The sequence below is a fragment of the Muntiacus reevesi genome, chromosome 1 (assembly GCF_963930625.1).
Source record: "Muntiacus reevesi chromosome 1, mMunRee1.1, whole genome shotgun sequence".
Lineage (NCBI taxonomy): Eukaryota > Metazoa > Chordata > Mammalia > Artiodactyla > Cervidae > Muntiacus > Muntiacus reevesi.
Window position 1 is genome coordinate 218,501,466 of NC_089249.1, and position 72,089 is coordinate 218,573,554.

Sequence of the window (72,089 nt, forward strand, 5' to 3'; positions counted from 1 at the left end):
CAGCCATGAAATTAAAAGATGCTTGCTCCTTGGAAGAAAAGTTATGACCAACCTAGACAGTATATTAAAAAATAGAGACTTTGCTTTGCCAACAAAGGTCCATCTAGTCAAAGCTATGGTTTTTCCAGTAGTCATGTATGGATGTGAGAGTTGGACTATAAAGAAATCTGAACACTGAAGAACTGATTCTTTTGAACTGTGATGTTGGAGAAGACTCTTGAGAGTTCCTTGGACTGCAAGGAGATCCAACCAGTCCATCCTAAAGGAAATCAGTCCTGAATATTCATTGGAAGGACTGATGCTGAAGCTGAAACTCCAATACTTTGGCCACCTGATGTGAAGAACTGACTTTTCTGAAAAGACCGATGCTGGGAAAGATTGATGGCAGGAGAAAGGGATGACAGAGGATGAGATGGTTGGATGGCATCACTGACTCTATGGATGTGAGTTTGAGTAAGCTCTGGGACAGGGAAGCCTGGCATGCTGCAGTTCATGGGGTCGCAAAGAGTTAGACACGACTGAGCGACTGAACTGAACTGAATAATGACCAATGTTGTGTATGTTTTCATGTGTTCATTGGCCATCTGAATGTCTTCTTCGGAGAAATATTTAGGTCTTCTGTAAATTTTTTGAGTGGGCCATTTGTTTTTCAGATATTGAGCTGCATCTGTATCTTGAAGATTAATCGTCAAATGTTTCATTTGCAATTATCTTCTCCCATTCTCCTTTCATCTTGTTTACAGTTTCTTTAGCTGTGAAAAACCTTTTAAGTTTAATTAAGTCCCATTTGTTTATTTGTTTTTTATTTCCATCACTCTAGGAGGTGAGTCAAAGAGGATCCTGCTGTGATTTATGTCAAAGAGCATTCTCTCCACGTTTTCCTCTAAGAATTTTATAGCCTCTGGCCTTACATTTAGGCCTTTAATCAATTTTGAGTTTATTTTCATTTTGGTGTTAAGGAGTGTTCTAATTTTATTCTTTTACATATAGTTGTCCAATTTTCCAAGCACCACTTACTGAAGAGGCTGTTTTCCCTCCATTGTATATTCTTGCCTCTTTTCTCAAAGATAAAGTGCCCAGAGGTGAGTGGGTTTCGGATTGGGATTTTATTTATTTTTTGAGTTTTTCTTTGTTTGTTTATTTATTTAGCTTTTGATTGGAGGGAAATACTTTACAATATTTGTTGTTTTCTGCTGTACAACAATGCAAATCAGCCATAATTATACATATATTCCTTCCCTCTTGAGCCACCTTCCCCTTCCCTGTCTTACTCCTCTAGGTCATCACAAAGTGCCAGGCTCGGCTTGCTGTGTTATATAGCAACTTTCCACCAGCTATGCATTTTACTAATGATATATCGGTTGGACTGGGGCTTTTAAGTATAGATGTTACCTAGGTCTCTCCATCTAGGTTTTATTGCCATTATGTGCTTTTCTCCCATGGCCATCTCATTTACTCTTCCAGCTTTAATTACAGAGATGTGTGTTTCCCCTGTGGCCTAAAGCTTTTCTGATCTCCAGATGTACATTTCCAAGCTGCCCCTTCCTGTGGCTACCTTGAAACTCAACAAATCTCACACTAAACTCATCCTAAAATTTTTCTTTCTTCTCAAAATATCATGCTTCTCTTTAAATCAGAAACTGGGATACTCTTCCCAGCTTAACTCCCATATGCTTCTCACATCTCTCTACTTCTCTGCACTTCTATTGCTGCTAGCACCTCCTGGTTGGTATCTCAGTTGTCCTAGCTCAACAGCTCTGAAACTCACCTCCCCCAAATTCCCAGAACTGCTATCTTACCCTAACTACATTGTCCCTACCCTAAAACTCACTGCCCCTACAATGTGCTCCATTGACCCTCCTCTGCACCCCACTGTTTCTCCCCTAAATCCCTCTTCCCTTCCTGTGTACTCTGATGCCTTACCCTGAATTGCACTGCCCCTGCCCTGTACCCCCACTATCTCCCCTGTACCTGCTGCCCCTCCCCAGCACCCCATTACTCCTTCCCCTTCACCCCACTGTAGCAGAGATATCTTAGAAAACACAAACTTAGATATGCCATATCCTTGTCCAAATGGACTCAAGGTAAAGCCCAAGGTCTGATGCTCCTCTGGCCTTTCCTCTTTCCTACCTGTGGAAATTCTCACCCCCTCCCTTCATCCTGCTTCCCTGGAGGCTCAGACGGTAAAACATCTGCCTATAACAGATGGGAGACCCGGGGTCAATCCCTGGGTTGGGAAGATTCCCTGGAGAAGGAAATAGCAACCCGCTTTAGTACTCTTGCTTGGAAAATCCCATGGACGGAGGACCCTAGTATGTTACAACCCACGGGGTTGCAAACAGTCGGACACAACTAAGTGACTTCACTTCACTTTCACTTCATCCTGCTACCTTTTATTCATCGACCAGTCTCACTTTCAAAGTTACTTCTCACAGAAGTCTTTCCTGAACTCATGTGTGCATGCTCAGTTGCTTACAGTCGTGTCCAACTCTTTGTGACCCTATGGACTGTAGCCTGTCAGGCTCCTCTGTCCATGGGATTCTCCAGGCAAGAATACTGGAGTGGGTTGCCATTTCCTCCTCGAGGGGATCGTCCCAACCCAGGGATCGAGCATCCATTTCCTGCGGCTCCTCCACTGCAGGCAGATTCTTTACCCCTGAGCCATCAGGGAAGCCCCTTGCTGATCTCACAGACTAAGAAATACCTTATTTTGTTTCTGTTTTCCTCATTTATCATTACAGCAATTTTATCATTACAGCTTTTATCATTACAGCAATTTAAATATCATTTGTGGAATTCATTACTTAACGCCTTAGTAAAAAGTAACTCAGCACAGTATGAAAAGCCCAGCTACCTATACAGGCTGCCTTAATTTTAACCTTGGGTCAGCTGTGTGTCCCTAATCAAATTCCTTAACCACTCCATGCCTCATCTGTAAAATGAGGGTAATAACTGTGCCTATTTTGCTAAATAATTGTAAAGATTAAATGAGTTAACATGTGCAAAGATTTCCCAAGCTCTTTCAGTTGCCATAAAAGGTCATCATCTACCAAAGGGAGGAGCATGTTGAAGTTCACAAAACATCGTGCACATCTTCACATAGTAGAATGTGTGTATCTTTCCCTTTCTAGCTCAAATGATCCAGGACCGAGCTCAGGTTACAAGCTTTGCAGGCATAGCTGTGACTCTGCCCAGAAGGCCAGGGAGACTGTCACTGAGCAGACTCCTGAGGCTCAAAACAGTTAAAAGACTACTAGAAAACACTCAGAGCCATGCAGAATAGTGAGACAGAATCCAGTCAGGTCTCCCTAGGTTTCTTTATTGCACTCCCCAGGTGGCTCAATGGTTAAAAATCTGCCTGCTAATGCAGGAGCTGCAGGAGACCTGGGTTTGATCCCTGGGTCAGGAAGATCCCCTGGAAGAGGAAATGGCAACCCACTCTTGTATTTTTGCCAGGATAAACCCATGGACAGAGGAGCCCGGCAGTCTACAGTCCATGGGGTCACAAAGAATCGGAAAGACTTAGTGACTGAACAACAAAAACAACACACTCCATATACAGAGTATGGGCCATCTCAGAGGCAACAGAGGAGGCTGCAGGCACGGGATTGGGGTCTCAGAAAGTTAGAGCAGACCTAAGGTGTGGGAGGTGTTTAGTTTTTATGAACTGGGTAATTTCAAGGGCTATTGAGTGGGAGGATTATTCCAACTATTTTGGGAAAAGGGCAGGGTCTTCCAGCAATTGAACTATTGACCATTTTTTGGCCTTTTATGGTTGGTCTCAGAAGTGGCATGGCACCTGTGGGTGCGTCATCAGATGCTAATGTATTACAATGAGCATATGCAGGTCAATGTCTACTGGAAGTCAAAACTTCTGCCATCTTGGCCCTCGTTAGTTCTGTTTTTGCCATATCCTATTCTTCTCAATGGTTATGTTATTCTTTTAATGATTGTGCCCTCTCCCTTTCTCCCTGGCTCTTCCTTATCCCATTTCAAAGCAGATCATGGCTTTTTCATTAAAAATAATATTTTTTTTTCTTCTCTGGATCTATCATGACTTTGTTACTAAGCAAAGTTTATGTTCAAACAAAAAGACGGTTCAAACTATTGCACAACTGCACTCATCTCACATGCTAGCAAAGAATGCTCAACATTCTCCAAGCCAGGCTTCAACAGTATGTGAATTGAGAATTTCCAGAAGTTCAAGCTGGATTTAGAAAAGGCAGAGGAACCAGAGATCAAATTGCCAGTGTCTGTTGGATCACTGAAAAAGCAAGAGAGTTCCAGAAAAACATCTATTTCTGCTTTATTGACTATGCCAAAGCCTTTGACTGTGTGGATCACAACAAACTATGGAAAATTCTTCAAGAGAGGGGAATACCAGACCACTTGACCTGCCTCCTGAGAAATCTGTATGCAGGTCAAGAAGCAACAGTTAGAACTGGACATGGAACAAAAGACTGGTTCCAAATCAGGAAAGGAGTACATCAAGACTGTATATTGTCACCCTGCTTATTTAACTTCTATGCAGAGTACATCATGTGAAATGCTGGGCGGGATGAAGCCCAAGCTGGAATCAAGTTTGCTGGGAGAAATATCAATAACCTCAAATATGCAGATGACACTGCTCTTATGGCAAAAATTGAGGAAGAACTAAAGAACCTCTTGATGAAAGAGAAAGAGGAGAGTGAAAAAGTTGGTTTAAAGCTCAACATTCAGAAAACGAAGATCATGGCATCTGGTCCCATCATTTCATGGCAAATAGATAAGGAAACAATGGAAACAGTGACAAACTTTATTTTTTTGGACTCCAAAAGTCACTGCAGATGGTGACTGCAGCCATGAAATTAAAAGATGCTTGCTCCTTGGAAGAAAAGCTATGACCAACCTAGAGAACATATTAAAAAGCAGAGACTTTGCTTTGCCAACAAAGGTCCATCTAGTCAAAGCTATGGTTTTTCCAGTAGTCATGTATGGATGTGATAGTTGGACCATAAAGAAGTCTGAGCAAAAAAAAAAAAAAAAAGAAGGCTGAGTACCCAAAGAATTGATGCATTTGAACTGTGGTGTTGGGAGAAGATTCTTGAGTCCTTTGAACTGCAAGGAGATCCAACCAGTGAATCCTAAAGGAAATCAGTCCTGAGTATTCATTGGAAGGACTGATGCTGAAGCTGAAACTCCAATACTTTGGCCACCTGCTGCGAACTGACTCCTTGGAAAAGACCCTGATGCTGGGAAAGATTGAGGGCAGTCAGAGAAGGGGACAACAGAGGATAAGATGGTTGGATGGCATTACCGAGTCAGTAGACATGGGTTTGGGTGGACTCTGGGAGTTGGTGTTGGACAGGGAGGCCTGGCATGCTGCGGTTCATGGGGCTGCAGAGAGTCCGACATGACTGAGTGACTGAACTGAACTGAACTGGAATTCTGTCACCTCCACTAACTTTGTTCATAGCGATCCTTTCTAAGGCCCACTAGACTTCACATTCCAGGATGAATGAAGCCTATTTCCTACAAAAAAGAAATCAGGGACATGGAAAGGCTTTTGTACCTAGGAGGGCCTTGCAGGGTCCTGCTTAATTTCAACTACACCCTTGCTATTTAGAACCTGAAACTCAACCAGGGTTGTGGTTCTGGCTTCTTCAGCCACATCCTGTGATCCAGTCACAGAGGAGGAGTTGGGGAGGGAGCAGCACTTGGGCTGATGTCCCAGAGCTGATATCCCAGCACTGATATCCCCTGGAGGGCCCTTCCCTGAAGCCAGAGCTGAAGGAGATCTGATCAGGGAGGAGGAAGCTGTCTGGCTTCCTAGAAGCCTCAGTCTTAGACTTCTCTTTCCAAGTGACCATGAAAATTTGCAAAAAAGTTATTTGCTTTTCCCTGCCTCTTAAAATCCAGTTCAAAAAAAAAAAAAAAAAAAAAAAAAACCAACAAAAAACCTCTACTCCACCCTAAAAAGTGAATAAAACAAAAATCTTGTGTTCCATGTTCTCAGATTGTCCATCCTAGTGGGAGAGTAACTGCATTATTACTGCTAATCACAAAATGACATCTCAAGTTAATGATTTTAGTGTTTTTCTCTAAGAAAAGAAGAAATTATTCCTTAGATATGCATCTTGATTATATAGGGCCAGTACGCAAAGCACACAACACTTCCTGATTTTCTCTCTCACGAATTCCCCTCAGGACACAGTCAGGAGAGTAGTGGGTGGGGATGGTAGGGCCACAGTGACTGACGACTTGATCCTTGTTTACTGGAATGATAGGTGATATTCCCTGTCCACAGTGGACACCCACCCAGTTGGTGTCAGAGAAGTGGTGTCAGGATAGCAGCAGGTTCTTCTCAGCATCTCGACCCAAGCTGGTTTTCAGGAGTCCAACAGGAGTCCAGCCTCTCTTAGGAGGGCAAAAGTGACAAGGTGCACATTGTACATTATCAGTACCCCACTCTGTATCAGATACTGAGCTGACAAAGTAGACAGATAAACTCAATGAGATTTCTGCTGTTGGTGATTAGCAATGGAGAAAGCATTGAGAGAATGCACCAGGTATCTGCCCACCTCTCTTTCCCAACTACAGTGTGGATCTATGCCACCCTCTCTGAATTCCAACACTGCCTACCTGCTTGGCACTTTCTCAAAGGACAGAGAGTGTGACCAAGCCAAAGTTATGTGCTGTCACCAAAGGTAACTACATGAAACTCTCCAAAGGCATGGGAGAGAGCTTTAAGGATGCTGGGGCCCCTGGCTCTCTTGTTTCAGTAGCCATCTTTGCTGGAACACCTGGTTCTGCCTCTATAAATTTGGTGAGTGCACATCTGGTTAGACTTTTGGCTTCTCGAGCAGATGATTAAAGGAAATTGCTAGTGAAGTTTTCAGATCGTGACTCCAGAATATCATCTTGAGATTAGGCAAGCCATTTTAGAAAAATATGAGTGGCAACAAAGGGAGTCCAAGATAAAATTTGATCCAGCCACTCAGCAACCCCACACCCCACTCCCCCTATCTGCAGCTTGACAACTTAAAGTGTGCTGAAGATGCAAACTGTAGGTGTGATTCCCATATGAGTTTACACACTTTTCCATCCAAATCTTCTTCCTTAAAAATACTCAGGGAAAACACTTAAAAATACATAGAAATCTCGTTTTGAATTAACCTTAGATGGACTGGAAGCAGGCTCCCATCTCTTCTGAGCACACAGACACCTTCAAAGGGGATGCAGCTTGATCTGGATAGGATCATTTTACCCCAGCTATTAAATCTGCACTTTTTCTGACCTGCGACATTTTCAGGGCAGGTATCCTGGCCCCTTTATATTTTGACAAGATGTAGCAAGACCTGTATATAATAGGCTAGTGTAGACACAACTGTACCAAAAAAAATTTTGTTTTTTTTAGTGAGTGATGGAAAATGGCAATCCCCTGCCATTTACTTACATGCTAAGAGTACAGTCCTTTGACTTGTGAGGATTACCAACCCTGCCTGTAATATTGAGGTAGAAATTGTTAGGCAGTTAGTGTAGGAACTCTGAGATCTCAGCCTATTTCAATAAACATCCCACTCCATTAACCTAAGATTATATCCTTTGTCCCAAATTCCTGGCTCTCAGAGGAATGTGTTCTGGGTCTGATAAATTATCAGCACTCAGATCCAGAAAAGGGGAGTGTTCTCTTCTGTTCCACATGCCTGAGGGAAAAACAACTGGTGATCATTAATCTTTATACATCTGGTCCATTGTAAAATGGCTGGAGGTCATAAAAAAGGGCCACATTGGCAACTAAATGTCTAAGACAACTTAAAACCTGAGGATCAAAAGATAACTAAGGAATGCTAAAATAAAAACTGTGACCTTTAAGTTGATTGGTTAAAAATGACATATGCTAAGGGTAAGAGCCAACCAGAGACATATAGATTAATACTAGTAAGAATATAAACTACTAAAGATAACGCTTTCAGGGGACACTTCACCCCCTCTCAATGTCTATGCTGAGAGTTTTCTACTTGTCTTCTCTCTGAAATAAATTCTGTCGGCTTGCTACCTTGAGTGTTTGCGAAGTTCTTTCTTTAGCTCTGAGAACAAGAACTTGGATTCCCATTTCAATATTCTTGGCTATAGCCTAGATACACAAGGGAAGCCTGGCCCTTCCCACTTATATATGAATCTGGTCCTCCATTTCATCTGCATTTTTTATGGGGAATTGATAACACTGCAATGTACCTTGGTGATTATATGCACATTAATCATGGTACCTTGGTTGTTGACTATGGTTTAGAGGATAAAATTCCCAGTCTGTATGGAATGGTCAAAGTACGTTTGGATGGAACCCAGGACTTTGTACCTGATGAACTTATGACCCTTAATAACCAGCCAGCAGATGCTGGATGCCTTAGATGTGGGGCGAGGCAGCAGGGGAGCCTGGTCATCCAAAATTCATCCCCATGCTCATTTCCTGGCCAAGATGTCTTACACATGCTACCTAATCTGTAGACTTGTTTGCACTGGAGCACTGGTGGGCATTGACTATTACTTATAAAACAGCATCAACTTCTGTTGCTAACAGAAAAAACACCTGGGCTTGTTTGATGGAACGGGGTGTGTGTGTGTGGGAGGGCAGAGATGACATAAATATCATCAAATTCCCTGCATTACACTGCAAGCAGAAGTGTTTGTGCCTGATCAAAATTCTGCTTTTGGTAGAGGACAGAAACTATCTCATGGGAGAAAAGCAACCAGGACCAATCTCCAAGTCTAAGATTGGTACAGACTTGTGCCTTCTCTTCCACTTGTATCAACAGTTTGTTGTTTAAAAAAGATGAGCAACTTGAGAGTTTCGAGGTAAGTTTTATTTGGGGACAAAATGAGGACTGCAGCCTGGGGGACAGCACCTCAGATAGCTCTGAGACTGCTCCAAAGAGGCAGTGGGGGAAGGGCAATACATAAGATTTTAGAGAAACGGGAGTTCAGGTTGTATGAAAATGGCTAAGGTTGGATGAAACAGCTAACAGCTATGGTGTGATCAGGAGTGTATCCTAATCCTGTCCCTGGTTACTGGGATTTCCCTAGTGGTCCAGTGGCTAAGATTCCGTGGCCCAGGTTTGATCCCACATGCCACAATTAAGAGTTTACATGTTGTAACTAAAGATCCTGCATGCCACAAAGATCCCACATGCCACAACTAAGACCTGGTGCAGTCAAATATATATATATATGTAGACAAAACATTAAAAAAAAAAAAAGGCCATTTCTTCCTCTCTTCTAAAAAAGAGAGGTGATCAGATCAGGTGACCACAACTATCTGAGGCCTAAAAGTTTTATAAGGTGATGCCTGACATCCAGAAGGGCTATTTTCAGCCTCTTCCCACTTCTTTTCTAAAAATTTAATGTATTTCGCTGTGCTGGGTTTTTCTTGCTTCGTATAGGCTTTCCCTAGTTGTGGCAAGCAGGAGCTGCTCTCTAGTTGTGGTGGCTTCTCCTACTGTGGAACATGGGCTCCAGGGCACAGGCTTAGTTGCTCTGTGGCACGTGGGATCTTCGCAGATCAGAGATTGAACCCAAGACTCCTGCACTGGCAGGCGAACTGTTTACTACTGAGACACCAGGGAAGCCCTCAAGTTCTCTTTGTCAGGCCAACTGACTATCTCTCTCAGCTGTGCTACTCATACTCTTTTAACTAAAATGAAAAGTCAAACACGAATATTAATTCAGTAAGTCAAATTTTTATTTTGCACCTGTGAATTTATGGGAACAATGCCAAGGAATCAGAGGAAGAGGGAGGACAGATGCTTTTTGGATGTGGGGTCTCTGAACATCCATGGGAAGGTACACACACAGCTCATCTGTCTGCCCAGCCACCCAGGAAGGGAGGGTAGGAAGGATGAAGTGGGTCAGTTCTATCTTCTGGAGAAGCTTTTTCCAGAACCCAGTGGTTCCTCTGCATGGGAAGAACCTGGGATTTGAGTTGCACCACCCATAGGGGCTTCTGAATCCAGGGGGAAGGTGAACTTCTGATTAGCTAGGTACCTTGGTCAGGTTTGCATCAGTGAATTAGATACTCCCTCACAATATTTGGTGGGTACTGATCAGATGCATAGCCTCCCCATAGGTTTCAATTCTGTTACATCCCCTTTTGTCTTACTTATGATCTGATGTTACAGATAAAATATACTAAACAGAACAGTTTTCTTCTTTTATACAAATATCTAAAGTGGGTGAGTTCATAACTTCCTCCCTTAATGGAATTGTTGGGCAAGAGTGCATAGGTGGGTAGGGCAAATGTTCACAGAATCTGGCCTCTATTTGAAATTTTCTCCTCTCTTGTCCTTCAAGATACATGTTTTCCTCTTTTCTGGCAAGGTCAACCCAAGAAGTAAACTATTTAGAAAACAAAGAGCCCCAATAGTTTATTTTTTGTTCAGGGTATAACCAAATTATTTTATTGTATTTACTGTTCCTGGGTATATAGATGCATCTATACAGGCACAGTAATCATAACTATAAACTGTAACTATTTCATTGGGTTTGTTATCTCTTGATGTAATAATGGAGTGACAAAGAGCAAAGGGTCTTGCATTCATTTGCCCGGCCTTACTGTCTGGTAATGGGACCTGACATATAAATATAAAACACAGGCCTGGTGGCCGGCTTTCTGACTCAGCCACCAATACACCACAGCTTCCATGCTTTTTCATCACTGAGCTGAGCCAATCTGACCAGTCTTTCAGGATCAAGACAATGGTTTTCATTGCTTGAGGCTTTACTACCAGTGTCACTCCCAGTCCAGAACCCCAGGCGATGAACTTTAAAGGATATCCTGCAGAGGATCACCCACCCTGGGAACAGAAGCTTGAATCCGAGTTCTGCTTCCACTGGAACGCAGAGTAAGCTAAATCAACTTTGCACTAATTCATCTAAGAATGAGAAATATCAGCAGAACCTCAGGATTATCTAGTGTTGTGGGTTAAATTGTCTTTCCATCCCCCCAATTCATACTGAAGTCCTAACCCCAGTACCTCAAAATGTGACCTTATTTGGAAATAGGGTCATTGCAGATATAATTAAGATGAGAACAGTCTGGAATCAATAGGGCAGGCCCTACTCCATATGACTGCTATCTTTATAAAAAGGGGAAATTTGGAGACAGACACATACACAGGAACACCATGTAAAGACGAGGAGGAGATGGGGTGATGCTTCGACAAGACAAAGAACATCAACAATTGTCAGCAATCACTGAAGCTAAAGGAGAGGCAAGGAACAGATCCTTCCTTTACAAGAATCCAACCTTGCTGACACCTTAATCTTGGATTCCAGGTCTCCAGAACTGAGATGATGAATTTCTGTCGTTCTGAGCCACCCAGCTTTTGGTAATTTGTTACAGCAGCCTTAAGGAATTAATACAACTGGCACATGAAGTTTATATATATATATATATAGAATGACTTCCTCAAAGGTTCTGTTTCTCCTGCTCAGCTCATCCAGACAAAAGAACTTCTCATTCATGGGACCTGAGCTCTCCTTTACAGGACCTGAGCTCTCCTTTCCTAGACATGATACAATGGGGAAGGGAAAGTTAAGCGCCTTTCAAATGATGATGCTGTCACTTCTATCCCATAGCCAAGTATACCAAGGACCTTCAGGGTACAAAGAAAGGACACTTTCTTTGTAGTGTGTGACAACAAACAAATTAAAATGTGGGCTTAATGTGGGTTTTGCCTTGAATGAGCTCACAATTCCCAATAACCAGTCACCACCATAAAAGAAAGAGTTCCCTTTTGGCAAGCTATAGTCTCCCACAAAGGCTTCTGAGCCTGGAAGGGCCATCTGACAATTCTGAGGTGTTCTCATAGACCAGATGGTGCCTGGGACACAGATTTCTGATGACGGGACATGGCTTGGTGTGCTTGGCCCTGCTGCCCTTGTGCCAAGAGGTCCAGCCCCACCTTCCTCCTAACCCATCACCCCACCTGCAGCTTCATGCTGTCAGGTAGGGAGAAATTACCTCCAGACCTCAGGATGGGGTCTGGATAGGAATTCAGATGGGGCAGGAAGGGAGTGTACTGCAAGTTGGCAAGGGACAGACCCCTCAAAGGTTCCCTGTGGTAGGGGGCACCCTAGTCCCTCCACCATGTGGGAAGCCCTGAACAGGGTTCTCTTAAACCCAAAACATGGGCAAGTCAAAGCTGGTGCTGACACACTCTCCTGGAGCAAATACTTCACTGGCCACTATCTCGTTTCTACCTGAGAGTTAAAGGTCAGGAGGACGTGATCTCTGTCCTGGGGAGGAGTCTGAAACTGGGCAGTGCCAAGCACAAGTGGGATACACTCCACCCACGCTGGAGCTGCACGCAAAAAATGTGTGCTAAGCCCCCGGCTCAGTAAGAGTTCAGAGCCTGCTTGGACCGGCGCTTCATGTGTAGGCGCTGGTGGCGGAGGAGGTCAGAGTTCTGGGAAAAGCTTTTGACGCAGTACCTGCACTGAAAGGGCCGGGACTTGTCCATGTGAATGTTACTGCGGTGCCGGGCCAGGTGCTCAGGCCGCTGGAACACCTTCCCGCAATCACAGCACTGGCAGCGCAGCTTGGCCTTGCCCTTTGTCAGCGGGTCGTCAGAATCCCCACCCGTGGTCCCTGACGCCTCCTGTTCTCTCTTCTTCACTAACTCGAGTCCGTCTGGTTGCAAGTGTATCCGCCTGTGTGAGAGCAGGTGGGAGTTGAGGCGGAAGCTCTTCCCACAAGCACCGCACCTAAACGGTTTCTGGACCTCGTGGGTCTCCAGGTGCCCATCTAGGTCCTCGCTATCGCTGAACAGCTCCCCACACACCGAGCACTCATGTGGCTTCTCCTGCTCCCTGCGGCTCCGCAGGTGTCGGATGAAGTTGACCCGCCAGCGGAAAATTTTGCCACAGTTAGGGCACACATAGGACTTTTTAGAGGAGGTCTGCACCTCACCCGCTGCCTCAATGCCGCTCCGGTGGGAGGTGGGGAGGCTGTGCTGCTTCTCCGTGGGGCTCCGCGGCTCGTCTGTGCAGTAGGGGCCGAGCTGGGAATCCTCATCTCCAGAGCTGGACAGCACAATCTCGATCGTCACCTCCTCATCCAGGCTGTTCTCAGGGAATGGTGCATCACCTCCCACTACCAAAAAGCAATGAGGTGGTCAGTGGTGCTACCCAGGCCACACCCGAGCTCCTGCAAATCCTACCCAAGGAGGTTCTGTGTGGGTCCAGAAACCCACATTTTTGTAAGGAATCTTCCCCTGCAGGTATCTCTGTGGTATGTCTTATGAGAAGGAATCCCTTGGCACAGGCCACACTGCTAACCCATTCTGCATACCTTTTTCTACCTTTTTCTCCTAAATCCCCAGACCCAGTCCTTTTATTCATTTCTTTTCTAGCCACTGAGACCCCTCCAAGCTCTAAGACGCTGTATCTATCTGTGTAAGCCTTGACCATTTACACATCACTTAACTCTGCCTTTCTTAATAGGACAAGGGAAAAATTGTCAGGGTGCATTAAAAGCCTTGAGACAGAGAAGGGTCCTGTATTCTATAAACAGTGACTGGAAGCTGCCAGCTACTATATGCTAGGCACTTAAATTCCCCAGGGGCTGTACAAGACTTCTGACATGCACAAGCCCATTTGATCCTGGACACAAGCCAACGATGTACTACTTGCCATTATAGACATATAGGCAAACTCAGGTCACTGCTTAAGGGCTCAGGGCTAGTGATATTGAGCCCTGCTGTGATGGCAGGGCTGTTCAAAGGCCCCAGATTATCCAAGGTCATCGCTCCCTCTCAGTATCATATCAGAGGCCAACCAACAGCCACTAGTGGTAATGCATAAAGATGCACTGGACTTTATAAACTAACTGAAGCTGACTCAGTGGGTCTTGAGTCTGTGATGCTGGAAAGACGCGCTGTGGGAGGAGCTGGGTGGGCAGCGGGGACCCTGCTATGAGGTCCTTGCCTGCAGCCCAGAGCCCATCGCACAGCTCTCCTTACAGCTGCTTCCTTATTTTTATGAAATGGGGGGCTCAGGTCTAAAACAGGGGTGGCGGATAGTGGTGCCAGGTCCTTTGATACAATAATAGGAATATGGTTATTCTGGACTTAATTGCTGGAAGGAGGAGAGTTACGGCAACTTAGGGAAGTGAGGGCAGGTGAAACTGGACAGAATAGCAGGAAGACCCAATACCATAGCAAGCGGGAGACACTGGGCAGTGGCAGAGTCTATGCGGGTATTTACCCATACATCAGACCACAAGTGTGAGGGGACTGGGTCCCACGTGAGATGGGGGAGTAGGAAGGAAAGACATGAAGATTTAGAAAATTTTCAGTCTATCTATCCTGCAAAAAATGAGAAAGTATGTTCTGGAGAGAATACCAAGCGTGTGGCAGGACAACCACAGATCCTATTGATCATCTAAGAAGCCAAGAGTGGAGATGAGATAATCCAGGAATGGTCTGTAGAGGACCCTCTTGTCTGATGGCCTGGACCCTTGTAAATTTCATAGGAGGTCAACAGTTTTTCTGAGACTATCCATCTTGGAATAAAAAGGAAAGAAGATGGACTAAAGGAAGGCCTTCAGACAGTCCATGGGGTCAAAGAGTTGGATTAGACTGAGCGACTAACACTATTACCTCTATCAAACTTCTAGAACAAACTAATAGAGCTATCTGGATGCAAACATGGATTATCCTTGAAAGAAAAGGAAGACAGCCCCAAAGGCAGTTCAGAGGTTGACAGAACTGCCACTGCATCCACAGGCTCACAGGGTGGACATAGCACTGAGCCAAAGATGAATCTCAAACCCTAAAATCTAATGGAATTTGCCCTGTTAGGATTCACACTTTCTTGGGAACCATCAGTCTTTCTTCTTTTTGGAATGAGAGTGTCTACTCTATGCCTGTCTCACCATTTCATTTTGGAAGCACTGAACTTGATGTCTGGATTTACAAATTCACAGTTGGAAGTGACAATACCCTGAATCTCACTCAATTTTGATTTAGATGATATTTAGATTAAATTATGGACTTAGAGTTGATGCTGGAATAGAGTAAGGGATGTTGGATTAGAATGGATGTATTTTGCATATGAGAAGTATGAATTATGGGAGAATAGAGGGTAAAGGGTAACAAGAGGTATCGATTATGGGGGAACAGAGGGTGAAGTCTTAACCCCCAGTAATCAAGAATGTGACTATATTTGGAGATAAGATCTTTCAAGAGATAATATGCAAGAGACCTCTTGGAAGAAGAGATTAGGACATAGACATGCAGAGAGATGACCATGAGAAGACACAGGGAGAAGACAGCTGTCTGCAAGCCAAGAAGAGAGGCTGCAGGAGAAACCTCTCTACTGAAAACTTGATCTCAATCTTCTAAGCCTCCACAATGTTGAGAAAATCAATTTCTGTTGTTTGAGCCTCCCAGTCTGTGGTACTTTATTATATCATTCCTAGGAGACTAATATAGTACATATGGGATTCATGCATGTGTGCTAAGTCGCTTCAGTTGTGTCTAACTCTTTGCAACACTGTGGACTGTAGCCCACAGGCTCCTCTGTCCACGTGATTTTTCAGGCAAGAATACTGGAGTGGGTTGCCATGTCCTCCTTTAGGGGATCTTCTAAACCCAGGAATTGAACCTGCGTGCCTTAGGTCTCCTGTATTGGCAGATGGTTTCCTTATCACTAGTGCCACCTGGGAAGCCCACATATGGGAAGACAGCCCCCTGAAATCAGATGAAGTGACTAAAAATGGATGCATAGTTTCTAAAAAGGGGGAAATAATTCAACAATAATGTTGCTGTGTGCCATTAATACAACAGTGTAAAGAATTTCTAGTAGATAAGACTTACAGAGGTGTGTCCGTAACACTGCAGAGAAACAGTAACACTAGGGATGTCTCAGCTCAGCACTGAGATAAATATGGGTGATTCGGGGAAGGTGCAGGGCAAGAGAGAAGCTAAACTGACTCTTAGGATAACATTAGCGAAAACAGGGAAAAGTTATTAGCTGTAAGTGCTTTTACCTGTATTATATCAATCTTCAACAATAACCCCATAAGGTAGAGTTGACTATTATCTTTATCTTACAGGAGAAAAATGTAAAACAGAGATAAAATAGCCCAAGGTTCAGGGGAACTGCGCTTAACTGGGGGTGTGGGTAGGGGTGTGAACCTAAGACTACGACCATGCTCTTCCAAGGCCAGGGAACAAAGTCTGCTTTGTACTTTTAAGAGCAAAAAGCTCATAACCAGGTTGATGGCTAACTCCTCAAGAAGGGGAAGCTGTGGCCTGGGAATAGATCATTTCCTGTCAGGTGGAGGTGCTAAGGAGAGAAGCAGGAGGCTAGGAAGCTATATGTAAAAAAAAAATAAGTAAATGAAGACATCATATCCTTATAATGTTAGGATCAGGGGGCTTTCTTAAGCAAGAGACACAAAAAAGAGATGAATAACTGTATTTACATATTTAAATGTTTTTTTAAAAGAACATTTATGTGCAGACTTCCCTGGTAGTCCAGTGGTTAAGAATCCGCCTGCTAATGTGGGGGACAAGGTTTGACCCCTTCTCCAGGAAGATCCCACATGTTGTCACAGGGTAACTAATCCCATGCGCCACAACTACTGAAGCCTGAGTGCCTAGAGCCCATGCTCCACAACAAGAAAGGTCACCGCCATGAGAAGCCCATGCACCACAGTGATGAGAAGTCCCTGCTCACTGTAACTAGAGAAAGCTGGCAAGCAGCAACAAAGACCCAGTGCAATCAAAAATAAATAATTTTTAAAAATTATGTGCTAAAAGACACATAAAGAAAGTTAAAAAGTAGTAAGAATTATGTACAAATAATTAGGACAAGGTTTCCCCAATGGCTCTGCAGTAAAGTATCCACCTGCAATGCAGGAGACACAGGAGATGCAGGATAGATTCTGGGTTGGGACAGTCCCCTCAAGAAGGGCATGACAACCCACACTAGTATTCTTGCCTGGAGAATCCCATGGGCAGAGGAGCCTGGCGAGCTATAGTCCATGGTGTTGCAAAGACTCGGACACAACTGAAGTGATTGAGCACGCAATGCACGGAAAGGACAAGCAGCTATGGAATAAAGAGCCTGGTGTCTCTTAATCACATGGGTTCAGATCCTCAGTCTGATACTATGGGCCAAGGATTTGTGTCCTTCCAAAATTTTTATGTTGAAGCACTAATTCCCAATGTGATGGTTTGTGAAGTGGGGTCTTTGGAAGGTTATTAGGTTTATATGAGATCTTGAAGGTGGGACTTTTGTGATGGGATTAGTACTTTTATAGGAAGAGGAGACAAGAGTTCTGTGTAGCAAGGAAAGGTCACGTGAGCACATGAGGGAGAAGGAAGCCAACTACAAGCCAGGAAGAGGCCTCACCACACACTGAATCTGCTGCTGACCTGATCTCACACTTCTCAACCTCCAGCACTTGAGAAATAAATTTATACTGTTTAACAGAACGTATCTCTTTGCTATTCTGATCTAGTAGCCTGTGCTGACTAAGATGATATCTACCTCAGAAGGTACATAAAGATACATGAATATAATCACGTAAAGACCTTATACTGCTGCAGTGCTTGGGACATAAAGACACAGAGCTTATCAAATGTGAAGGGGGAAGGGCAAAAATGAAGAAAAAAGAAAAGGACCAAAAAGTATTCACTAGGCAATTCACAGAAAAAACACAATAAACAAGAAAAGATATTCAGTCTCAGTGATAGCATTATAATGTGCTGGTGGGACTGACACAAATGGAACTGGTTGGAAGGGTCCTTTGTGAGCGTGGATGTGGCTATGCAGACCCTTCACCTGCTGTGAGAAGGTGTGGGAAGAACTACCAAAATAAAAATGGTGCCTATTCTCTGCAATTTATCATCTCTCACTGATCTTAGATAGATAGCAACCCTTAGCTTCTTGTCATTTCAAAATAGATTCAGTATCAGAGCTCAGCAATGGGAGAGTGAAAACTCCCCTGTGGTAATAAAAATCCATATTCTGTAAGTATGCTGCCAGGGCTGAGACCTCCTGTGAGCAGGCAGAAGCAGAGAGGATTCAAACTTCATATTGAGAATCAAGCTGAACTAGGAATGAGCCACACAGGGACGATCACCCTTGGCATGCAGAAGCAGGCTCCTCAGAAAACCAGGGCATCAAAGCTTGTGGGGAGGGAGGACTCTCAACCTAGATCTGCTGTAGATTTACAAAAACAGAAAATCCCTTTAGTCTACACAGGATAGGGGGTGAATACAAATGACTGTGAACTCTGCATGATACTAGGTGGAAATACCAGAATATCATGCAAATCTTGCCTCCGAAAGGTATCAAATTGTGCATGAGTTACTGTACTTGCAAAAAACCCTCTGTGACACAGTGGATTTAAGTAAGGACTAGAGACTCAGAGTCTAAATGGTGCTGGGCACACTCTCCAGTGGTCCTCCTTTTAGCATTCTGCTAACCTGTTCTTTAATTGCAACACTGTCCAGGGACTCTGGTCTTATATGCACAGAAAAGAAATACACAGACCATGTGTCCAAAAGCACTCTGTCAGCACCCTGCCTCAACCAACCCACAAGAGAAAGGCGTGGAGGGGAGGGCCTCAGACTGGGAGTCAGCTGGAAAAGATCCTAGAAAAACAAACCTAGGGCAAGCAGCCTCAGTAACTCTCAGGAACTGTCAGCAGAAATTTCAGAAAGCTCAATTCCTAAACCTACACCACCCCCACCACCACCAGCACAGATGTATATACATACACAACACATATGCATGCACATAACCACACACGCACAATTTCACACACACAACACAGCAGACATTATATAAACATGTATGTACCACATACACAAATGCCCACAGTCAGGCTCACATGTATACAACACATGCCATATACCCTACACATGTACACATTCACACACAATACACCAAACATACTACATACATATACACCATACATCCTACTACCACATTCATGCACACACATACACAGATACACATGTACACATCATACCCGCATGCTACATCCACACACATACTACACACATATATACACACTCAAGCCACTCATCACACACAGGGGCACCCACCCCCACACCCTACTAAGAATTCCTTTACCTGGGCAGGAGCTTTGAGGGAGCACTGTCTGCTGGCTTGTCTGGAACTCTGGCACCTGCAGCTCATCCCGCTTTCTTCTTTCTTCTACCTGGAATGGCTGGAGACTTGGAAAGTCTTTCCAGAGAAGAAAATGAAAAATTTATTTTCCCTGCTGCAGCAGCACTACCTAAAAGAGACATCTTAAGAGACACCAGGCTGTGATGCGAGAGCAGGCCTGGGCTCCCCCTCAGGGTGGTCACTCAGTAAACTAATGTCTGATGAGCAAACAAACCTGCAGGCAAAATGGGCCAGCACCATGAACATGGGTTTTGAAGCTAGATAGAATGAACGTGGATCTGGGTTCTGCCCCATCCACTTGACTGTGGACAAGTAACCGGCATCCATGCAGTCATTTTCACTTTCTGTGGTGGGATTTCCAGTACTCCACACAGACAGTGCATAAACACAGTCTGGACAGTCTGCTGGGGCAGAGATGGGATGGGAAACTGAGCACACCAGAGGCCCTGGTTACTTGTTCCAGGTGGGGGTGGCGAGTGAAATACTGATCTGCTCTGTGCCAGCTCAAAGTCCTAAGAGAAAGGAAGCCTGGGGGTACTGCTGGCACAGTACAAAGCTTTTCCCCTGAAGAAGCAGGCGTCTTAAGGCATTAAAGCACAGTGGTTACAAACACAAGCTCTGGTGACATGGAAAGCTGGGGGTGGGGGTAGGGGGGTGGGAAATGCTGCTGCTGAGCTGTGGCACGTCAACCAAACCCCAGCACCTCCCCAAGCCTCAGTTTCCTTACACTACCTGCAGTACGTGGCTGGAAGAAGACAGGTGAGGCACCCAGAGGCACTGTGCCCAATGCCCAGCCAGAGGTGGCATGCCCTCCTCCTCTCCCACCTGACTTTTGGAGAGCATCTGACCTTACTTATAAAGCGGTCACTGCATTGTTACCACAAGCCAGATGTTACTTACAGCAGAGGAGAAAGATATTCCTATCATATCCTAGTTCCTGGTTGAAAGAGGGCAATCCCCACACCTGGGAAAACTGAAATACCACATTTTTTCTATAAGGAATGAGGGATGAGGCAGGACTCATTCTACCAAGATATGGTCCAGAGGTGACAGTCATGGTCAGAGACATGGTTAGAGAGTGGTAGAAGGAGCAGGTCTGCCTCTAGCTGGCAGCAGCCTTGCATTCCATTGAGTTCTGGTATCATTCCTCACCCAAGTAGGAGACCTGGGACATGTCCTTCCCCTGGAAGTCCTGCAACTCTGGAACACGTGGCTCATTCTCTTCTCCCTGGGAGAGATCCAGCTGGGCAGCTGCATCATCTATTCACAGAAAAGGGAAGGATATGCATTCATCAGGCCTCTGCTCCCGCAGGAAACCAAAGCGGGAGGACAGTGGTGACTCTGAGACAGTAGAGGAGAGAGAAGTTGGAGGGACGCACAACACACCGAGACCACCAACAGGGGCCATGCAGGGAAAGTGGAAGGGCCAGGGCAGGCTGGGAGAGGGCAGGGGAGCGGGCACTAGGGGTAAGCTGTGGGCTTGGGATGACTCTTTCAGGCCTACCAGAAAACCAGCAATGAAAAGAGTCAGAGTAAGAACAATAGAAGAGCAAATGCAAGCAATACAAGTTATATTTGGTTGTGTATGTAAAACAGTCAGGTAACAAGCCTAACTGTCATGTGATACACCAGGTAATGGTTAATCTGCAGAGTGGCCCTGGCACCACTGTGCACAGGTGCCTCCCATTAGGGTGTGGGGGTGAACAGTGAGGTAAGATGTGGACCCCCAGGTCCCTGGTCTCAGGAGAGAGCTGAGTTAAGTCTTACTTGCAGGCAGTGAGACCCCACAGTCTTCTCCAATGATGAACTCTCCGTAGAAGCCAGTCTGGGCAGGGTCTAGAAGGGACCAGTCCTCTTCTGAGAAGCAGAAGATCATATCCTTGAAAGGAGAAACCCGGTTCTGAAACCACAGAACAAGTACACCTCAATCCAGGCACAAGCTAGGGGAGGGATGCGGGAAGGAAGATGAGTCTGAGGCAGAGCCCCTAGCAATGTATACAGCTGGGAGAAAGACAAAGCAGAGAGGCTGCTGCAGAGCTCACAGTCTCCCCAGTTCTAGCCTGAGATCCACCGTCAGATGTATATGGTTCGGGAGAATCCAAACAGTGGCTACCTCACAGGGTGGCCAAGGATGTGTAGGACAGGTCTTCCTACACAGTGCTGGAGAGGCTGCATATCTACAACCCCAAACAGGCAAATGCAGAATGTCTCCAAATGATCCATGTAATGCAGAGATCCCAGTTCTAGAGTTTATTCTGCACATGTGCAGCATGAGGTCTATATGAGCTCCTCTGCTGCAGCACTGGTGATGATAGTTAAAGTTGAAAACAACATTTATGCTCAACAGAAGACTGTTTACGTACGCTGCAGGATATCCTATAAGGCATAATCACCAGTATTAGAAAAAAATAAGAGCTTATCTGTCCTGAGTAGGAAGCCCTCCAAGGTGTATTGTTACATGAAAAAAGCATCTGTGCAAAGATGGTCTAGATTCTACCTAGAAGTCTTGACCATTGGCTGCTTCTGCAGAGTGAGCCAGGACTTCCCAGATAAGTGTAATATTGAGACTTTTCTTATACTTTGTGTCATGAACCATGGGAATGTATCAAAAATTAACTTTGATTTGTGACATGATGGCACATTCACATAATATCAAGAGACCATAAAAATAAAGACGTCATTTACAATATGGAATTACAATTCTTTGCCAGTTAGAGCATGATGCTAGGTTCTCAAATTTCCTGTAAATACTAATATGACAATAGATTAATGGCAAATGTAAATGTCACTGAAAAATTACTCATTTTGCTTGTAGTAATCTGGAACCTCGATTATTTGACAGAATAGTTGGGAGATGTAAAATGTGAAGGATGGACAATTACTGGTCTAGCTGACATTTCTGTTTGCACCTTCTAATTGCAGAACAGAAATACATAAATACATTTCTACTGTTAAGCATGCACTATACATTGGCTTAACATGCACATATTTTCTGCAAAGGGTTTTAATCACAAAGCATTTAAAATAAAATTCTGTTTGGGGTTTTTTAAAAAAGTCCTTTATACATGTAATTGGAAAAGACTTCAAAATATTACCAGCTATAGCCATATGATTGCCTTGGGGCCAGGTGCCAGGAAGAAGGGGCATGGGAAAGGCTGGGTAAGAATTTTTGTTAGTTTTCTGTTTTTGACCATGCAGTATGTGGGATTTTAATTGCCTGAACAGGGATTGAACCCATGTATCCTGCATTAGAAGCAAGGAATCTTAAAAACTGGACCACCAGGGGAGTCCCAGGAGAGTTTTCAGTGAATCTCCTCCAGTATCTTAGGACCGTTCCTCCCAGCCACATACACACTTTTTAACTTTTCAAATTAAGCCTAGAGAAAACAGAGTAATACAATAAACATGAAGGACATACAACTCTGCAGCTAGAGTCAATAAATTAACATTTTGTCCACAGTACGTTTCATCCCAACATGCATCAATGTGAATCTCCTACTAAAAAGTTATTCTCCTACATCAGTACAATTTTTTTTTTTAGCACAGTGGTTCTCAACCAAGGGGGACTGACTCTGTGCTCAAAGGATGTCTGGCAATGTCTGGAGACATTTTTGTCACCACTGAGGGGTGGGCATTACTGGCATTGAGGGGGCGAAGGCAAAGGATGCCGCCTATCACGTCCCTGGGCAGTGGTGCCCCAGATAGACAACGTGACAAAGAATTATCCAGCCAAAATGTCAACAGAGCCATGGGCAAGAAACTGTTCTACAACACCCAAGAAACAACACTGGTTCAATAAGCATCTTTTGAATTATGAAATAGCATTATCCTTTCAAGGAAAAAAACCATGAAGAGTTATACAGGTAACTGTGACAAGAAGTCAAGATTGGAATTTGCTGGGTTAAAGCTTTCTAATAGGCCCCTAGAAGTCTTTCTAAACATGCATTGCCTTAAAATGTCAATCATCCGAATATAAATAAAATTCAACAGTCTTATGTTCATATAACCATAGGTGTATGCTTACAATTACTTATTTATAATTTTTTTTTGCCCAAATCCATTTGATTAGAAAAAATTAAGTGATTCTCCCCCAGATACTTCAGGATGTAGAAAAGTAGGCCTTTATACACAACTGAGAAAAATGAACATTTGAACCAACAGAAGGATACCCTGTGATCTAGTAATTCTATTTCTAGTAAATCATTAGAGATGTATGTAAAAATGAAGGTCCCACCACTAAACCTTCCTAGAAGGAGGCTTCACTATGGAATTGGTGTTTAATATTCTATGCATGTCTTTCGAACTCCCAGTACATATGAATATAGCATGAAATGACAGCATTATTCTGTAAGTTCTCATCTGTCACCTCGTCCATGTGTAAGAGTGTCTCCAAAGTATATGTGCAGAGGGAGCCATGGGAACACACATTTTGACTAATATTAAGTATTTCCACATTGGTTTTCAGGTAGAGTACCTAAAGGACATTCCCACTGGCAACCCACAGGCATGCCTATTTCCATACACCTTTGCCAATACACTGGCTATTGTGAAAAATCTAAGGTTCTAGCAACACTGTGGGTATGAGGCAATCATAGCAGTGTAACTCCCCTTACCTCAATGAACATCTCTTTGTGGATTTACTGGGCAATTGGGTTTTGTCTTAAGAGGTCCATTTATTTATTTATTTATGCTAGCTTTCACTGAAGTATAGTTGGTTTACAATGTTGTGCCAGTCCCTGCTGTACGAACTTAGTTATACACAAATATGCATTCCTTTTTTTCACATACTTTTCCATAAAGGTTTATCACAGGATACTGAATATAGTTCCCAGTGCTATACAGTGGGACCTTGTTTATCCATTCTAAATGTAAGAGTTTGAATCTACCAATCCCCAAATCTCAGTTCAACCCTCTCCCTCCATTCCTCCCCAACCACAAGTCTGTTCTCTATGTCTGTGAGTCTGTATTTTGTAGATAGTTTCATTTGTGCCATTTTTTAGATTCCACATATCATATCATACGGTATTTGTCTTTCTCTTTCTGACTCACTTAATATGGTAATCTCTAGTTGCATCCAAGTTGCTGCAAATGGCAATATTCAATTTTTTTTTTCTTATGGCTGAGTAGTATTTCATTGTATACATTTATCACATCTTCTTTATCCATTTATCTGTCCAAGGACATTTAGGTTGTTTCCATGTTTTGGCTATTGTGAACAGTCCTGCTATGAACACGGGGTGCAAGTATCTTTTTGAAATATAGTTTTGTCTAGGTTTATTTCCAGGAGTGGAATTGCTGAACCATATGGCAGTTCTATTTTTAGTTTTCTGAGGACCCTCCATATGTTTCCATACATTTTTTTCCACTGTATTTTTTACAGTGGCTGCACAAGCTTGCATTCCCACCAACAGGGTAGGAGGGTTCCATTTTCTCCACACGCTCTCCATCATTTATTATTTGTAGAGATTTTAAAGATGACCATTCTGACCAGTGTGAGGTGGTAACCTCACTGCAGTTTTGATTTGCATTTCCCTGATAATTAGTTTAGGGCTTCCCTGGTGGCTCAGTGGTAAGGAATCCATGTGCCAATGCAGGAGCCATGATTTCGATCCCTGGGTTGAGAACGCCTAGCGAAGGAAATGGTAACCACTCTCTTGCCTGGGAAATCCCATGGACATAGGAGCCTGGTGGGATTGAGTCAGACACAACCTACAGACTAAGCAACAACAATAATAATTAGCAATGTTGAGAAGATGCTTGTTTATCTAATGATGAGTTGCTCTTTCCTTTTTTTAAAAAAATCGGCCTGTTATTAACTGTGGCTATACTTAACTATCATAAAACAAAAAATAATATGATTTCAATTAGAAAATTCTAAGTATGCATCAATCACTTTATGGTGGTGTGAGTAATCAGTAATATTAGTGACATAGAAAGGATTGCAAGAAAATGTTTAACAAGTTAGTAGGGTGATCATTTTAGAAAAGAGCTTCAATATCAGAAATGTGGCTGTGGAACAAAAACAGGCCAACAGAGAAGAGAAGAAAAAGTTCAGAAACAAAACTTGGTAATATGTAAAAATTTAATTAATAAATTTTACTTACAGAAAAAACCTATACGTAAAAACAGGACCCTAATCAGTGGGGGAAAAAAAAATATGATTTTCATCTGATGTGCCTGATACAGTTGGCTAACTACTTAGAAATAAAACTAGATTCTGATCTTTTATCATAATTACTACCAAAAAACCCAACTTGAAGCCCAACCCCCAACCAAAAAGCTTTCAAGCACTAAAAACAGAGAGGCCATATGAAAAAGTAACTGGCAGATACTCCACATAAATTATAAATATTCATAGTGATGAAACAGCATGAATGAAATTAAAAGACAAATGACAAACTGGGAACAGAGATACACCATTAATGAAAGGCAAAGAGTACTTAAAATATATGGAGCCCTTACAACACAACTGGTAAAGCTTTCTAATATAGTAAAAAGAAGGTAAGGGAACCAAGTAAGTATTTTAAAACATATAAAAAAAAATTCACCTTTACTAGTACATGAAAAAAATGTATATAAAATACCAGTATCAATGTCACTTTGATGAAGTTTCAAAAAGAAAGGTGATAAATTTCACCTGAGTCCAGAGATCAAAAGTCCGACAATCCAATCACAGAAATCCCCTGGAATCTTCTTGAGAGCTTCTATACCAATAAGTAAAATTAACAAGGTTGCTGGATAGAGAGTCAATATTCAAAAACCAATTTTATTTCTATATATGAACAAGTGGAAGATGAAATATTAAAAAAACATACCACTTACAACGGCATAAAAAATCATGAAATTCATAAGGAAAATGTTTACTAAATATGTACACTATCCAAACACTGAATAACTAAGTAAATGGAAGGATTTAAATGTTTCTAGATGGGAAGACTTCATACTGTTAAGATGTCAATTGCCCCACAATGATCTATAAATTCAGTGAAATTCCAGGCTTTATTTATTTAAGTTGATGAGTTGATTCAATAATTTATGACACACTAAGAACTTAAGAGTAGCCAAGAACTCTGTAAAACAAAAGTCAAACTGGAGGACTCACTACCAAATGCAAAGACAAAGTATAATATTACAGTGTTCTTGACATAAAGGATCAAAAAACATAAATCAGTGCACCATGCAGAGCCCAGATGTTCAGACATATGTGGACAATCAATTTTTGACAAAGGTACCAAGGCAATTCAATGGAAGAAAGGGAAATCTTTCAGTAAATTATGATAACTAAGTATCAACATAAAAAAACAAAACCAAAACAAAACACAAACCCTACACCTCATACCATACACAAAATATAATTTTAAAAGGAACCAAAGGGACTTCCCTTGCTGTCCAGTGGTTAAAACTCCATGCTTCCATGGCAGGGGGGCTCAATCCCTGGTCAGGGAGCTAAGATTCCCACAAGCTGCTCATTGCAGCTAGAGGGGAAAAAAAGAGGAAAAAAACAAGCAAAGACCTAAATGCAAAACCCAGAACTAGAAAACACACAGTAGGAAAATATTTGTGGCCATAGGCTAGACAAAGATTTGTTAGATAGGACACAAAAAGCATTAAATGATAAAAGAAAAAACTGATAAATTCAATCTCATTAAAATTGAAGATATATGACCTTCAAAAGTGAAAGTAAAGTTGCTCAGTCATGTCTGACTCTTTGCAACCCCATGGACTGTAGCCTACCAGGCTCCTCTGTCCATGGGATTTTCCAGGCAAGAGTACTGGAGTGGGTTGTCATTTCCTTCTCCTGGGGATCTTCCCGACTCAGGGATCGAACCCAGGTCTCCCGCATTGCAGGCAGATGCTTTACCCTCTGACCCCCCAGGGAAGCTACGATCTTCAAAAGACATCATTAAAACAATGTAAAGGCAAGCTGAAGACTGATAAAACATACTTTCAATACATGTATCTGACAAAGGACTTAATCTAGAACATATATGCTTTAAAAAGTTCCTAAAACGCAATAAGACAAGCAACCTGATGAGCAGGGAAAACGTTTGGACACTTCACAAAAGATGCAGAAATGATGCACAAGCACATGAAAAGATACCCAACTTCATTAGTTAACAGAGAAGTGCAAATCAAAACCACATTAAGATATCCATTTCAATAACCAAAATACATGTTTTTAAAAATGACAGTGCCAGGTTATGGTGAAGATATGTAAAAACTGGAACTCATATTCATTGCAGGTAGGAGTATAAGTGGTTAGATCACTATAGAAAACAGCCAGTTCTCCTGTAATTCATACATATACACTTCCCCTATGGCAAATGTATATACCATATTCATTCCTAGGTAATTGCCCAAGAGAAAGGAAAACATATATTCACAAAAAGACTTGCATATGAATGTTCATAAAAGTTTCATTCATAACATTCAAAAGCTGAAGTGACCCAAATATTCACCAACAGGTCAGTGGATAAAGCAACTATGTGTGTTTGCTTTGGCCACACTATGTGGTTTGTGGGATTTTAGTTACCCAACCAGTGTGGGCCCTCCACAGTGAGAGAGGGGACTTTTAATCATTGGACCGCCAGAGAATTACCCTGGATAAATTAACTGTGACACAGCTATACAACGGAGGACAAACTACTAATACACACAAGACGAATGCTGCTTAAATCACTGGCCTGAGAAAGAGGAGCCTGACTCCTCTATCATACAGTAGGATTCCATTTATATAAAACTTTAAAACAAGAACAAACCTTATTGTGACAAAAAGGAAATCAATGCTGGTCTGGGAAAGAGAGCATGCAAAAGGACACAGGGAACTCCTAGAATGATGGAGATGTTTTATATCTTGATTGGTTAATGGTTACATGTGCAGACAGTTGTCAAAAACTCTCTAAACTTTACATTTAAAACAGGTGTTATTGTTGTTCAGTCGCTAAGTCATGTCTTGACTCCGAAACCTCAAGGACTGTAGCATGCCAGGCTCCTCTTCTCCGCTATCTCTCAAAGTTTACTCAGATCCATGTCCAAAAATAGGTGTGTTGTATGCAAATTATAGCACAAAAACTAGATTAAAAAAAGTGAAAATATAGAGACCATCTTCAGCCATCATTTCAGCAGAGATTTAAAAAAACATTAATATTAAAAAATATCTATGTAACAATTATACATAAATTCTATATATGTGGGTCACATTAAAAATCACCTGAGATCCTTACCCCCAGGGTCAGAGATGGCATCACCCATATGGGGAAAACCCCTTCAGTGGACAAAACATGCCACATGGGGAAAGAAACAACCCAGCTTGGCACTTCCACCAAAACATGTAACCTGAATCTCAATGCAAGTTAAAACCTATCTGAGCGGAGTCTGCATTACAACGTCTTAACTCTTCAGAACTATTGACACTGTGACAAACACTGAAATTCCAAGGAGAAAATGCTGGACACAAGACAACTAATTGGGAAGCATGACGCTCTAAGATTACTATTTCAATGCTGAATTTACAGAATGTAGTAACTGCATTATGGTTATGCAAGGAACTCCCCTGGCTTTTAGGAAATATGCCCCCTTGGCATGAACAAAGAGATAACAGGGGTAGAATGTCTGCATATAACTTCCTAAAAATTCTGGGGGAAAAAACGAGGTGGGGCGGTGGGGAGGGGTGAGGCAGAGACAGAAAGACAGTGGGAGGGAGGGATGGGGGGAGGGACAAGCGAGAGAAAGTGACAGAGGATGGGGGAATTAAAGCAAAGGACCAGGGCTCCCCTGATGGCTAGTGGTAGAGAGTCCGCCTGCCTATGCAGGAGACATGAGTCCGATCCCTGATCCGCAGAGCAGCTAAGTCAATGTGTCACAACTATTGAACCTGTGCTCTAGAGCCCAGGAGCTGCAACTACGGAGCCCACACGAAGTCTGTGCCCTAGAGCCCAAGCTCCGCAACAAGAGAAGCCACTGTAATGGGAAGCCTGTGCACCATAACTACAGCCCCTGCTCACCACAACTAGATGAAAAACTGGCAGCAATGAAGACTCAGCACAGCCGAAAAATAAAAATATAATAAAATTACAAATAAATAAAGTAAGGCTATTTGCAAGTCTACTATTCTGGCAATCTTCCCCAAATTTGATATCAATGCCAAAGAAAAAGTTAAAAATAAAAATAAACACAACATTTCAGGGACTTCCCTGCCAGTCCAGTGGTTAAGGCTCCCTGATTTCATTGCAGGGGGCAGGGGTTCAATCCCTGGTCAGGGAACTAAGATCCTGCATGCTGTGCAGTGTGGCCAAAAAGGAAAAAAAAAACAAAACTTCTAAGGTTGAATCAATTTGGAACTGGACTTCTCAAACTTGGATACATATCACTCAAAGCATCTTGGTAAAAAAGCACATTCTGCCTCTACAGGTCTAGGGTGGAACCTGAGAGCTTACATTTCTCAAGTGGCTTCACTGCTAGCCAGAGGCCAGTGTGGGGGAAATCTGTCCTCCAAGATAAGTTCCACAGAATGGAAGACAAGGCTCAGGAAGTCACAGGCTCTCCTCTCAATGGCCCGCAGGAGAGAAATTGATATTGGTCTTAAAGTGGGTAAGAAATATGCCACCCTGAAATACACCACTTTGGCCCAAGGATCTTTTTGAGTTGTAGGGAATGGATAAACAAGAAGACTGCAAAAAAAAAAAAAAAAAAAAAAAAAGTACCCTCCCCCCATTTGCCTAAAGGCAGGCCGTAAATGTTCCCCTGTGAAAGGGTGCCTCCCCTCCTACCAGGGAGGTAAGGTGACTTAATTACCAGACAGAACTCTAGACTCTTATCAGCCCAGAGACAGCACAGTGAACTTAACTAAATAATCTTTATCTTCCATTAGTTTCTATATATATCTACCTTCCCACAATTTATTAGCCCTTGAAGCTCAAAATCCTCTTGTCATTTTTCCATAAATGAACTGCCTGTGGTTAAAATGGGTTTCCCAGGTGGTGCAGTGGTAAAGAATTTGCCTGCTAGTGCAGTAGACACACGAGACTTTGGTTGGATCCCTGCGACAGGAAGATCCCCTGGAAGAGGAAATGGCCACCCACTCCCAGTATTCTTGCCTGAAAAATTCCATGGACAGAGGAGCCTGGTGGGTTACAGTCCTTGGGATTGCAAAGAGTCTAACATGACTGAGCATACATGCACGTGGTTAAAATGGCATATAAATCACTGGATCTGACTGCTTTCTAGTTTTCATTCCTGTGAGGCATCCCATAGGCATACAAAATAAAAATTTTTCACCTGTTGATCTGTCTTCTATCAGTTCAATTTGCAGTTTCCTGGCCACTAAACCTTAGAAAGAAGAGGAAAAAGTTTTATTTTCCCCCTCCCAAGGAAGTCTCTCAATATGAGAAATTGATAAGGAAAAGATAGTTATTGACACTATTGATGAAATATGAAAGAAATCAGTGCTCTAAGACAGCAATGTGGAGGTGTCTCATTCTGAAGATTCTAAAGACAAAATTGGCAGTATGTATTATCAAAATAGACTTGAATGTTTTTCCCCTGTGACCCTTGGACAGGTGTCTATGAATCTACCCCAAACTGGAATAGGAACAAAACACAGTGGGCACAGATGTTCATGGCATCATGAAGCAAACCCAAGTCCCAGGGCCCCATAAACAGATCAATTATGCTCCAATCACTGACAGTCACTTACTAGGATACTCAGGGAGCTTTTATATCACGCAGAAAAATGCTTACATACATACACTTTGGAGACAAAGCTTTAATAAAAACAGGACTCAAATACAGCATGATCCTAGAAAGGCATAAGCAAAATGGCAGAGAAAAGAAAGAAATTCATGAAAACACTCAGAAATCTCAGAAAATTGGAAACATGTAATATTCTTTTACTTTTCTAAATCTTGCCAATTTTTATAACAAGAATGGGTGGGGGAAATATATAGGTCCATTTAAAATCAGATTTGCAGAGAACTCTGTTTCCTTCTTGAAGATGGAGGAGACATACCTTTCTTTAAGTGTTCCCACTAAGTAAAACTAAAATCCCAGGAAATCATACATTAAAAAAAAAAGAAAACACACAGCAGACTATGAAAGGTGGAGAGAGGGAGGCACACCAGCTAGAAACCTTGGAACAGGAGGAACAACAGTGGTGAGTACCCTCATTTTTCTTTCTGCCTCATATATCAAATCAGAACTTGAAGCTGAAGGAGTCAGAGACTCCAAAACCCCAATAGGCACAGATAAAAATAAAACCCTAACAAAAGCCTGTTCTCTAAGACACAGGACTGAGAAAGTAGCTAGACAGACAATACCTGCTCTACTCCAGCCAAGCACCACAGAAAAACCCCTCAAACCTTGTTCATGATAGAAGTGAGTGAGTACGAGTCCAAACTTCCACCCTCATTAGGCTGCAATGAAGTGTCCAAACACCCCCGCTGGGGTGGTCTCAGAGAATGCCAAGCAGGGACCTGGAACTTCCATCCCTGCTGCTGCTAACAGTCCTCCCCTACTATCGCCACTATATCAGTGGAGACCATATCAGGAACTACCAACCACCTGTCAAACTACCACCTTACCTGTCAAACCTGTATGCAGGTCAAGAAGCAACAGTTAGAACTGGACATGGAACAAGAGACTGGTTCAAAATTGGGAAGGGAGTATGTCTTACATGCAGAGTACATCAGACTAAATGCTGGAATGGAGGAATCACAAGCTGTAATCAAGACTGCCAGGAGAAATATCAATAAGCTCAGATATGCAGATGATACCACTCTGAAGGCAGAAGGCAAAGAACTAATGAGCCTCTTGATGAGGGTGAAAGAGTAGAGTGAAAAATCTGGCTTAAAACTCAACATTCAAAAAACTAAGATCCTGGCATACAGTCCCATAACTTCATGGCAAATAGTTGGGTAAGAAGTAGAAACAGTGGCAGATTTTATTTTCTTGGGCTCCAAAATCACTGCGGACAGTGACTGCAGCCATGAAATTAAAAGACGCTTGGTTCCCTGGAAGAAAAGTTATGACAAATCTTGCTGCTGTTGCTGCTAAGTCGCTTCAGTCGTGTCCAGCTCTGTGAGACCCCATAGACGGCATATTAAAAAGGAGAGACATCACTTTGCCAACAAAGGTCTATAATCAAAGTTATGGTTTTTCCAGTAGTCATGCAGGGATGTGAGAGGACCAATAAAGAAAGCTGAGAGCCAAGGAATTGATGGTTTTGAACTGTGGTGTTAAGAGAAGACTCTTGAGGGTCACTTGGACTGCAAGAAGATCCAACCAGTAGATCCTAGAGGAAATCAGTCCTGAATGTTCATTGGAAGGACTGATGCTGAAGCTGAAGCTCTAATACTTTGGCCACCTGATGTGAAGAGCCAACTCATTGGAAAAGACCCTGATACTGGGAAAAATTGAAGGCAAAAGAAGAGGGCAAAAGAGGATAAGATGGTTAGACAGCATCTCCAACTCAATGGACATGAATTTGAGCAAACTCCAGGAGATAGTGACGGACCCAGAAGATACATCATAAGAAACTTCTGAAACCTAAAGACAAAATTTTAAAAAATGGGATCTTTCCTATAGGAAGAAAGTCTGAATCAAATCTGATTGCAGATTTCTGGTCAGAAACTGTGCATGAACTGTACTTTTCAAGTGCTAAAAGAGAACAGTCAGTCAACTGTAGATTTTATAACTGATGAAAATATACTTCAGGAGTGAAGGGAAAATCTAGACATTCCCAGAGGAATCAAAAATAGCTACATTTGCCACCAGCAGATTTATCTTAAAAGAATGGCTAAAGAAAATTCCCTAAACAGAAAGGAAACAAGAAAATAATAAAAGGAATTACGGAACATAAGAAAGGAAGAAAATCTTAAGCCAAAATATGAGCAAAGACAATAGGCTTTCCTTCTTCAAGTTTACTAAATAATGTTTGACAGTTGAAGCAAAGGTTGTAACATTGTCTAACATAGTTCTAAATATCAGACATGATTCTTAATGTATGCAGAAAAACTATTTAAATCAATTGTATTATAAAATGGAAGGGTGAAGGGATGTAAAACATTGGGATAACTTTCGTATATTACCCAGAGAAAGTGAGACAGGAAAGAAGGGTGCAGGGCACAACCATTAAAAGAATGACACAACCATTAACAACAGAGTAGGATACAGACTGGTTAGAACCAACTACACCTGGGAGGGTGGAAGATGTCCCTTCTGGTGGACTTCAGCCTCATTATACACTCTAGGAACATATTAGTATCTAAATGACACATTCACAGATGCCATAGCAGTTCAGAGGACAACCATAAAAGGCCAAAAAGTGAGTGGTCGCCCAATTCCTGGAATCTCTGCTCCTTCCCCAAATTAGAATAATCTTCCCACTCGCTAGCCTATGAAGTTACTCAGCTAATAAAAAATAACCACTGCCACACCTCAGGGCCACTCTTGCTTCCCAGACCATACACACTGTGGAGTATTTTCTCCCAGCGCCTCATACTTCCCAAGACCCCGACCTCACGCTCTGGGGCTCCTGCTCTCAACTTTTGAAATGACCCACACTGTCCACAGTGTGTGAAAGTGAAAGTGTTAGTTGCTCAGTCATGTCTGACTCTTTGTGACCCCACTGACTGTAGCCAGTGTCCAATGAATTCTCAAGGCAAGAATACTGGAGTGAGTAGCCATTCCCTTCTCCAGGGGATGTTCTCAATCCAGGGATGAAACCTGGGTCTTTTACACTGCAGGTGAATTCTTTACCACCTGAGCTACCAAGGAAGCCCATCTACAGAGTGTGTATTTCTCTAAACAAGCTTCCACTTTACTATGGTCTGCTAGTGAATTCCCTCCTGCACAAAACCAATGACCCTCACTTGGTGGACTGTCCCAGGGAATCATTCAAGACCTAGGACATGACCATCTTCTCACGTGTGCCACATTTTTTCTGCAACACTATCACTAAAAAGTTATATGACAAAATTTCTTTGCTTGATCAAACTTTAGTCAGGCTCCTGAACCTTCCCCTATGCCCTCTGTACACTTCCTCATAAAACCAAATTTCAGCATTAAGTCAGTTTAACCAGCAACTAAGCATAGCATAGCATAGTGGTTTAACCACAATCTTGTCTTCAACAACTGATTGGGTTCCTCATCCCTTACCATACCCTAGATCATGTCTGATCACCCTGGTCCAGGGGTCCCCAACGCCCGGGTCATGTACTGGGACCCGTCTGTGGTTTGTTAGATAAACCAGGCCACACAGCAAGGGGTGAGTGGTGGACAAGAGAGCAAAGCTTCATCAGTATTTACAGATGCTCCCCATCACTCACATTACTGCCTGAACTCTGCCTCCTACCAGATCAGTGGCAACATTAGACTCTCATAGGAGTTTGAAGCCTACACTGAACTGAGGAGGTACTCCATGTCCAAGGTCAGAGAAACCCCAGCAAGACGCTATGGCGCTGGAGCGGCGGCTGCGTGGCGCTCGAGCAGCTGTGAGAAGATACCCAAGGGCAAAGGAGATGCCCCAGCAAGACAGCAGGAGGGGTGAATTCACATTCAGAATCAGACCCCACTCCTGCCAGAGGCGCTCAGAGGGCTCAAACAAACCTTGTGCACACCAGGACCCAGGGACCCCACAGAGACTGAGACAGAGCTGGTTTGAGTGTCTCCTGGTGACTGCAGCCATGACATTAAAATCTGCCTACTCCTTGGAAGGAAAGTTATGAAAAACCTAGACAGCATATTAAAAAGCAGAGACATTACTTTGTCAACAAAGGTCTGTCTAGTCAAGGCTATGGTTTTTCCAGTGGTCATGTATGGATGTGAGAGTTGGACTCTAAAGAAAGCTGAGCATCAAAGAATTGATGCTTTTGAACTGTGGTGTTGGAGAAGACTCTTGAGAGTCCCTTGGACTGCAAGGAGATCCAACCAGTCCATCCTAAAGGAGATCAGTCCTGGGTGTTCATTGGAAGGACTGGTGCTGAAGCTGAAACTCCAATACTTTGGCCACCTGATACAAAGAGCAGACTCATTTGAAAAGACCCTGATGCTGGGAAAGATTGAGGACAGGAGGAGAAGGGGACGACAGATGAGATGGTTGGATGGCATCACTGACTCAATGGACATGGGTTTGGGTAGACTCCTGCAGTTGGTGATGGACAGGGAGGCCTGGCATGCTGCGGTTCATGGGGTTGCAGAGTCGGACACAACTGAGCGACTGAACTAAACTGAACTGACTGTGGACGTACAGGTCAGCAGTGGACTGCCACAGGGACAGGGCCTCTGGGAGCAGCAGACTTGGGTATGGCATAAGTCCTCTTGGAGGAGGTCGCCATTAACCCCACCATAGAGCTGCCAGAACTTACATAGGACTGGGAGACTCTTGGAGAGCACAAACAGAAACTTGTGTGCACCAGGACCCAGGAGAAAGGAGCAGTGACGCCACAAGAGACTGACCCAGACTTGCCCGGGAGTGTCTAGGAGTCTCCAGCAGAGGTGTGGGTTGGTGTTGGCCTGCTGCAGGGTTCAAGGCAGTTAGTATAGCAGTACTTGCATGGAATCTTTTGAAGGAGGTCCCCATTACCTTCATTACCTCCACCATAGTTTGGCCCCAGGTAAATAGCAGGGAGGGAAGACAGCTCCACCCAAGCTCCACCCATCAACAGAAAATTGGATTAAATATTTATTGAGCATGGCCCTGCCCCCATCAGAACAAGACCCAGTTTCCCCCTAAGTCAGTCTCTCCCATCAGGAAGCTTCTATAAGCCTCTTATCCTTCTCCACCAGAGGGCAGACAGACTGAAAACCACAATCACAGAAAACTAGCCAGTCTGATCACATGGACCACAGCCTTGTCTAACTCAACGAAACTATGAGCCATGCCATGTAGGGCCAAGACGGACAGGTCATGGTGGAGAGTTCTGACAAAATGTGGTCCACTGGAGAAGGGAATGACAAACCACATCTTGCCATTGAGGACCCCATGAACAGTATGAAAAGGCAAAATGATAGGACATTGAAAGATGAACTCCCCAGGCTGGTCGGTGCCCAATATGCTACAGGAGATCAGTAGAGAAATAACTCCAGAAAGAATGAAGGGATGGAGCCAAAGCAAAAACAATACCCAGCTGAGGATGTGATAGGTGATAGAAGCACAGTTCGATGCTGTAAAGAGCAATATTGCATAGGAACCTGGAATGTTAGGTCCATAAATCAAGGTAAATTGGAAGTGGTCAAACAAGAGATGGCAAGAGTGAACGTCAACATTTTAGGACTCAGCAAACTAAGATGGACTGGAATAGGTGAATTTAACTCAGATGACCATTATATCTACTACTGTGGGCAAGAATTCCTTAAAGAAATGGAGTAACCATCATAGTCAACAAAGGAGTCTGAAATGCAGTACTTGGATGCAATCTCAAAAACAAAATGATCTGTTTGTTTTCAAGGCAAACCATTCAATATCATGGTAATCCAAGTCTATGGCCCAACCAGTAATGCTGAAAAAGCTGAAGTTAAATGGTTCTATGAAGACTTACAAGATCTTCTGAACTAACACCAAAAAAAGATGTCCTTTTCATTTTAGGGGACTGGAATGCAAAAGCAGGAAGACAAGAAACACTTGGAATAACAGGCAAATTTGGCCTTGGAGTACAAAATGAAGCAGGGCAAAGGCTAATAGAGAAGACTACATATAGAAATCACCAGATGGTCAATACCAAAATCAGATTGATTATATTCTTTGCAGTCAAAGACCGAGAAGCTCTATACAGTCAGCAAAAACAAGACTGGGAGCTTAGTTCATGAACTCCTTATTGACAAATTCAGACTTAAATTGAAGAAAGTAGGGAAAACCACTAGACCATTCAGGTATGACCTAAATCAAATCTCTTACGATTATACAGTGGAAGTGAGAAATAGATTCAAGGGATTAGATCTGATAGAGTGCCTGATGAACTATGGATGGAGGTTCGTGACATTGTACAGAAGACAGGGATCAAGACCATCCCCAAGAAAAAGAAATGCAAAAAAGCAAAATGGCTGTCTGCAAAGGACTTACAAACAGCTGAGAAAAAAAGAGAAGCTAAAGGCAAAGGAGAAAAGGAAAGATATATCCATCTGAATGCAGAGTTCCAAAGAATAGTAAAGAGAGGTAAGAAAGCCTTCCTCAGTGATTAATGCAAAGAAATAGAGGAAAGCATAGAATGGGATAGACTGGAGATCTCTTCAAGAATATTAGAGATCCAAGGGAACACTTCATGCAAAGATGGGCACAATAAAGGACAGATGGTATGGACAAAACAGAAGCAGAAGATATTACGAAGAGGTGGCAAGAATACACAGAACTATACAAAAAAGATCTTAATGACCCAGATATCCACGATGCTGTGATCACTCACCTAGACCCAGACATCCTGGAATGCGGAATCAAGCGGGCCTTCACTACAAACAAAGCTAGTGGGGGTGATGGAATTTCAGCTGAGCTATTTCAAATCCTAAAAGATGATGCTGTGAAAGTGCTGCACTCCATATGGCAGCAAATTTGGAAAACTCGGCAGTGGCCACTGGACTGGAAAAGGTCAGTTTTCATTCCAATCCCAAAGAAAGGCGATGCCAAAGAATGTTCAAAGTACCGCAAAACTGCAGTCATCTCACACACTAGCAAAGTAATGCTCAAAATTCTCCAAGCCAAGCTTCAACAGTACGTGAACCAGAACTTCTAGATGTTCAAGCTGGATTTAGAAAAGGTAGAGGAACCAGAAACCAAATTGCCAACATCCTCTGGATCATAAAAAAGCAAGACAGTTCCAGAAAAACATCTACTTCTGCTTTATTGACTATGCCAAAGCCTTTGACTGTGTGGATCACAATAAACTGTGGAAAATTCTGCAAGAGATGGGAATACCAGACCACCTTACCTGCCTCATGAGAAATTTGTTTGCAGGTCAAGAAACAACAGTTAGAACTAGACATGGAACAACAGACTGGTTCCAAAGGGACCAGTCTTGGGAAAGGAGTAAGTCAAGGCTGTATAATGTCACCCTGCTTATTTAACTTCTCCGTAGAGTACATCATGTGAAATGTGAGGCTGGATGAAGCACAAGCTGGAATCAAGATTGAGAAATATCAATAACCTCAGATATGCAGATGACACCACCCTTATGCCAGAAAGTGAAGAACTAAAGAACCTCTAGATGAAAGTGAAAGAGGACAGTGAAAAAGCTGGCTTAAAACTCAATATTCAAAAGACAAAGATCATGGCATCCAGTTCCATCACGTCATGGCAAATAGATGGGGAAACAATGGAAATAGTGAGACTTTATTTTCTTGGGCTCCAAAATCACTGCAAGATGGTGACTGTGGCCATGAAATTAAAATACACTTGCTCCTTGGAAGAAAAGCTACGTCCAACCTAGATAGCATGTTAAAAAGCAGAGACGAAAATTTGCCAACAAAGGTCCACCCTGTGAAAGCTATGGTTTTTCCGGTGGTCAGGTATGGATGTGAGAGTTGGACTGTAAAGAAAGCTGAGTGCCAAAGAATTGATGCTTTTGAACTGTGATGATGGAGAAGACTCTTGAGAGTTCCTCGTTCTACAAACAGATCAAAGCAGTCAATCCTAAAGAAATTCAACCCTGAATATTCACTGGAATGACTGACGCTGAAGCTGAAGCTCCAATACTTTGGCTACCTGATGGGAAGAACTGACTCATTTGAAAAGACCCTGATGCTGGGAAAGATAGAAGGTGGGAAGAGAAGGGGATGACAGAGGATGAAATGGTTGGATGGCATCACTGACTTGATGGACATGAGTCTGAGCAAGCTCTCAGAGTTTGTAATGGATAAGGAAGCCTGGCAAGCTGCAGTCCATGGGGTGGCAAAGAGTCAGACAGAACCAAGCTACTGAATCAAACTGAACAATAAAGATCCAGTAAAATCAAAAAAACAAAAAAGCAATTTTTTAAAAAAAGAAAAGAAGCATGAATACAGAACTCAATAGCACCATCAAAAATAAGATCTAAGCAACATTTATAGACTACTTCACTCAATAACTGCAGAATTTTTTTAATTCAAATGCTTACAGAATACGAACAAGACAACCCTACACTGGGTCATCAAAATCCTGGAAGAAGAGGAGAGATTCCCAACAAATTTGAAATCATACAATATGTTCTCTGAAAACAATGAAATTGAACTAGAAATCAATAGTAGAAAGATAACTGGAAAATTTTTAAATCTTTGGAAACTGAACACCACACTTCTAAAGTATGGTGAAGAATAAGGCTCAAGAAAATTTCAAAATATACTAAAGTGATTGATAATAGAACAAAAACACACTGTACTACAATTTGTGGGATGCTGTTAAAGCAGGATAGCATGAAAATGCTTACGTAAGAAATGCTTACATTTGGGAACTTCCGTGGTGGTTTACCAGTTAAGAACCTTGCTTCCAATGAAGGAGACACAGGTTTGATCCCTGGTTAGGGAACTAAGATCCCACATGCCTTGGGGCTAACTGAGCCCACACACAGTAGAGCATGTGTGCCATAACTGAAGCTTTTGCACTGCAGTGTAGATTGCATGGTGGAACTAAAATCCGACGCAGCCAAATAAATAGATAAATATTTTTTAAAAAGAAAAACACACGTTATACAACTCATTCACTGTGAAATAGATAGTATGAACAGTCCTATAACCATTAAGAGAGTTGAATCCATAATTAAAATACCACACACACCCCACTCCACCCTCAAACCTCTATAGTTTGTGCAGTTTCCCTAAAGAATCCTACCAAACATTCAAAGAATGAACACTAATTCTACACAATCTCTTTTAGAAAACAAGAAGACGGAACACTTTCCAATTAATCTTCAGAAGCTAGTATTACCCTGGCCAATTTAGGCAAAGACAGTAAAGAAAACAAACAAAAACCACTGACAGACATCTCTCATGAATAAAGAATAAAAAATCCTTAATGACATAATAGCAAATAAAATTCAGCAATATATCAAGAGAATTTCACACCAAGAAGGCATGAATCACAAGAAGGCATTTATTCCAGGGATGAAAGGCTGGTTCAAATTCAAAAGTCAATCAATACAGTCCACAATATTAACAGTCTAAAGAAAATTCACATGATCATATCAACTGATAAAGGAAAGGTTTTGACAAATTCAACAATCACACACAATAAAAACTCCAGAAAAACAGGAATTAAGAAACTTACACAACTTTATAAAGAGAATTTATTTAAATTTTGCAACTAACATGCTTAACTGTGAAAGACTAAATGCTTTCCCCCTAAGATGGGGAATAGGGCAAGGATGGAGGTTTACTCCCACCCCTGCTATTTAACATTATGCTGGAAGTTCTATCCAGTGGAATAGGGCAAGAGAAGCTTGCCCTATTAAAAACTGAAAAGAAAGAAATAAAATTGCCCTTATTTGCAGATGACATCATTGTCTACACAGAAAATCCAGGACTGCTTAAAATTAAAAACAAAAACCGCACCAAAACCCTTCTTAAACCATTCCAGCATGGTCTCAGAATACAAAATAAACTTATAAGAATCAAGTATGTTTCTTATTCTATAAATAAATGTGTTGTCACCACAATTTTAAATATATTATAATTTACAACTGCTGATAAAGTGAAGTACCTAGCTCTAAATCTAACAAAACAAGTACAAAATGTATATGCTAAGAATTTATATAACAGTGATGAAATAAATTTAAAAAAAAGTAAATGAAGAACCATACTGCATTCACAGATTGGAAGACTCAGATGATAAAAATGCTAGTGTTCCTCAAATTGATATACAGGTTGGTTTAACAAAATCCCTATCAAAATCTCAGTAAGATCATTTGTAATTTTATTCTAAATTTTATTCTAAAATTTACAGAGAAAGGAATTAAAATAGCTAAAATCAAAGGGATTAAAATAGCTAAAATAATTAAAAAAAAAAAAAAGAATAAAGTAAAGTAAAAGACTCAATCTACCCAACTTTAAGACTTAGCATATAGCTACAGTAATTAAACTTGTATAGTACTAACAGAGAAAGAAACAAAGATCAATGGAACAGAATACAGAACCTAGGAAAAGACTCACACAAATATGCTCAACAGCTTTTTGACAAGGGAACAAAAGCAATTCAGTGGAGGAGACAGCCTTTTCAACAGATGGCATTGGAGCAACTGGCAAAAAACGTCCACTGGCAAAAAATATGAACCTTGACCTCAGTCTCACATTTACACAAAATTAGAGGTCATGGACTTAAATGTAAATGGATCACAGATCATGGATTAGATGAACTCAAATGTAAAATATGAAACTATCTCACTTTTAGGAAAAAATAGGAGAAAATCTTTGGGATCTAATACTAAGCAGAGTTCTTAGACTTTATACCAAAAGCCTGATACTTAAAAGGAAAAATTAACAACCTGGACTTAATCCAGATTTAACACTTTTGTTCTGTTAAAAACTCTGTTAAAGGGATGGAAAGACAAGTTTCAGAGTAAGAGGAAAAATCTGCAAAACACATATCCAACAAAGGACAAGTATCTGGAATATATATTGAGTTCTTAAAACAATAGTAAAAAAGTAAATGGTCCAATTAGAACCACGGGCAAAAGTCATAAGGAAACATTTCACATAAGAGGATAGTCAGACAGTGGAGAAGCATATGAAAAGATGTCCAACTTTATCAGTCATGAGGGAAATGCAAATTTAAACCACAGTGAGATATCACTTATTAGAATGGCTTTAAAAAAAAAGTAACAACAAACGGTGAGAGGATGTAGACAGTGTAGTTTAGTCATACATAGCTCACAGGAATGCAAAATGGAAGTTACTCTTGAAAAGGAAGTTACTCTGGAAAATAAAAGCTTCCCTACAAAACTAAATATGCACTTCCCAGTCAACTTAACAACTGCATGCCTGAGGATTTATCCCAAAGAAATAAAGACTGACGTTCACACAAAACCTGTATGCAAATATTCACAGCAGCTTTATGCAAAACGGCCCCTGTGGGGAGAGAGCAAATTAGCCAGGATGGCTGTGTTCAGGCTCTCTCGCCCCACATTTTGTAAATAATGACTATTAACAGCTGAAATCATTTATAGCACTGCACATGCACTCATGAGGTACTCCCTTGGTCACGGGCTAGTTTGTGGGGTATCCCTCTATGAGCTCACCATGAAAAACTCTGGCTGCTGCTACATTGGGGCTATGTTGGAAAAACACCATGATTATGTTATGTGAGGTTATATTATGGCTTGTTATGGCTACATTATGATTACCTTGTGGCTGCTGCTATGGCTGCCATGCCAGCCAGGAGAGACGCTGTATTGTGGCTGCTATGCCAGCCAGGAGAGAATAAACATGTCTGTAGTTCCTACGGCTCCTCAAGTCTTCTTCTAGCCTCTTAGCTCGTGCCTTGCCTACCCTGAGTTCAGGGAACAGTGTGGACAGTGTGAAAAGCGAGACAACTGGCACTGTGAGCAGATTCAGCAAGACAGCCCCAACTAGAAACAACCAAGATATCCTTCAATGGGTGACTGGTTAAACAAACTGTAGTACAGCCATACCAAGACATTCTACCCAGCACTAAAAAAGGAACAGATTACTGATACATGCAAAACCCTGGCTGAAGCTCCACAGAATTATGCTGTAAATTCCCAAATGTTACATACCGTATGAATCCATTCATATAATTTTTTTGAAATGACAACATTACAGAGATATAAAACAAGTTAATAGTTGTCAGAGAAAGATGAGAGCATGGTGTAAAAGAGAAGTGAGTTTGGCTATAAAAGGCAAAATGAAGGATTCTCCAATGAAGCAAATGATCTGTATCTTGTATGTATCCATGTCAATTTGCTAGTTGTGACATTGTATATTTTCACAAGATGTTGCCATTTAGGAATTTCCCACAGTTTGTTATGATCCACACAGTCAAAGGCTTTAGCATAGTCAATGAAACAGAGGTAGACGTTTTTCTGGAATTCCCTTGCTTGTTCTATGATCCAATGGATGCTGGCAATTTTGTCTCTAGTTCCTCTGCCTTTTCTAAATCCAGCTTGTACATCTGGAAATTCTTGGTTCATGTACTGTTGAAGCCTAGCTTGAAGGATTTTGAGCATTACCTTACTAACATGTGAAATATGGGAGAAATATCAATAACCCAGATATGCAAATGACACCACCCTAATGGCAGAAAAGCACAAAGGAACTAAAGAGCCTCTTAATGAAGGTGAAAGAGGAGAGTGAAAAAGTTGGCTTAAAACTCAACATTCAAAAAACTAAAATCATGGCATCCAATCTCATCACTTCATGGCAAATAGGGAAACAATGGAAACAATGACAGACTTTATTTTCCTGGGCTCCAAAGTCACTATGGATGGTGACTGCAGCCAGGAAATGAAAAGACACTTGGTCCTTGAAAGAAAAGTTATGACAAACACAGACAGCATATTGAAAAGCAGAGACATCACTTTGGCGACAAAGTTCCGTATAGTCAAAGCTATAGTTTTCCCAGCAGTCATGTATGGATGGATGTGAGTTGGACCATAAAGAAAGCTAAGTGCTGAAGAACTGATGCTTTCAAACTGTGGTGTGAGAAGACTCTTGAGAGTCTCTTAGACTGTAAGGAGATCAAACCAGTCAATCCTAAAGTTTTGAATATTCACTGGAAGGACTGATGCTGAAGCTGAAGCTCCAAAACTCCAGTCACCTGATGCGAAGATCAGACTCACTGGAAAAGACCCTGATGCTGGGAAAGACTGAGGGCAGGAGAAGGGGGTCGACAAGAGGACGAAACGGTTGGATGGCATCACTGACTCAATGGACAACAGTTTGAGCAAACTCCAGAAAATGGTGAAGGCAGGGAAGCCTGGCATGCTGTCAGACACCAGTTAGTGACTGAACAATAACAAATATTACTTAGTATAAAAGTATAAGCAATCTGATACTCAGTATAAAAGAATAAGGGATCTCTTGTGAGTACAAGAGATTCAACTTCATGTAAATTGAACTATATGTGAATTTACAGTTATGTAAAAAAATTTTAAATATATAAATTTCTTTTTTTTTTTAAATATATAAATTTCTTGTGCACCCATGATCACAGAACAGCATTACTCCCAAGAGCCAAAAGGTCAAAGCGACCTAAGTGTCCATCAATGAATGAACAGATAGACAAAATGCATTATATATATAGCAGGGAATACTATTCAGCCTTAAAAAGGAAGGAGATTCTGCACATGTTACTTCAAGGATGAACCTTGAGGTCATTATGCTTAATGAAATAAACCAGTCATGAAAAGAAAAATGCTGTATGATTCCACTTACAGGAGCTATCTAGAGTAGTCAAGTCACAGAATAAGTAGAATGGTGGCTTCAAGAGGCTGGGGGGTATGAGGAATGGAGGGAGTTACTTAATTTGTGAGGAATTTCAACTTGGGCAGATGGAGAAGGAAATGACAACCCACTCCAGGATTCTTGCCTGGAGAATCCCATGGACAGAGGAGCCTGGCGGGCTACAGTCCACAGGATCGCAAGAGTCGTACATGACTTAGAGACTAAGCCACCACCATCACCAGATGAAGAAACACTAGAGATTGGCGCCACAACAATATCAATATGTTTAATATTACCGAACACTTAAAGACACTATATTAAAAATGGTTAAGATAGTATATTTTATGTTATGTCTATACTACCATACATTTTTTAAAACCAAAAAAAAAAAAAAAAAGTTTTCCATGATGGTGATTTCTAGTTCACTAGGCAGCAACTATCTTCAACAGAGTGATAAAACAACACTGAATATCAAAATATACATCTTTCTTTCACAAGATGCAGATCAAAGCTCATTAGATATTAAATTTACAGTATCTCCCTGTGTGTCACACTAATCAAAGATATATCAATTTTTAATAAGAAATATGAGTTTCATCTCCTTTGGGTCATGTACGTTCAACAGCCATCACAGTACATGATAGATACTGAAACACATGTGCCAAGCACTAAGGCTCATGAGTGATTGCTCCAGAAATCACTCACCGGGGGCAGCTGGAAGGTAGTCACCTGCTGTGCGTCCCTCAAAATTGCTTCCTGAAGAATGGAAGTGTCTTGCAGGACTGAAAGAGATCAGAAAAGAATCCCATAAAAATCTAAGTCTCTTTTCTCACCTGAAGAAAGAGGATCACCAGATGATGTACGTAAAAAGCACTTGCAAACCATAAGGATTTCTATTGCTTTGCTTTCAGACATGTCAATGTGGGCTTTAACACAAAATGCCTGGGTTCCAGTTGGCTCTGCCACCAACCAGCTATGTGACTCCCATGTCCAGGGACCTCAGCTCTATCATCCATAATATGAGGGAAATAAAGGTTAAAACTCCACAGAGTAAAAGGTCAGTAAGAGTTGCTGGCAACAGATTTTTGGGACTCTAGTGTCATGTAAATTTATACATTTATAAGTTTATAAATTGCAAAGCTCCTTAAGGAAGCCTATCTTTCTTATCTCTATTAGATGCTCCTGGAAGAGTACTTAGCACAGTACCCTAACCACTAATCACACAAAAAATGCAGAGTGTAGCATTGGGATCATCTCACTCTCCCTTATCCTGGGCTACAAAGAGCCTCTGCTATATTCTCATGTGATTTCTCTCCCCTGACAAGCTCCTGCTTGGGCTTCTGCAAGAAGTGAGTCATATACCTGGCTTATTGCGCAGTCATGTCAAATGACCTGTGTTTCAAAAAGTGCTCCTTTCATAGAATAAACTTGGAAGGATGAACTATCATCTCTTAGTTTAGAGAAAATTCAGATTAGCCACAGCTCATAATGCAAAATCAGTGCCAAATAGAAGCCAATGCTCCTCACCTTTCACACTTGGGATGCAAAGCTTTCTGCAAACAAGGGCAGGTGTGGTTACTTGGAACAAGAGCCTAAGACAGGAGCCAGCTCAGCCAGCAGTGACATTTGGGGAGCAGCTCCCTGTGGGAGGCAGCCTCATCACCCTGCTGCCAGAAGCTCAGGGTTGGTGGGCATGGATTTGAGGAAGGGATTTTTAAAAAAATAATTATTTATTTATTTGGCTGTGCCAGGTCTTAGCTGTGGCACTCTGGATCTTTTATCTTGGTTGCAGCACACTGGATCTTTAGTTGTGGCATGCAAACTCTTAGTTGCAGCATGTGGGATCTAGTTCCCTGACCAGGAATCAAACTTGAGCCACCTGCATTGTAAGCATAGAGTATAGAGCATAGAGCATAGGGACCCGGGAAGTCCCTTGAAGAAGGGATGTTTTAATTCTGCTCTCATACCTACCACCTTCTGAGGGATAAAACACAGCCCTACCCTACCTTTCAGCATGATAAATGAGCATATCAATACTTTGAGGATTACTTTGAAAAGTTTTCAGCCTCTAAATAAAAACTATATTTTGGGGAAAATCTTCAAGATTAACAACTATATGGTTTTTAATGGAAATTCTTCCCAGTGATCAATCACCTGAACATTTAAGGTATTGCTCATAGCTAACTCTCATCATACTTTCTTCGTCCATTTATTATTACTGCCCCCGGAAATGGCAGCACTGACCCTTTTGACACAGTAGTTGGCTTATCTCAGAACTCTACCTGGAAGTGAGTAGGCTGACACAGTTCCTTTAAGACTCTCTCATAGCTTGTAGAACCTGTAGAACCCAGGCTGTTGGCACAGGCATGCATGCTGGGCAACTTCAGTCATGTCTGACTCTTTGCCACCTTATGGGCTATAGGCCACCAAGCTTCTCTGTCCATGGGAATCTCCAGGCAAGAATATTGGGAGTGGGTTGCCATTTTCTCCTCCAGGGGATCTTCCCAACCCAGGGACTGAACCTGCATCTCTTGGGTCTCCTGCATTGGCAGGTGGGTTCTTTACTACTAGTGCCACCTGGGAAACATTTATTTGGGCAAATGGTTGTTTCTCATGCCTGTGGTTGTGGGCTGAATTGCATCTCTGCTGAATTCATATTAAAAGTCCCAACCCTCAATACCTCAGAATGGGAATATATTTGGACATAGAATTTTTCAAGCAGTAATTAAATTAAAATGAGGTAATGGGAGTGAGCCCTAATCCAATATGCCTGATGCTCTCATAAGAAGAGGAGATTAAGACACAGACACACATACCGAAGACCATGTTAGGACACAGAAATGTCTGTTGTTTCAGCTGCCCAGTCTGTGGGACTGTATTACAGCAGCCCAAACAAACTAGCACATCTGTCTTGACTTTTAAGTAAGGAAAGGCTGGCGTTTATTTGATTTGTATAAAAATCAGTGTGGTTTTACACATAAAGAAATGTAACTTTTCTACACTCTGAAGTTTACTACAGTAAGGACCATTTCTGTGAATCACCAAGAATGGATTTCTGGTCTCCTTATACTTTCTTCTGCCATCTGTAACTACAGTACAAAGTGATAAATAAGTCCACCCGAGCTAACCCTCACACCATACAGGTCACTTCCTTCAACCTGAGAGGACCAAATTTTTTCCATGGTGATTACAACTAAAAATCATGGGCAGGGGACTTCGCTGGTGGTCCAGTGTTTAAGACTCCATGCTCCCAATGTAGGGGTTCAGATTCAATCCCTGATTAGGGAACTAGATCCCACATGCTACACGGTGCAGCAAAAAAATAAATAAATAAATCTCAAACAAATAACCCCCCTGGACTTTCCTGGTGGCTCAGTGGCAAAGAATCTGTCTGCCAATGCAGGAGACTCAGGTTCAATCCCTGGTCTAGGAAGATTCCACAAGTCTCCAACTATTGAGCCTGTGCTCTAGAGTCTGGGAACTACAACTACTGAGATCATGTGCTGTAATTGCTGAAGCGTGTCTTGGGGTCTGGGCTCTGCATGAAAAGCCCATGTACCGCAACTGGAGAAAAACCCTCACAGCAACAAAGACCTGGCACAGACAAAAAGAAATGAGTAAAATTAAATTAAAAAACAAAAAACCCTAGGAGTTTGCATGCCACAACTAAGTGTGAACTCCACAGTGCAGCCAAAAAAAAATTCATGGGCAACTCAGGCCCCCTATTCAGTATTTTATGGGTAGCCAGGCATACGTCATTTTATTGCACTTTGCAGATATTATGTGTTTTAAAAAGTAAAGATTTCTGGCAACTCTGCATCAAAGCAATCCTACTGGTGCCATTTTCCCAACAGCATTTGCTTACTTCATGTTTCTGTGTCACATTTTGAGAGTTCTCATAATATTTAAAACTTTTTCATTATTATCATATTTGTCACAGTGACCTGTGATCAGTGATCTTTGATGTTACTACTGTAATTGTTTTCGGGTACCATAAACTATGCCCGCATAAGACAGCAAATTTAACAGGTAAATGTGTGTGCTCTGCTGGCTCCCTCATTTCTCTCCCTCTTCTTGGACCTCTATTTTGTGAGACCCAACAATACTGAAATAAGGCCAATGAACAATCCTACAATGGCTTCTAAGTGTCCGAATGAATGGAAGAGTCACATACGTCTCACATTAAAAGATTTAAAACAGTGAGGAAGGCATATCAAAAGCTGAAACAGACTGAGGGACTTCCCTTTTGTGGCCCAGTGGCTAAGACTGCACTCCCAGTGCAGGGGGCCTGGGTTCAATCCCTGGTCAGGGAACTAGATCCCACATGTAGCAACTAAGAGTTTGCAAGCAGCAATTAAAGATTCTGCATGCCACCAGCCAAATAAATAAATACTAAAAATAAAAAAAAGCTGAGACAGGCCAAAAGCTAGACCTCTTGCATCAAACAGCCAAGCTGTGAATGCAAATAAAAAGTTATTGCAAGAAATTAGAAGTGCTACTTCAATGAACACACAAGAAAGTGCAATAGCCTTATTGCTGATACAGTGGGATTTTTAGCGGTCTGGATAGATCAAACAAGCCACAACATTCCCTTAAGCCAAAACCTAATCCAGAACAAGGCCGTAGTTCTTTTTATTCTACAAAGGCTGAGAGAGGTAAAAGCCATAAATAAAATGTTTGAAACTAGCAGATGCTGGTTCACAAGGTTCAAGGAAGAAATCTCTTCTCCATAATATAAAAGTGCAAGGTCAAGCAACAAGTTATCCAGAAGGTCAAGTTAAGATCATTAACGATGCTGCCTACACTGCACAACAGATTTTCAGTGTGGATAAAGCAGCCTTATATTAGAAGATGCCACATAGGACTTTCATAGCTACAGAAAAGGCAATGCCTGGCTTCAAAGCTTTAAAGAACAGGCTGACTCTCTTGTTAGGCACTAATGCAGCTGGTGACTGTAAGTTGAAACCAATGCTCATTTACCATTCCCAAACTCCTAGGACCCTGAAGAATTATGCTAAAGCCACTCCGCCTGTGCTCTATAAATGGAACAAAGCCTAGATGACAGCACATCTGGTTACAACATGGTTCACTGAATATTTTAAGCCCCACTGTTGAGACTTACTGCTCAGAAAAAAAAGATTCCTTTCAAAATAGTACTGCTTTTTGAATAGTCACCCAAGAGATCTCTGATGGAGATGTACAAGATTAATGTGGTTTTCATGCCTACTAACACAACATCCATTCTGAAGCTCATAGATCAAAGAGTAGTTTCAAGTCTTATTATTTAAGGTAAGAAATACATTTCACAAAGCTATAGCTGCCATACACAGTGATTCTTCTGATGGATCTGGACAAAATAAACCGAAAATCTCCTGGAAGGGAGTCACTGTTCTAGATGCCATTAAGAACATTCACGAGAACATTCCTGGTGGTCTAGCAGTTAGGGGCTTCCCACATAGCTTAGTCGGCAGAGAATCTGTAATGCAGGAGACCCGGGTTCTATCCCTGGATCGGGAAGATCCCCTGGAGAAGGAAATGGCAACCCATTCCAGTATTCTTGCCTGGAGAATCCCATGGACAGAGGAGTCTGGCAGGCTACAGTCCATGGGGTCACAAGAGTTGGACACAACCTAATGACTAAAACCACAACCACCAGCGGTTAGGACTCAGAGCTTTCACTGCCAGGGCTCAGGTTCAACAGCAGGTCGGGAAACAAAGATCCCAGAAGCCAGCATGGCCAGAAAAAAAAAAAAAAAAACACTCATGGGAAGATACCAAAATATCAACATATCAACACAACAGGAGTTTGAAAGAAGTCGACACCAATCCTCATGGATGATTTCAAGTGGTTCTAGGCTTGAGTGGAGGTAGAGATGGCAGACGTGGTAGAAACAGCAAAGCATCAGAATTAGAAGTGGAGCTTGAAGATGTGACTGAACTGCGAAAATCTTATGATAAAACTTGAAGAGTTGCTTCTTATGGATGAGTAGAGAAAGCAGTTTCTTGAAATGACATCTACTCCTGGTGAAGACGCTGTGAAGACTGGTGAAATGGCAACAAAAGCTTTAGAATATTACATGAACTCAATTGATACAGCAATGAGTTTGAAAGGACTGATTCTATTTTAAAAAGAAAGAAGTTCTGTGGGTAAAATGCTATGAATCAGCATTATATACTATAGGAAAATAGTTCCTGAAAGGAATGATTCAATCGATGAGGCAAAAGTTAATTACCATCTCATTTTAAGACACTGACAGTTACCCCAACCTTCAGCAACCTTCAGCAACTGCCATTTTGATGAGTCAGCAGCCATCAACACAAAGGCAAGACCTTTCATCAGCAAAAAGATTTCAACTTGCTGAAGGCTCACACAGTGGTTAACAATAAAATATTTTCAGTTAAAATAAGTACAATTTTTTGAGACATAAATGCTATTGTGCAGGTAACAAACTACAGCGTAAATAAAAATTTCTTATGTACCGGAAAACCACAAGTTCAAGTCATTCACTTTACTGAGATTATCTCCAGTGGACAGACTAGGACACTGAGGCTTGCAGAGTTTAGAAGCATGACCTGGGTCACAGCTGGAGGATTAAAAGCCAAGTGTATCTGCTGCCAAAGCCAACTGCTTGTGGCCATTAGTGCACTTTGTTACAGACATGGCTAGCCACCATTCAAGCCGCAAGTCCTGGTGATATCACTCTGTTCCCTAGGAGGCATTTTTATATCTTCTTTCAACATTATAAAATCTTGAGAGCAGAAGTTATTTAGCTGAGAAAAGAGATGTTCAGAGAGATAAGAGGACATGGCTATATTCAGCTCCCCACGCAGGCCCTATTTGGACAGTGATGATGCCCAGCTGTCTCCAAACCAACAAAACAAACTCAGAGATGCGCCCTCAAAGCAGCGACATGATGCAGCCTCAAAAAACACCTACTCACAGTAGAGGTCCCTCCGGGCAGCCCTGGCACCATGAAGAGGACACTCTCATGAGATTCTCATTGAACTGCTCTAGGGAAGGACCAGACCCTGAAAAAGGTTCAGAGCCACTCAGGGAGCAGGAGAGAACCAAAAATGTCAAGAGCTACTTCCAAGCGCACAGGCCAGGTACAAACGCCCCTCCCCCACTCCCATGGGCACCCTACCTGGGTCCCCGCTGAGCTGGCCTGAGAGCCTGCTTGGAAGCCCAGGGCTCTGAGCCAGAGCTATGGGCTGGGCATCCTGGCTCTTTGCAAGGTCACTGTGGGGCTCTGCTGGCAGCTGCTCTTGCTCTTGGTCTGGAGGGCTGTCCCCATCGTCAATCACCACAGGGTCTTCACAGTGCTTGAGCTGCAATCCCAGAGAGGGCTCTTTAGAGCTCGGTGGAGAAGTCCCTGGCCAGATGAGGACCAGCAATTGTGCCAGGGACTGGGCAAATTCCCCCCTCCCTGGGCCTGCTGACCATTAACTCAACCACTAGAGGCACAGATCCACCTTGTTCAGGGCTATAAAGAGGGATGACATAACTATGTCACAAATTAGAGCCTTTAGGTAATGGAGTCTGCCTTTTGGCGTTATCAAACTTCAACATGGACATAACGAAAGCACATGGCTCTAGATGGAATTCCTCATCCCTGGCCAGGGAATACGTGACTCCACCAAAGCATCAAAGCGCAAGGTGGCCACCCTCTCCACATCTGCTGCCCAGCCCCACTCTCTCCCTCTCCCTTCCCATTCTCCCAGCCAGCCTAGCCCAGTCCCCTCTGCTCACCCATTGCCAGGGTCTCCCCGGCTCTCGTTCCAGGGCCTCCACAGCGGACACAGCCTGATCACCACTCTCAGGTTCCTGGGCCCGCACCCAGCCCTGGACCTCCCGGGGCAGGATGGCCAAGAACTGTTCCAGCACCAGCAGCTCCAGGATTTGCTCCTTGGTGTGCCTTTCAGGTCGCAGCCAGCCCCGGCACAGGTCCCAGAGGCGGTGTAGGGCCTCCCGGGGGCCTGCAGCCTCCTGGTAGCAGAAACGTCGGAAGAGGCGGCGGGAGGACTCGGGACTGGGAAGCTCACCCTGGGAGGAAGGGTTCTCTCCCGGTGGGCTCCTCATTTTCCTGGGCTCCTCACTTTCCTTTGGAGCCAAGACTCGGGGGCACAGGGCTGTGGGCATGATGGGATTTGATGGGGGTCAGCAGCAGAAGACGACCCTATTTCCAAACAGAAATCACTGGCTTCAATGTTCTGGTCTCCTGTAGTAGTTTTTTGGGGGTGGTGATGGGAAAAGTGAAAAAGCCCACAGAAATCAGCCCTTGGGAGAAGCACCAGGATATGTGACAAGTGTCAGTGCGGATGATCCTTACACAAAGGCAGAGAAGGAACAACCCCATTCCCAAAAGCATCATTATATGATTTCCCTAACTGAGGACTGGATGAACAAGGCAGGCAGTCCAGGAGAAAAGCAGTGACATTTCAACGTGGCACTGGTGTTCCAAGCATCCCAGGAGACCAGTGGGGCCGCATGCAGGAGAGAGATGGTAATTAACACTCTGTGGTACCTTCGATGGCCAGGTCCTCCTGGAAGGGACCTGAAATGGACGAGCTGAGAAGGCCGCTATCTTGAGGCTTCAGAGTCAAAGTCACCGTCCTTGCCCTTGAGATCTTTACAAAATGAGCTGAAAAGACAAAGACAAACATGCACAGGAAAAGCCTTCAAAGCTGATCCAGGACAGGAAATTCACCCTGCTGGTAGTGAGGGCTATCAGAGTTAGACCAACACAGAGCGAGTCAGTCTTGCTCAGTGGAGTATGCACCAGGAAGCAGGGAAGAAAGCAGACAGCCCCGAAGATACCCACACAAAAGATACATGTGTGCAGGCTCAGTCGCTCAGTTGTAGCCCTCCAGGCTCCTCTGTCCATGGGGATTCTCCACGCAAGAATACTGAAGTGGGTTGCCATGCCCTTCTCCAGAGGATCTTCCAGACCCAGGGATCTAACCTGCATCTCCTGCACTACAAGCAGATTCTTTACTGCTGAACCACCAGGGAAGCCCCCAAACAAGAGATGAGGAGAGGTAAAAGAGGCACATCCTGAGTTTACTAGAGAAAAATAACACTAAGTATTTAAAAACACCAGTGTTTTAAAAGGCACCTCCACCCAATTCACTAAAGTCTGAATAGTAAACTCCAGTATATATTTAAAGATATCTGGACCTTCGACCTGGCCTCCACCCATCTTGCCTTCTTTTCTCTTGTCATCTTCAAACCACAATGAAGAAAACCACACACACCTCACAGACCGTCCCCAGGCAGGACAGAGTGGGGCTGTCATAAGCCAGTCTCCACATATGCAGAGAAGGGGCTCAGGAGCCCCTGCATCTCTTCAATGAACAAATGCAGGGCAACCAGGTTGGATGCATGAGACAAGTGCTCAGGGCTGGTGCACTGGGAAGACCCAGAGGGATGGGGTGGGGAGGGAGGTGGGAGGGGGGATCGGGATGGGGAACACATGTACATCCATGGCTGATTCATGTCAATGTATGGCAAAAATCACTACAATATGGTAAAGTAATTAGCCTCCAAATAATAAAAATAAATGGAAAAAAAAAAAAACCACAAATGCAGGGCGACATCAGAGTAGCAGCCACTAAACCAGAGTAAGGGACCCAGGGAAAACGAATGGCAAATACGGTCCAACACGGTTCCCTCCCCCACCATCAGGCCTCTGAGATCCTTGGACGTGGTCCCTTGCCCTCAACACCCGGTTTAGGAGGCTCCCCAGCATGCCAGCACACATTACAATTTGCCCCACCACCGGATTTCCTCCAGTGTCTGCTCCTGTATCTGACATCCAATCTCAGCCCTACTCAACTCCACCTTCCCTGAACTCGGCCATCACACACCTCCAGGGCCTCTGGGTTCCTCAGGTCTGCACCCACCCTCAGTGCTCTAGGGCGTCTGGCTCTGGGCTTAGTCCATCATCCCTAACACAGAGCCGTGTTCCTGTCACCCTGGCACCGGCACGTAGGAAGCTCAGAAATGATGAGTGATGAATGAATTAACGTTGATTAATTCAAAGAGGCTCCAACAGGGGGCGGGGCGTACTTAAAAGCAGCTCTACGAAGAGGAACGGAGCTGGCTGAGCTGAAAGGGAAGGGGATGAGCATACCGCACGCCAGGGAAAGGGGCAAGGTTTCCTTTGATCCAGATCTCTCCCTGTCCCCTCCCTATACACCCACACCCACCTCCACTCTAGCCAGCTCCCGGCTCCTCACCTCACAGCATGGAACTCCTCCTCAGCGTCTACCTCAAAGCCCTCCTGCGGCGGAAGTCTACGGCGGCAGCTCCTCATCCTTCCAGCCCGGTCTCCCGGGTGTCCTTCCTGAGGCGGGTTCTCTGCGAGGGCCACTCTGTCCCTGGCTAGCCAAGACCCCGTCTGCTGCTCATCCAGAAAACCACAGCGCCGCTTAAGAGGGAAGAAGTGGGATCAAATGCAGGCGCCTGAAAAACATTTGTGTCGTCTCATCCCCGTGCCCAGGGATTCAGCGCTCAGCTCTGGGAGGGGAGGCCGGAGCGCGCGGGGCTGGGAGCCAGGGGACCGAGGAACGCGCAGTGGCGCGCGCGGGCCGCCGAAGCCGGGGCCGCTCGGGCCGCACTCACCTCCTCTCCGAGTCCCAGTTGGCGGGCCGTACAGGCCTGAGCGCCTCCGGAGCCCGCCGGCCGCTGAGGAAAGGAAAGGCCGAAGCCCTCCGGCTCCCTCCCCTGGGACACTTCCTGCTCCGCTCTAGGACCGGGGAGGTCTCCGCATCTCAGTGGTTCTCTCCTCCGCCCCCCGGCCGAGGTGTGCGCTAGGGGTGACATTCGACACCCCCGGCCCGGCCCGGCCGGCGCGCCCCGCCCTGCCACGCCCCGCTTCGCGCGCGCTCGGGCCTCGGCGTCTGGCCGGGGGCTTTGTGGGTCCGCCACGCCGCCACTGCCGGGCCTCCCCGCGGGCTTGCGCCGGGGGCGCGCGTCGACGCGGGGCGGGAGGCAGGGGCCTCGAAGGCGCGACGGGGACCGCGCCTGGAGGCGGGTGGCGGGGCAGAGAAGCGGGCCAGCGGGAGGGCTCGCGCGGGTGCGCCCGGCTGTGGGCGGCCGCTGGTGTGGGAAGGTTGGTCTTGGGGCTCCTCTCTTCTCTGTTCTCCCCCTTCGGACTCGTAGAAGGGGCTTGTTTACTCCCAGAAGGGCCGATCCGGGAGCCGAGGCTGAATGCTGGAGTTGGGAGGGGGAGCGGAGGAAGGAGGCTGCGGCGCACCGCGGCCCGTTACATTTCAGAATCGCCGTGTGGCACCCCCACCCCACGCCCGCAGGCCCAACCTCCTTCCAGCCAAAAGCCCTCCTCTACGCCCGGCCCGCGGCCGCCGGAAAGGCGAGGAAGGCTCGGGAAAGGAAGACTCACCTTCCCCTCTATCGGCTGTCTGGTGCCCAGGGTGTCGGCCCTGGCTTTCGGAGGGTGTGCGGAGTTTCACAGCTACTCGTTACACGTCCCTTCTGGGCATCAGAACAACCCTGGGGAGCGCCCAGAGGGACTTCGGTCCGTCTTGGCCCCCCAGTGGGTGGTCGGGGCGCTTATAGTTCCCTTAAGTGTAGGGTGTGGTTAGCTGTTCACTCTGAGTCAGGGGAACGGGCTAATGGACTTTGACTTCAAGTCGAGTCTCAGCGAGGGCCAGGAAGAATTAGGGCCTCTGGACGTCTAGACAGGGCTCCTTGCCGTGCTGAACATGTAGCTCGAAGACAGAGAGGTCTTCCTGGGACCATCCTTAATCTTCCAGGTTCTGGAGCTTGGGAGAAATAATGTCTGGGGGTCCTGAGCCGGGCTGATTGACACCAACACTTCTCTTTTCCATCTGCTGGGCACTGAAGTTGAACATTCCTATAGAAGAAGACAAAGAAATGTCTCCATCTGCTAAACAGGATGGGCTTCCCAGGTGGCTCAGTGGTAAAGAATTGGTAAAGAATCCGCCTGCCAGCGCAAGAGCCACTGCATATGCGGATTGGATCCCTGCGTCGGGAAGATCCCCTGGAGGAGGAAATGGCAACCCACTCCAGTATTCTTGCCATGACAGCATGCAGACAGAGTCTAGAGAGGAGACACTACTGCAGGTAACTGATGTCCGGTCAGATCGAGCAGAACGATACCAGTTCCCCTAAAGAAAGGAAGTGGCCTGGTTGAGCAGATGTGAAAGAGGTGGATGGAACATGAAACTGGATTGATTGGTTGATTGATTTTTTGGTGGTGCCACATGTCGTATGGGGTCCTAGTTCCCCAACCAGGGATGGAACCTGCACCCTCTGAATTGGAAGCACAGAATCTAAACCACTGGACCACCAAGGGGGTCTGGAACTGGATTTCTTGGCATTGCTTTCCTGGTTTCAAGGACTTGGGAGCCTTTTGTTTCTTCCTCTAAATAACAAATAATCATTCCTGAGTAAGGGAGTTAACAGGGAGCCACCGTTTGGTGTTTGCTTGGATTCTGTGACTTTTGCAGGAGTAAAATTCATTTCTCTGAACAGTGATTGGTCCCCCAAATGACAGCCAGGTGCAGGCAGGGTCTCCCATCTCCCTGGAACCTGCAGATACCAGTGGGAACTACCCCCTTCAGATTTAACTGGACTCAACAGGACTCACATGCACCCCTTTCTCAGGAGCACCAGCCAGGCATCATGGCTTGGAGGAGAGGCAGGGGAGGAATCAAGGATTGGCCAAGGCAGGTCAGACTAAGGTGCTTTGGTAAATAGTGCAGCCTGCTCTAAATTCCAGTTCCTATATGCCTGAGTTCCCAGCCCTGTGATCGGGTGGGTGAGGGAACTACCTGTTGAGTGTTGGTAATCTGAGCTCATAGTTCTGTCCACTGCAGTTCTAAAGCAGGTAAATTCAGAGCCCAGAAATCCCTAACTCACAGCATCAAATCAGTCCTCACTGCCCTGTCCAGTTCCTTCCCCCGAACTGACACCTCTGTGAACTATCTCTTCGAAGCTTTGTGTTTATTTACTGCATTTTGCTCAGTACAGTGGTTATGAGTCAGAACACCTAGGTAAAAACCTGCCTCGTCAATTCCTAACCAGATGATCTTGGCTATACTTAACCTTTCTGTGCCTCAGTCTCCTCAACCAAAAAATGGATAATGCTGTCTACTTTACTGAATGTGTGGGGCCATTCAGTTATTTGACAAATGTGTACTGAGTACTCATTAGGCATTCATGGTGCTAGGTTCTATTCCAGGTTCTCAGGGTGCATCTTTGAACACAATTGGCTGAGGGGATCAGTGAGAAGGGCAGGGCAAAATCAATAACGTGATCTGCTATGTTTGATTTGCAGTGCAGAGGAAGAAGAACGCTTAGCAGTATCAGGTAATGGATGCTGGGGATGAGCTGGGGATGGTCACAGTATTAAGAAAGAGGTCAGGGCAGGTTCCACTGTGATGGTGACATCTGAGATGAGGGAGTTGATCAAGCCCAAGCATGGGTGAAAGCAGGGTCCCAAGTGGAGGCCACCATGACAGCAAAGGCCCTAAACGTGTAGAAGCACAGGGAGGCAGTGAGTGAGTGAGGGCCATGGTGTGTCAGCTTGGGGTGGAGGTGGGAAGGCAACAGGAGACCGTGGGAAGGTGCTTTCTTTGACATCAAGTGGAATTATGACAGATACCACGAGTAAAGCAACAGAAAGAAAACCGGAATCTTCCCAGAGCGGGGATCGAACTTGTGTCTTCTGCACTGGCAAGTGGATTCTGAACCACTGTATCATGAGGGAAGTCCTCCTGCCTGTTTTCTCTATCCACTCTGATTTTCAGTTTTGCTCCTGGATAGTCTTTGATTCTTTCTGGAGGGAATCAGCCCTGGCCATGGCAGTTCATTGAATGTTCCCCTTCATTCTGTCTGTTCCTTAAGTGAGGTGAATCCCAGGATCCTGGAATTTTAGGAAGCTGAAGCTCAGGGAGAGAAAACTGGTCAAGGATCCCAGATGTGTGGGGGTCGGGGTGGGGAAGGCAGATATCATGCACAATATGTTCGGCATATGCTAGGCTTACCATCTGCATTTTATCACTTAATGCACACTGGAATCCCAGGAAGCTGGAGCGATAAGGCCACATGAAGAGCTTGGAGTCTGTCCTGTAGGACAGAAGTGTTCACCACATGTTGGATCCCACACTCTGAAGTGTGTCCTGATTCCCTTCTCAGAGCACAGAACCTATGCCAGCCCTTCCACTTCTATCTAGCCTTCCTATTCAAGTGTGGTTTAAGTCACATAACCATGGAGTACCTATATCTTAGGTATTTTTTCTCAGTCAGTCTCAGGAACAGGTAAATCTTATTTCTGTTCCCTTGCTCTGCTGGTTGCTTAGATGTTGGGAGGCAGTGGATAAGTTTCTCCACTCATATGTGATGATACAATACCTGGGTCACATGGATCAAACAAAATTTTTTGCATAAGTACTCCAGTGACAGGGACTTCTCCAGTGGCTCAGTCCTAAAGAATTCACCTGCAGTGCAGGATTTGTAGGAGATGTGAGTTCAATCCCTGGGTAGGGAAGATCCCCGGGAGGAGGGCATGGTAACCCACTCCAGTACTCTTGCCTGGAGAATCCCATGGACAGAGGAGCCTGGCGGGCTACAGTTCATAGGTTTGCAAAGAGTCAGACATGACTGAGTGACTTAGGACACACGCACACACCCCAGCACAGAGCCAGGGATACTTAGGAGGGATTTATACATCATAGTCCCCCTTTCCTCCTCAGTTAGCTGTACTGAACTTTTAAACTTCTTAGTGTTCAACACCTGTAATTATAGTGCATCTCAGTTTGCGTTTCTGCTACTGAACACCCGGATGGTAGTCACTATGTATTTTTGCTCCAGACATAGAGAATTCTGAATTCTGAGTCCTTATTCCTCAGACACTCTGAGTGCTTTCACTAAATCTTTTAAACTTAGCATGATCTATTTCAGGAATTTCCTGACACTCTCTAGCTACTGACCCTTCTAATTTTGCCAGTCTCCCTTCAGCTCCATTCCCTCAAGTTCAGTTCATTTCACGTGCAGATAGGGATGGCAGTGAGAGTCCTGTAATGGGTTGAAATGTATCCCACAATATGATATACTTAAATCCTAATCTCTTATTACTGTGGAAGTAGCCTTATTTGGAAATAGGATCTTTGCAGTTGTGAACAAGTTATGACAAGGTCATAGTGAGCTTGAAGTCCAATGATGGGTTCCTTATAAGTAGGTCATGTGAAGATAGACAACAGGATGAAGACCATGTGACCATGAAGGCAGAGATGGGAGTAGTGTGTCTACAAGGCCAGGAATGCCAGGGGTTGCTGGTAATCACCAGATGCTAAGAGAAAGGAAGGAAGGATTCTTCCCTAGAGTGTGGTTCTGCCGTGCCTTGATTTCACATTCTGGCCTCCAGAACTGTGAGAGAAGAAATTCCTGTTGTTTTAGGTTACTCTCTGTGCAATTTGTTATGGCAGCCCTAAGAAATTAACACAGGCCTGGGTACTTCCCTGGTGGCCCAGTGGCTAAGACTCCATATTCCCAATGCAAGGGGCGTGGGTTTGAGCCCTGGTTAGGGAATTAGACCCTGCATGCCGCAACTAAGACCTTGTGCAGCCAAATAAATAAATATTAAAAAACAAAACAAAACAAAAAACCGTAGGCCTTGACCCACCCACCCTCACACACCCACTAATTTGTCCTACAATAAGAATACTTGTCACAGTCCTACTTCTGCTTGTTTATGATTATTTCCAGGCTTGCTCATAGTCTCTTGTAGATAAATTTGAGACCCTGCATTGAAACTTTAAAGTTATCAGCTTCGCTCTGCCTTTTACCTCCCAGGTCTACCTAACTGGTTAAAACTGACAGTTAAACTGGTTAAAACCCCATTCATCTTCTCTTTTGCATTCTGGTTGTTTTTGTTGAGGTCATCTCCTTGGAATACTGAGATAATTGCCAGCACATATGCTATCCTAATCACTCTCCTCTTTGAGTTCATTCAATTTAGCATTTACTGGGTGTCAACTCAGAGCAGCCTGGCTCAAGGGCGAGCAAACGGAGCTTCTTCTGGAAGATGGGAAAACCTCATTGGCACAATACAAAGATGAAATAAGTGAGTGAATGACCATTATGCAAAATACTTATTATTTGGAGCGAATTGTGTGACCAACCTGCAGATGAGGTGAGAGGCTAAAGAATTTGGGTTTCACTCTGTAAGCTAATATTTCTCATGATTTTTTTGCCTGCAGCCCAAAGATACATAAATCATAATTCACGCTGATAATTTCTACTCTATTCTATAATGCAGAAAAAAGGCTGGAGTGTTGGCAGATTCTCTTCAGCCAAACTCTACCCAGGTTTCCCTAAGCATTTTTCCAACTAGACCTGACTTTCAGGCCTCCATTCCTGCTCTACATTGTCCAACTTTAGGAGGAATCCTGCTCAGTCAGTTTAACCAGGAGCCCCCACCCTCAAGATTTCTGATTACCCTTGAAATCCCTGATCAGTTTGCTCATCCTCCCCACCCTCCCTCAGGTGATATCTGATCACCTTGGCCTGCCTTCAGCAAGAATCCCCTTAGTTCAGATTGCTTTATCCTGAATGCCCCTTTACTCCTAAGGTTTTCCCTTGGTAATATTCTATCCACTGACCTTGCTCCTTGGCTATGAATTTCCACCTTTCCTTTTTGCCTTTGGAATCGAGCCCAATCACTCTCTCCATTGCAAAATCCCACTTCGGTGGTCTGTACACCTATCCCAGTAGTCCCCTGAATAAAGACTGCCTTATTGTGCTTTATATGGTGTCATGAATAATTTTTCTTTAATACTATTATAGGCTCTAAGGGGTCTTTTAACACAGTAGAGTGTTAATGAAGGATTCTCCTTATGCTACGGGAATTGTGATGTGTACCAGAGTTCAGTTAAGTATTTTGGGAAAACCCAGGAGAGAGATACGTGGGCTGCTGGCTTACTGACTTGACAAGAAAACAGACAGTTGTTAGTGAGTATGGGAGTTGAAGGCCAGAAAGTCAGTTGCCCTGTAACTGTAATTGAATCCAGTCTCTGATGAGGGGTCTTGTATGTCTCAGCACCATTAGGTTGTGGAAAGGCATTGTCAAGTAAAAATTCTCTCCCAGAACTGTAGAAAGTCTGGGTACCAAAAACTCTCATCTTGTAGTAACTTGCTGAGAAATAGCACCTAAAGCCTGTGTTGTGGGTTTTGGGAATAAAGGTCTGGCTACTAAACCTCATGACAAATAGTAATAGCCAGAATTCTGAATTGTAAGGTGGACCCTGGGTCTGGCTCATGCTGGTAGCCTTCCTGGAGACTCCCCAGCTGTGTCAGGAGGGAGGCTACTGGGACTTAACAAATGAGACAGATGTACTGCCTATAACCAACTTGATGGGAACATAACTGTCTTCCTCTGTGGCCTGAATGATCCAGGTCTCCCATGCTAGAAACAAATAGTCTAAATGTTACTTTGTATTCTTATTTTCTTTCTTTACATTATTTAGTCTAGTTGAAGGGTTATCCTTAGTCTCACTTAAAAAAAAAAATCTGCCTTTAGCCTCACACTTAGATATAATTGCTTGTTCTTTTTGTAGTTGTTGTTAGGAAAATATTTATGGTTTTATTGTACCATGAGGCTTTGAAACATCTGAACAAATCAGTATCTGGGTAATGAGGCTTTCTCCTTCACTTTTATGGGTTACTAAAGCAACTTGTCAGTAGATTTTCAAAAAAAGAAAAAAGACAACCTTTTGTATTACTTAAGTCATTCCAAGGTATACGCCGGTACAACACAAACTTCTATCAGATGCAGCTAGTCTAGGATTCAAACATCACGTGAAACAGCTCACTAGAGCAGCACCCTGCACCCATTACCCCCCGTGGCCCTGCTTATTTGTTGATATTAGGAGCATCTGGAGGAATGTGGATAGTTGAATAGTAAGTGGAGGAGGAAGAAGGAGGAAATAGCATGAATGCCTGGCTGGGAGGGTTCCGCCCAAGTTGTGCAGGACAAGCCTGAACATGTCATTGGTACAAATCCAAGCGACCTTGATGCTCTTTGATAGGAACATCTGGTGGAACTGCATGATGGGGTCTTCATTGGCCTTGAGCTGGCCCACAACTGTGCTGATGATGCAACTATCTGGCATGGGCTGATGGTCCTGAGCCGTGATGCTGTCCTGGGTTTTCTGGAATGGAAGCTAGGCAATATCTCCACAATGGCAGCTTTCCCTTGGAATTGCTGTCCTTCCCATGTGAAGCATGAGACGTCGAAATAAACTGCTCCTAGTTGGCTTCTATCATTATCAAATAACTGGTAGTAATGTTGAATGAAGCTGGAGCCAATCTGCTCCCAAACTGGCTTGTTTCCCATTCTGGAGCATCACCCAGGCTCACTGAGACCCAAGAAGCTGGCACAATGGCGGCAGCAACCCAACTTGGTCTGCCTGTTTTGTTTTAAAATTTACTTAGTCTACTAGTCCAGTGTTAACACCCCGATAAATCCTCAGAAGTTATCCAGCATCAAACTTCTTAACTGAGTTGAAAACAAAGCCTAGAAAAGTTAACAGGGTATTTAAGGAATTTCCAGGGACTCAACAAGTTCATCTGACCTCTGATTTCTGGGACTCTTTACAGGGACTGCTGCCTGGTCTGTTATAACAGAGCCTTTTGGTTGCTGGAGGCTGGTCAATTCACGCTCTTGGCCTTCTCTTCTGTTCTCCACTGGACCCTCCCACCTTTCATAATTCCTCCCTGTTGTTCAGTTGCTAAGTCATGTCTGACTCTTTGAGACCCCATGAGTTGAAGGAAGGGAACCCCTTTTTCAGGGCCCAAGAGTGGGCTCTTGTCTAACACTCAGAAATGAATTGTCTGAGAAATGAATTGTCACATAAGCTGACAAAGCAAAAGACGTTTATTAAGAAGAGGTGCCCATGCAAAGAGGAGTAGGGTAAGAGAACCCAGGAGAACTGCTTTGCCACATGGCTTGCAGTTTCAGGTTATATGGTGATAGGATTAGTTTCCGAGTTTTTTCTGGCGAATCACTCTGACTCAAGGTCCTTCCTGGTGGGTCAAGCATTGCTCAACCAAAATGGATGCCAGTGAGGATTCTGGGGGGTAGTAGGACATGGGGAGAAACATCAATAACCTCAAATATGCAGATGACACCACCCTTATGGCAGAAAGTGGAGAACTAAAGAGCCTCTTGATGAAAGTGAAAGAGTGAAAAAGCTGGCTTAAAACTCAACATTCAGAAAATGAAGATCATGGCATCCAAACCCATCACTTCATGGCAAATAGATAGGGAAACAGTGGAAACAATGACAAGCTTTATTTTTGGGGGCTCCAAAATAGTGATTTTGGATGGTGACTGCAGCCATGAAATTAAAATACACTTGCTCCTTGGAAGAAAAGTTATGACCAACCTAGACAGCATATTAAAAAGCAGAGATATTACTTTGCTGACAAAGGTCCACCTGGTCAAAGCTATGGTTTTTCCAGTTGTCATGTATGGATGTGCGAGTTGGATCATAAAAAAGCTGAGTGCAGAAGAATCGATGCTTTTGAACCGTGGTGTTGGAGAAGACTTTTGAGAGTCCATTGGATTGCAAGGAGGTCAAACCAGTGAATCCTAAAGGAAATCAATCCTGAATATTCATTGGAAGGACTGATGCTGAAGCTGAAACTCCAATCCTTTGGCCACCTAATGGGAGGAACTGACTCCTTGGAAAAGACCCAGATGCTGGGAAAGATTGAAGGCAGAAGGAGAAGGTGGCAACAGAGGATGAAATGGTTGGATGGTATCACCGACTCAATGGACATGAGTTTGAGCAAGCTCTGGAAGTTGATGATGGACAGGGAAGCCTGGCACGCTGTGGTCCAAGGGGTGGCAAAGAGTGGGACACGACTTAGTGACTGAACTGAACTGAGGACACAGGGCCTCTCCTTTTGACCTCTTTCAAATTCATCCATTGGTGATGGCTTGTTAGTTCCGTGTTCCTTACTGGGACCTCCTGTCTTAAAATATAACTCATGCAAATGGTTACTGTGGTGCTTGGCCAGGGTGGGCAGTTTCAGTCAGTGTGCTTCCCCTAACACATGGACTGCAGCATACCAGGCTTCCCTGTCCTTCACTGTCTCCCAGAATTTGCTCAAATTCATGTCCTTTGAGTTAGTGATGCTATCCAATCATTTCATCTTCTATTGACCCCTTTTCTTCCTGCCTTCAATCTTTCCCAGCATTAGGGTCTTTACCAATGAGTCAGCTCTTCGAATCAGGTGGCCAAAGTATTGGAGCTTCAGCTTTAGCATCAGTCCTTCCAGTGAATATTCAAGGTTGATGTCCTTTAGGATTGACTGGTTTGATCTTGCTGTCCAAAGAACTCCCTAGAGTCTTCTCCAACACCACAATTTTAAAACATCAATTCTTCTATGCTCAGCCTTCTTCTTTATGGTCCAACTCTCACATCCATCTACTGAAAAACCATAGCTTTGACTGTACGGGCCTTTGTCCTTAAAGTGATGTCTCTCCTAGCCCATTTCAACCTGTTGGCACCCCCCTGCCCCCTCAACACACACACACTCCAGGCTCCAGGAGTTTCTGGGGGCCTCCCCTGCCAGGGCCAAGTTCTCTGATGCAGGGGTGGTTGATCCTTACAAAGGCCACGAGCCGAGGGAGGGATAGGCTGGCCATAAGGGAGAGTCTAGAACTGTGGCCTCCTAGTCAGTCACTTCAGACTGGGGAGGGGAGGGTCCAGATGTGCACACATCCAGCCAAGTACATTTTGCCCTGGCGCAGGAATTTCTGAGGGTGGGCAATATATTTTAAACAGCCTACCCCCTGGTGCTGGACTCCTGAAGATGACCAGACACAGGGGCTGCTTGCCACAGAAGGTAATGACCCATTACCAACTTTGGTTCCATGACACCAACTCTGTTGTAAGAAAATCTCGTGTTGGCCCTAACCCCATTGTAAGGGTGAAATTGTGGGAGGTCTCAGGGATCAATATCTATTCCAAAAATGCTGTGCAGATATTTGAAATCAGAATTAACCAGAATTTCAGTTCTCCCATTTCTAGGGTGAAAGCTTGTTTAAAGAAATTTTAAATGCAAGTAATTTTCTTAGGGAAATTGCTGAAAAAAAGAGGAGGAAGAAGGAGAAGCTAGCAGGTTCATGCCTCTCTGTTGTTCATATTTGATGACAGAAATTGAAGGAATGAGCAGGAACAAAAGGCGTGGCACTCCCCGGGCTTTCTTGCGTCCACTGCTGGTCTGTGCCTGCAGGGATTCCTCACATTTGCAAATAAAAAACTGGTTTCACAGTTGAGAACCATTGCTGCAGGGAAAATCTCGCCCTAGTCTGAGCTTCCATTTCTCAAACTACAGCTACTCTCCCATTTCTCAAACTACAGCTACTCTCCAGGTTTTGTGAATTTGCATTCCTTCTTTTTCCACTTCCAGTGACTTCTCTGATAGCACCTTTTGCACATTTCCTGTTGTTGTTCTAAGTCTTTGTGACCCCATGGACTGCAGCACACCAGGTTTCCCTGTCCTTCACCATCTTCCCAAGCTTGCTCAAACTCATGCCTTTTGAGTTGGTGATGCCATCCAACCATCTCATCCTCTGTCGTCCCCTTCTCCTCCTGCCTCTGATCTTTCCCTGTATCAGGGTCTTCCCTACAGGGGGCTTAAGAAAAAAAAAATCTGCAAGTTGCCTATTGAATGCCGTTCAGAATGAAACCTCTTTTAACCTGGATTGTTCTGTCCGGTATGACTTTTTGCTACCCCATGGACTGTAGCTGGCAAGGCTCCTCCATCCATGGGATTTCTGAGGCAAGAATACTGAAGTGGTTTGCCATTTTCTTCTTAAGGGGAGCTTCCGGACACAAAGGATGGAACCAGCATCTGTTGTGTCTCCTACATTGGCGGGCAAATTCTTTATCACTAGCACAACCTGGGAAGCCCTTTAAACCTGGAAAGTAAAGTGAAGTCGCTCAGTTGCCTCAGACTCTTTGCAACCCCATGGACTGTAGCCTACCAAGTTCCTCCGTCCGTGGGATTTTCCAGGCAAGAATACTGGAGTGGGTTGCCATTTCCTTCTCCAGAAGATCTTCCCAACCCAGGGACTGAACCCGGAACTTCTGCATTGTAGGCAGACGCTTTACCATCTAAGCCACCAGGGAAGTAAGTAAGTTAACCTTGCTGCAAATCTTCCTTTCCCAACAGGTCTTAGACTGGTGCATTTAACCCTGTGAGTTGTACATGGGTTAATCAATGTAGTGGGCCAACACTCATTTTTTTTTTTTTTTTTAAATAGAAGAGACTAGTGGAGATGAAATATCAGATCACATTGCTCTAGTTTGGAAATGAGTCCATAGACTCAGGTATTTCTGAAATAGGGCTTTTGTTTTCTCAATATCTGCAAGAAGGAAGAATGAGGGGAGTATCCATCATCAAAAGACCATTAGTTAACTTCATTACACTTCCCACTTCCACAATTTTATGGATGCTTTTAGAGAACAAAAGAAGACACCCCCACCTTCCAAATACTGTTGGTTTGAATATCTACACTGCAGTCTGGGGAGTCCTCAAAAGTAAACACAATCTACCTTTGAAAGCACAGGCTTTGAAATCTACCCTAAATAACCATAGATAAGGTGGAATTTGCATTTGGAAAGGGACCCAAATATACATTTTAAAGAGCATTTGGAAAGGGACCCAAATATACATTTTAAAGAGAAGCGGACGACTCTCCCCTTTATGGGGAACTACAAAGAGAAACAGGACCTAGAGGGAGGAAAATGAAAGGACTTTTTGTTACATTAAGTTTTAGAACTTTTAGGCTATGTCAGAGTAAGTATTGTTCCCAGAATTTTGTGCCCATTTTGAACATACATGCATATTTACATACACATACATAAATATGTACTCGATACAAGGTTAAATGTATTTCTTTGGCTTGCAATTTTAGAAGTGTGAGAGACAGTAACCATATTATTATATCATTAGTTCTTTATTTTTTTCAATAAGGTTCAAATAAGGTTCGGTCTTAGTTGTAGCAGGAGAGATCAGGCATTGTGGTGCAATGGCTTAGCTGCCCCAGGGCATATGGGATCTTACTAGGGATCAATCCCGCATCCCCTGCACTGGAATGCAGATACTTAACCACTGGACCACCAGGGAAGTCCTTATCATGAGTTCTTAAAGGGCAGTTTTTGGAATACCTGTGTTGAATTCCAATTGTGTATATAATGAAAACCCTGATTCCTGGCTCCTTCAAAAACCTTGCCAATGGCAAGCACGAAGTGGGAGTCTTTTCAACCTGGATTTAGCACCATCTGACCATCGTTTATTTTCAAAGAGCAGTGGAATTCTGTCCACACCAAAACTACCTAGAGTTTTCTCTGAAAGCAAGACTTCCTTAGTCATAGAACTGCTGGAAGATGGAACCAAGAAATCTTCCTTCTTCCTAAGTTCAGGTGAGTTTCTGAAACACTGTAAAGTTTGAACTGCGTTAGATGATTTGAGTACACTCTAAAAGCTTTTCAGTCATTACCCCATAGATTCATTTTTTTTGTTGTTTTCATTTGTTTTTGTTTGGTTCACCCATGGCAGTGACAGTGTGGAGTTCCCTGTGGACCACCAAGGAATTCCCTCTCTCTCTCTCTTTTTTTTTAATTAGCAGCAATTAGAACCATACATGGAACTTCTGACTGGTTCCAGATTGGGAGAAAAGTACGTCAAGGCTGTATATTGTCACCCAGCTTATTTAACTTATATGCAGAGTGTATCATGCAAAATGTGGGACTGGATGAAGCACAAGTTGGAATCAAGATTGCAGGGAGAAGTATAAATATCAATATGCAGATGACACCACCCTTATGGCAGAAAGTGAAGAAGAACTAAAGAGCCTCTTGATGATGAAGAAGGAATTCACAGGGCCTTGACTCCATTTGAGGCCTGTCTGTGCTGATCATGCTCGGTCATCTCTCCAGTGGACTCTGAACTCTCTGCTTAGTGACTGTGGGAACGACAATGGAAGGATAAGACCCCCTCTGGACAAGGGAATCTTGAAGATCACATCCAGGTTACTCATTGCCTAAGAGGAAACATACTGTAATCACCCCTGCCCCCGGACAGGTCATAAATTTTCTCCATATCTATCGCGATGTAATCACAGGCTTATCGATTATTAACTGGTTAGAACGTGACCACGGGCTTATTGATTATTAACTGTTTGGAATGTAACTGCGGGCTTATTGATTAGTCACCATCAGCAGTGATTTTGGGCCCCTCCACCCCCACCAAATAAAGTCTGTCACTGTTTCCACTATTTCCCCATCTATTTGCCATGAAGTGATGGGACCAGATGCCATGATCTTAGTTTTCTGAATGTTGAGCTTTAAGCCAACTTTTTCACTCACTTCTTTCATTTCCATCAAGAAGCTCTTTAGTTCTTCACTTTCTGCCATAAGGGTGGGGTCATCTGAGTATCTGAGGTTACTGTTATTGCTCCGAGCAGTCTTGATTTCAGCTTGTGCTTCGTCCAGCCCAGCGTTTCTCATGATGTGGTCTGCGTATAAGTTAATTAAGCAGACTGACAATATTCAGCCTTGATGTCCTCCTTTCCCTATTTGGAACCAGTCTGTTTTTCCTTATCCAGTTCTGTTGCTTCCTGATACAGATTTCTCAAGAGGCAGGTCAGGTGGTCTGGTATTCTCACCTCTTGAAGAATTTTCCACAGTTTATTGCTGTCCACACAGTCAAAATCACTGCAGATGGTGATTGTAGCCATGAAATTAAGAGATGCTTACTCCTTGGAAGGAAAGTTATGAATAACCTAGACAGCATATTAAAAAGCAGAGACATTACTTTGTCAACAAAGGTCTGTCTAGTCAAGGCTATGGTTTTCCCAGTGGTCATGTATGGATGTGAGAGTTGGACTATAAAGAAAGCTGAGTGCTGAAGAATTGATGCTTTTGAACTGTGGTGTTGGAGAAGACTCTTGAGAGTCCCTTGGAGTGCAAGGAGATCCAACCAGTCCATGCTACAGGAAATCAGTCCTGAATATTCACTGGAAGGACTGATGCTGAATCCGAAACTCCAGTCCTTTGGCTACCTGATGGGAAGAACTGATTCCTTGGAAAACACCCTGATGCTGGGAAATATTGAAGGCAGGAGGAGAAGGGGATTACAGAGAATCAGATGGTTGGATGGCATCACCGACTCTATGGATATGAGTTTGAGTGAGCTGTGGGCATTGGTAATGGACAGAAAAGCCTGGCAGGCTGCAGTCCATGGGGTTGCAAAGAGTCAGACACGACTGAGCGACTTCACTTTCACTTTTCACTTTCCTGCATTGGAGAAGGAAATGGCGACCCACTCCAGTGTTCTTGCCTGGAGAATCCCAGGGGCGACGGAGCCTGGTGGGCTGCTGTCAGTGGGGTCGCACAGAGTCAGACACGACTGAAGCGACTTAGCAGCAGCAGCAGTGTATATTTGTCAGCCCCAGTCTCTTAATTCCTCCCACCCCTCTCCCCGCGTTCATCTTTGGTAGCCATACATTTGTTCCCTACGTCTGTCTCTATTTCTGCTTTGCAAATAAGATCATCTATACCATATTTCTAGATGCCACATATATGCATTAATATACAGTACTTGTTTATCTTCTGACTCACTTCACTCTGTATGACAGTCTCTAGGTCCCTTCACATCTCTGCAAAGGACACAATTTCATTTTTTTTTTTTTTTTTTTTTTTTATGGCTGAGTAGTGTTCCCTTGTATATATGTACCACATCTTCTTTATCCCTTCCTCTGTTGGTAGACATTTTTGTTGCTTCCATGTCCTGGTTATTATAAATAGTATTGCAAGGAACATCAGGATGCATGTATCATTTTGAGTTATGGTTTTCTCAGGAAGGGATTGTTGAGTCATATGGTAGTTCTATTTTTAGTTTTTTGAGAAATTTCCATACTGTTTTCTATAGTAGCTTGCAGGGTCCAGCCCCCGCAGGACCAGGAATACCCAAGGGATGAGTGGCATCGGCGAGGAAGAAGACAGACAGACAGACACACACAGACGTTGCGAAGAAGAGGTAGCTTTTTTTTTTTTATTTTTAGGATAGCTCAGTTTTTATAGAATGAATGTTACCTCCCCCTTAGGTCACCACATATTACATCAGATATTGGTTTGTGCTTCCGTCAATATTTTTTTCCCCATGTTTTCCCCTAAGCATTCATCCAGAACGTTTCTGATTACAGGGTTTATACTTAACTGTCCCGTACATAGTCTTCTTGCCTCAATGGCCTAACATTCTCACTCTAACAAAAACTATGTTCCGCAAATCTCAGGTATAGTGTAAATTCTTTGGACAATAAAACAATACATGGGAAGGGTTACAGTAACATGTTTGACATTTCTGAAAATGGTACCATAAGAAAAACCTGATATTTTTCTTTACCTGAAACCACAACATCTCAATTTACAACGATTAACTATTAAACAGCAAAAACACCTCTAAATCAGCAAAACACCTCTATTAATAGTAAGATAATGGCAGTAAAGCTGATTAATATGTCTTCTATTAAAATCCTATATACCCCATTTTCTAATTTTACAAAAATACCCATAATATCCCATGTTGTTTAAAGAATGGGAAACAATGAACAAATAGCAGCAAGGAAATAGCAATAGTGAAAACCCTTTCAACCAAGGAGCAAGGAAACAAAGCAGTATATCTACTTCTAAATCTAAACACCTCTACTCTTTTCTATTCTAGAACATTATAATCTTTTAAGCAAGCAGCCAAACTATACCTGTGGCCTTTTCTTTTATGACTTGATGTTTATGGTCGTGTCCTGAGCCGGAGCAATCTTGAGCATTTCCAAAAAGGCTTGGACTTTTCCAGCGAGGCCTTATTACTATATATTATAATTTCCAAAAATTAATGGAAAGCCCAACAACAGTAAGACAGAAGGAAGAAAGGGACATACCGGGCCCCTGGGACAACCTCGAGGGGAAGAGCTGCCTTGCAGGTTCCTCTCTCGTCCCATGACCTTGTCACGGACTGGGTGCATCCCGGCGGCTCCCAACAGTAGCTGTGCCAATTTACAATCCCAACAACAGTGTGCAATTTCTTAACATTGGAACTTATTCACAAACCTGAAATTAACTGGCCACTTCACCCACCACAGTTCACTGCACTCTTTTGGTATGCTACTGGATCTGGGTATTTGTGTTTTCTTACCAGCTTTGAAACTATATTCCAGTGTCTGGATTGTTGTTCAGTCATTCAGTCGTATCTGACTCTTTGCAACCCTGTGGACTGCAGCATACAGGTTTCCTTGTCCTTCACTATCTCCCTGAGTTTGCTCAAATTAATGTACACTGAGTCAATGATGCCATTCAACCATCTTATCCTCTGTTGCCCTCAATCTCCTCTTGCCCTCAACCTTTCTCAGCATCAGGGTCTTTTTTAGTGAGTTCGCTCTTTGGATCAAGTGACCGAAGTATTGGAGCTTCAGCTTTAGCATAAGTCCTTCCAA

General features: G+C 43.5%; 1 protein-coding gene across 4 annotated transcripts; it reads right to left on the bottom strand.

Moving 5' to 3' along the window:
- Positions 1–9,696: 9,696 nt before the first annotated feature.
- Positions 9,697–55,370, bottom strand: ZNF496 (zinc finger protein 496). 4 transcript variants are annotated; one of them, XM_065918353.1, is made up of 11 exons: positions 55,163–55,370; positions 54,778–55,003; positions 53,064–53,180; positions 52,289–52,715; positions 51,684–51,867; positions 45,244–45,320; positions 20,953–21,085; positions 20,338–20,445; positions 19,129–19,242; positions 12,947–13,129; positions 12,506–12,687 (listed from the first exon to the last, which is right to left on the bottom strand). In XM_065918353.1, the coding sequence occupies exons 4-11, from the start codon at positions 52,676–52,678 to the stop codon at positions 12,653–12,655; spliced, it is 1,224 nt and encodes a 407-aa protein (XP_065774425.1). In that variant the 5' UTR covers positions 52,679–52,715; positions 53,064–53,180; positions 54,778–55,003; positions 55,163–55,370; the 3' UTR covers positions 12,506–12,652. The 4 variants fall into 4 exon arrangements, with proteins under 4 accessions (XP_065774422.1, XP_065774423.1, XP_065774421.1 ...); XM_065918350.1 differs by having other exon boundaries at positions 9,697–13,129; positions 54,778–54,968; XM_065918351.1 differs by having other exon boundaries at positions 9,697–13,129; positions 20,953–21,064.
- Between the last annotated feature and the right edge of the window lie 16,719 nt (positions 55,371–72,089).

What these genes read in the sequence shown, in the direction of transcription:
- ZNF496 (XM_065918350.1), bottom strand. Translation starts at nt 52,678, where the DNA reads ATGCCCACAGCCCTGTGCCCCCGAGTCTTGGCTCCAAAGGAAAGTGAG. An exon ending in CTACCTTCCAGCTGCCCCCG is followed by an intron (nt 21,086 to 45,243) that starts GTGAGTGATTTC and finishes CTGTGGTTTCAG; the next exon opens with AACCGGGTTTCTCCTTTCAA. An exon ending in CCCTCAAAGCTCCTGCCCAG is followed by an intron (nt 13,130 to 19,128) that starts GTAAAGGAATTC and finishes GCTTTTTGGTAG; the next exon opens with TGGGAGGTGATGCACCATTC.